Source organism: Akebia trifoliata, unplaced genomic scaffold, assembly GCF_017979445.1.
Source record: "Akebia trifoliata isolate Shusen 1 unplaced genomic scaffold, ASM1797944v1 Contig01329, whole genome shotgun sequence".
NCBI lineage: Eukaryota > Viridiplantae > Streptophyta > Magnoliopsida > Ranunculales > Lardizabalaceae > Akebia > Akebia trifoliata.
Genome location: NW_028237671.1, coordinates 20,887 through 92,975, shown reverse-complemented (window position 1 = coordinate 92,975; position 72,089 = coordinate 20,887). Strand labels below are relative to the sequence as shown.

Below are 72,089 nucleotides of genomic sequence, written 5' to 3'. Positions count from 1 at the left end.
ACTTATTTCTAGATTTTCAGGGAGGGCATCTCTAGTAGTGCTTTAATCTAGTCTGGGTTGGCCTTTGTATATCTTTTCGTGGCTGGGTAGCCTAAGAATTTTCCCGAAGTTAATGCAAAAATGCATTTCTTCGGGTTGAACTTCATCCCAACCTTCCTCACTCGTGAAAAGACATTTTCTAGATCAGCAACATGATCTTCTTCTTCTTGCTCTTCATCAATATAGACTTCTATAGTCTTCCGTAACAAATCTTTGAAGAGTTTTGTTGCCAGGCACTAATAAATTACTTCTACATTTTTCTACTCGAAAGGGCATAACTTTGTAGTAGTAGAGCCCTTGTCCAGTGATGAAATTTGTCTTCTCTTGATCTGTCGGGTTAAGTTGTATCTGATTATATCAAGAATAACTATCCATGAAGGAAACCTTTTCATGGCCTGAAGTCGCCTCCACCTATAGGTCTATCCTTGGCATAGGAAAACTATCTTTAGGACAGGCATTTTTTTATTGGTAAAGTCAATACAGACTCTAACCTTCCCATTATTCTTCGGTTCTGCTACGATATTCATTATCCAATTAGGAAACTATATTTCCCTAATAAACTCTGCTCTGATCAGCTTGCTCACTTATTCATTTACCACTTCTCTGAACTGTGGTGCTAATATCCTTAGCTTTTGTTTTACTGGCTTGATAGCTAATTTCACGTTCAAGTGATGGTAGATCACTTTTGGCCTAATTCCCGGCATGTCTTATATAAACCAAACAAAAACGTCTTGGTTCCTTCTTAAGTAGTCTATTAGATCCTTCAATGCCAACTCTGCTCATATCTCGATCTGCCTACCTTCCCCTACAACCATCATCTAGACGTTATCTAGGCATAGGGGTTCTCCAGGCTTGATTTTCTTTAACTATAACTACTATAGCTGGACCTTATCTTCGAAGAGTTCCGCCTTATCCAACGTATATACTTGGTCAGCCACCTAATCCCCTCGTATATCCCACATCCCTTGAGGCGTTGGGAACCTTAGGACCTGTTGGTACATTGAGGGAATGGCCTTCATTTCATGTGTCCACTATCTACTCAAAATGGCATTGTATGGGGAACTTGCTTCAACAACCATGAACTTGGTCATCAAGGTTGTTGGCCCTGCCTGCATAGATAAGACTATCTTACCCTAAGGTTGGTTCATTCTCCTATCAAACCCAATCAAAGGTGATCTTGTTGGGGTGAGAACATTTATGCTAAGACCCATCTTCAAAAAGGCCGAAGCATATAGAATGTCGATAGAACTATTACTTTCAATCAACAACTTCTTGAGAATAAATGGTGCCCACCTAAAGGGTTACTATCAGTGTATCGTAATGAGGCCTTACTACCCCCTCCAGGTCCTTATCTGTGAAAGTCACAGTCTGTTCTCTGTAGGACTCTATCTGTTTTATAGGCCCGCTTCTTGTTATGTAAACATGAGCAAAGTACTATGCTCGTCGCCTCTTGATTCTTTCATCAACCCTGCTCTAATCTGACCCTCTGCTCTCCTACTTAAAAATAATATGTATCACTATTATCTTTCCATCCTGTCCTTCAATAGGTGGCTGATTAGGCCTCTAATTTCTATCTCAATGTGGATTCTCCCTGTATTTTATGGGTAGGTCTCTTAGTCTGTCCTACTCTACCAATCTTTGCAAAAATCTTCTTAAGGCCTGACACCTATTAGTGGTGTTTGCCCATACCTTGTGATACTCGCAATATCACTAATCTCATTTTATCTGATCTTGAGGAAGTGGCGTTTGCCACTCAAAATAAAACTCATTCGTGATGAGCAATAAAATCTCATTAGAGGCCATTAAAAAATATGTCTCCTCTATTCTCCGTTCTTTGTCATGCTCGATGGGTCTTTTTTTGCTCTGTTGTTGTGGCTGATGCTGCTTGTTGGGGTTCACCACAATGTGTATTATCTTGCTCTTCCCAATCGAATTCTAGGGATCATTTTCCAATCGAATATATTTTTCTACTCTTTCAAATAGCTCGCTTAATGTTTTTTGTCTCTTCTTCACAAGAAACCTACACAACCCTCTAGGGACATCACTTATTTCCTGAATCTCCTTGTAAGCTATCTAAGATTTTTCCTAGACTATCTCTGTATGCTGAGCATAACGTCTACATCTCCACCACTCTTCCTGTTGCCAATATACTGTATTACAAATGCAATACAAAACTTCTCGAAAGAAGTTACTAATCCACATGGCAACTTGTAGAACCATGTTAATATGTTTCCTCATAGGCAAGAAGGGAACAGCTTGCACATCAATCCTTCGTTTCCTTCCCACAAGACAAGCATCTTCCAAAAGTGGAAAAGATGCTCCATTGGATTTTTCGTTCCTGAGTAAGGGGTGAAGCATGGTGGTATAAGCTTTTTTGAAATTTCTTCTGCCAAGATCTTTGTTGTAAAGGGATACTTCTGAATTCCCTAGACAGCTTGCATTGCCACTATGCCAATATCTACATTCCTCATCGTATTTTCTCCTTCCAGATCATCTCTCTGATGTCTTATTGAGTCAAACCCATTGAGGGTTATACTCGAGTAGTTGTAGTTGCAACTTCTGTCTCTCCTTTTCTCGTTGGGATCAATGGTTGAGCACTTCCTTCTATATTCGAAACGCGATCATCTCCAGCAATAGGCTAAGGATCTCTCGGTGGGAGATTTGTCTTGATGGCTGCTAGTTCTTAGGGCATTGACTCCAGTTTCGATTCTATTCGGTTAAGTCATCCATCTTCTTCTACATCTCTTCTTGTTATTTTCTCATAGTTTCTAGTAATGCCAAGAGTTAAGCATCAGCGGCTGGTGCCACGGGTGGGGGTGCATTGACTTCGGTGGTTCTTGTGGATCTTACCGTTGTTTTGAGTAAAATTAATATGTTATTGGTTTCCCATAGACGGCATAAGTTTTGTGTGATCAGAATCTAGTGAACGGTGATGATGGACTCTACTTCACAGATCCAAAGTCGCTCCTATGACCTCCCTCTTTGTGTCAACATTGTACCTACCAAAAACTCTCAAACACTCAAGTTAGAGAGATAGAGGAAATCTCAAAAACTGGTTAAACCTCTAATCCACCAAAAGATACCTTCTTCTGTGTTGATCGTGTTATTTATGGATCCTTGCTACAAATCAATTTCTCCCTATCATGGAGAGTGATCTTGGAAAATCCCCTGATTCTTTAGATCTAGGAACGAAATGGGGATCTTCTGGATTGGACATACCATACTGGGAAAATCACCTCCGAGATCTCTAGGCTTGACGTGCACATATCAGGATTACGGGTATTCTCTGACTAGGTTTGCCTTACTTGGTAGACCAGGTCTTATTCAGTGCTATGCTGTCCTTCTAGTCAGACTAGAGAGATCTCTACTTTGACCTGTCCTCTTGCTAGATAACGCCCGCATGCTGATCTGCGCATGGTACCACTTATCCAATCTGGACACGTGTACAGCTTAGATAATTGTGTGGTTATTTTTCTCTACAAGTTTTATACTCAATTCTATGATCATCATATGCTCAATTATATAATCATTTTATACTCAATTTTATGTTCAGTTCTATGATCATTTTATATTCAATTTTATGCTCAGTTCATATTTGTTTATACTCAGTTTTATGCTTAGTTTATTCACGATTTACACTCAAGTTTTGCTCGAATTTTATTTGGCATTTCCTCTATTTATTCGGATGTTTTTTCATTTTTCTAAGATTTTTCTCAATTTGCATTAGTTAGAAAGAATTTTCAAATTTAAGGATTTGACATTCTCATTATCAACAAGAGGTCACACTCAAAGACTCGATACTTTTAGTCTGGAGAGAGCTTTACCCTAAGGATCCGAACATCTTGACGAATTGTCAAATCATGCTATAAAATGAAATGTCACTAACTTTGGTATTCAAATGACGTATTATCTACCAACATAGATTTTTCATCTAGTTTGTTTACATCCTCTACCAAAGAGGAGAATCTGTAGACACCCCATTTTGTATTTGTCTGATCCGACAAGCCATCACTCCATTATTGTGGATCCCTAATGATTAATACAAAATATATGGGAAGAACCAAAAGCTTATGAGAGGCCTTTTTCTCCAATCCCTTTCTAGTCTTCAGAATCCTTATCATTTTTTATTTCATTATCTCTCTTCTTGAAATGATTAATGTAGAAATCATACATGCCTAAGATTGTCGCACATTTATACTCAACTTAATGAGTACGTATATTTATGATCACTCCACGTTTCTAAAACCTAGAAATCTCGCAATGCTAAGAAAATGAGACCTTGAAATTTAGAAATAATGACATTGGGACTAAACAAAATTTATCATCAAAATTCAGACAAATTGATAAAATAACGAAAATACCCCTCGCAGGTTCCACGTCTCTGAAATACTTAAAAAGTACTGTCATTATTCTCAGAATAATATTTCGAGTCTAATGATACTAAAATCAGTATAAATAGAGAAATTGAAAAAAATATATCAAAATACCCCTAACGTTCGAGTCTTATTTAAAAATCTCGATTCCAAGTAAAATATGATTTTTAGATCGAAAATAAATCTTTCAAGAACATTAATGCAAATCGATAAAATTTAGAAACCACCTCCTTAAGAAGAAAACTAATTTTTACATAAAATGACGATTTTCATCACATAGAATGATAAAATTTTAATATGAAATGCCGATGTCCACTACGTGGAATGACATCCATCGATCGCCTAAACAAAAAAAGCCACAATTTGCAAATCGAAACTTTAACTCGAAACCAAAAATTAAAATTTTAATATGAAAATTAATCCTACTTCAAAGTGTTTCAACTTTAAGTTGGAATTCGAATAGAAAATTTAAAATACATACATATTTTTGAATTTAAAGATTTAAATGATAAATATTTTAATCAAACCCATTGATATAAAATTAAGGCTAATCAAACCAATCACGAATTAAAATTCCATCAATCAAACCTATCAATGCACAATTTAATCCTATCAACTAATCAGGCTAATTCAAAAATTTAAATGAAAATTTTAATTGAATGACATAATATAATAATTTTAACCAATCACCAATCAAACATTAATGACTCAAATTTACCACGAATATTAATTATCGAATAACCAATTTTCTTTTAACTAATCATCACTTTAAAAAAATCAATTAAAATGGGTCAATCAAATTAGAGAGGAAGTGAACACATGAGATGTATAGGATCTTCATCCCTTGTAGTTGATTTCTGGAAGGAATCATGTTCAATTGAATTGGAAATTCTAAGACAAAATAAAAAATGAAATTGTTCTCATACAAGAACTACAAGAAAAGTTTGATCAAGTCAAAATTTTAAAAGGAGAAGAAACTTGGGTTCCAAACCAATTCTAATTCAGGCTCTTCGGTTCGGCTAAACACAAAGATAAAAAATAAATAAAGAAAAAGATAAAAAAAGAGAGAGTCCTATATGGACTCAATCTCTTTTCCTCTCTTTGTTCGGTTGGGGCGCGAAAGTGAAAGAGAGTGTCCCATAGGGACTTGATCTCTCCTTTTCTTTATAAAAACATGTGCGCCTCCCCCAAATCTTAAAGAAAAAAAATGAGAAACAAGAGAAGAAAAAAAGAAAATCCACCTTACTTGCCTTCACCTCACAATAGCACTTCATCTTCCTCACCCAATGCTCACACACAACAGCTACTTCATTGCACCTCCTACCTCTTCATCACACCACAGCCCCACCTTCTACTTTTCTTTCAAAGCCATTAACGTCCCCCACAATACCTTCATCTTCTTCTTAAAGCTACCTATGGTAGCCCCCCACCCCCATCTCTTGGTTTTCTCTCATTTACAGACCCATTTGCACCCCTTCATTAACACAGTAACCTTTCTTCCCTCTTCATCATTTTTACCCTCACCTCACACCATCTTTAGCCACACTCTCTACCCAACCACACACCTTACTTTCCTCTCCATCATTATCTTTACCTTTCATTCATTCTCGATCTCATCCCTTTTTCATCTCTATTATTAACACACAAACCCTTACAACTCAATTCAACTCAGTATTGGTTACCCTCTCTCTTAATCTCTTTATTCCTCCTAGCCACATTATAGCATACTTTGTCTTTGTCAATTAGTCTTTTCAAGCTACGACGTCGGATCTTCAACCTCGCACAATCTCTAAAGTGGATCACAACAACCAATTTTTTTTTGTTCAACCAAGGTGAATCAACTCACCTTTTTATTTTGTATTTTATTTTCTAGTTTTTAATTATTAGAGAGAATTGACTCATTTTACGGTTATTTGCAACATTGTCAATCAATTAATCAATTTCAAGTCAAATTGATATGATTTAAAAAGAAAAATTCAACATACCGAGTTAACTCGTTGATTCTTAATGTCGTGGGATTGATTTGACCATATAAAAATTTGACTTAATTAACTCACTGATTTGGTGTAGTCATTGAGATGAAAACCTTTTTTAGAAAGACTCATTCATTTGATGATTTTTCATTTGTTCCAAAACTCATCATCTTAAATACTTTAATCCATATCTCGATGCATTGATGCATGCCATATGGAGTTCGCTAAATTAATTAGAAGTTGGGCTTTTTTGAAATCCATTAAATTTAAAACATGAAAAGAATATTTATTTTCCTTTTAATTTGAGAGAATTGTAGCCATGGGTTTCAGTTGGCTGGACTGATATGAAGTAATGATGATGATAAACTCTTACCTTAGGCATTTACGATTTGGCCTTAGGATATTACATTGACCTTAGACTCTATTAATTGATTTTAGGATATTTTGGCCCTTAGTTTGACTCTAATCATCTCTAGTTGACCTTCGAATTAATTTGACTCTAGTCTTCACCCGTTGACCATAGGATAATCTTAGATTGTAGTAGAGACCGATATCTCAATCGGACGGGTTCAGTGCGTAATACCTTCCAAAACCCGTAACTCGAACCCTTACCTATTTTGTTCAAGGAACCAAGGCTAAGAAATTGAAGAGTAAAAAGAAAAAGAAGGTTGTTGAACCCTCGGACTGTGCAACGAGATCAAAGGGAAATATTTCTGAAGACGGATGTTTATCCTTTCAATGATGTCAATTGCAAGTTGGAATATAAGAGGACTTAATCATGAAAGTAATTAAAGGTATGCGATTGAGGAATTAATTAAATATCATAAGAAATTAGTCACGGTAAAGTTGTCTGGCTGAAATTAAAATAGTTGATGATTTTTCTCATGGAGAAATCAATCTGAGGGGAATAGAAAAATAATGAGAAAGTTAGATAGAATTTTATCCAGCATGTAATTCGATTCAGAAATTTACCACTATTCAAATGCGTTATTTGTCGGCTAGAGTTTCATATCATTCTCTAATTAAATTGAATATTGATTTAGAGAAGAAGTGTAGTCCAAAGCCATTTAAAATTTTCAACATGTAATTTGAGAGACCATAATTTCAAGAGATAAATGAAAATGAATGGAAGTTTGATATCTAGGGTAATCTAATGTCTAAAAATTTTGAAAAGAAGCAATTTAGGTGTGGAATAAAAATGAACTTGGGCAAAATAGTAATAGGACAAAGCAAGCTCAGAAAAACCTCAATGAACTTCAGAAGCTTATTCAAAAAAATCCAAGGAATGCAACCCTCCATGCAAAAGAAAAAAGAGTAAGCTAGTGTTTTAATGCATGAGTTAAATACAAAAGAAAACTTTACAAGAAAAATAATCAAAAGTTCAATGGTTGAATCAGGGAGACCAAAACCTATAGTTTTTTATTCATATATAACCTAAAATATTGCAAGGAATAGTATCAATGTAATTGAGGATGAGGTTGGACGAGTATGCTCTAAAGATAAAAGTATGGGAAAGGTTGTAACGAGTTATTTTTGAAAGGTTTTTTTAGGTACCCTCTAACTCTCATATTTTTTAATTAACACCTTCTTCAAAAGAAATGGTTTGAAACTCCCCAAGAAATAAAACTCCTGGCCCAGATGTGTTTGGAGTTGAATTTTTTATACATTTATGGGATATTGTGGGAAAGGAATTTGTTGTGCAATTGAATATTTCTTTGTGCATGGCCATTTATTAAATGAGGTGAATGCAACTTTGTTATGCCTTAAACCTAAGGGTCTTTCCAAGAGTTTAAATAGTTTCGGCCCAAATTATTTTATAAATGCATCACAAAAATCTTGGCAAATAGATTAACTTTATATTTCCTAGTCTTATTCATTTGAATCAATCAGCTTTTATAAAAAGAGAGGAGGATATGGATAGTATCCTTTTTGCTCACGAGTTGATGCGTAATTCCAATATGATTCCTCTCATCAAAGTTTTTGTGCTAAAGTTGATTTGAAGAAAACATATGACAATGTTAAATGGGACATTTTGAAAGCTTCTTCATTCATATTAGGGTCCTAATTTATGAATCCATCGTAATGGAGTGTGTTACCACACCACGATTTTCTATGATTTTAAATGGCTCTTGTCATGACTTATTTCCTAGTTCATGTAGTTTTTGTCGAGGGATCTTTTCTTGCCTTTTATAAGAGAAAGTGAGTAGAGAGGAATTGTCCCTCCTTTGTTCAAAAATATTTTTTCAATTTCTCATTCATTTTCCCTGATGATATCTAAATTTTCTCAAAAAATTGGTTTCTTTGGCTCAAGGTATAAGAGATTCTTTCTTGAATTTTCAATTCGTTCGGGTCTAAAAGTTAGTGTTGAAAATAGTTCAATTTTTTTTAGTGATTCCAGCATTAGTAAAGATCTTATTTTATTTATGTTAGGATTTTCTAAAGGCTCCATTTATATTCGTTATCTTGAAGTGCAACTTTTCACTTCTAGATTAAATGCACATCTCTATCAACCTCTAATATACAAAATATTGAAGAGACTTGAAGGATGAAAATGTCCATTCCTTTCCTTTGCAAGTAGATTAGAGCTTCTCAAATCTATCATTTCAAGTTTTCAATTGTATTGGACTCCTACATTTTGCCTTCTTGAAAGTGTTATTAAGAAAATCGAAGTCTTGTTTTCTCGTTTTCCTTGGAGTGATCCTTCCCTGTCTCCTTATTCACCCCTTAAATTGGAAATTAGTTTGTAAAGCTTTGGAGGAAGACAGATTAGGCATAAAAAGAATTTCAAATTGGAATAAAGTTGGCTTGGCAAAATTATTTTTGGGCTTGATAAAGAATGAATCTTTTTGGGTGAAGTGGGCTCAAAATAAGTACTTAAAAATGAGGATCTTTGTAATTGTAGAGTGTTCAATGAAGCTTCATAGGCTTGGAGAGGGATTATGAACAAGGTTAAAGGAATTGACTGTTCCACATGTTAGATTCTTGATAGGTAATGAATGAAATAACTTAATGTTGAATGATCCTTTGTTAGAAGATGGCCCTTTAGTGACTCAATTTGGAACTAGAATTATTAAGTTTTTTTTTTTATAGTCATCCAAGGGTAGCAGTGGTAAAATTTTCTCAAGAATGTATATGTTTTAAGACTTCCCTACAATAATAGAATGCAACAAATTCATGTTGGTATACAAGCATCTAGAGTCAATCGAATATAAGTGAGATAAAGTTATTTGTAAGCTAACAAAAATGGAATAACTTGCCCCCAACTACAACGGTACTTGTGTACATTATAATATTGATGAGCACGGACATCCATCTAAAGAGTTTCGTTGTTGATCTAAAGGCGAAGAACAAATGACTTGCTTCCAGCTTGATGATGCCACCAGTGTGGGTTGAAGATTACAAGAGTTAATGAATTCGAATGTAAGTTTTTTTAGAGAGGGAAACACTCATTTATCTTGGGAGAATGAAGCAAATTCTACAAAAGAATTTTCCAAAGGCATCAGATCATTAGTTTGAATGTAGTTTTAAAAACCAGGTTGTTTTTATATTTGAGTTCAATTTTTTCTTAACATACCAAGTTCATGATTTCTTCTTTTAGAATGCAACATTTTTTATGAGGGTGTCGATTACTCGATGTTGACGATAGTTCCTTGGATATCAAACTCGAGGAAAGGTTTTCTTTTAACTCAAGTTCTTTTGGTGTTAACAAATTTTTCCTATAATTTGAAAATTTTCTACTTTGGGTTTCTCTATTCTCTTCTTAGTTGGTATTCTAGTTGATGGAATGAACATAACCTCTCCATCTTTGAAATATATTTCTTCCTCCACCTCATATATTTTAGGCATGTTTGGTCATAGATGCCCCTATGTAGCGATACTCTACTCCATATCATGGGTTCGTGTTGTTAGTTCTTCAAAGAGGCTTAATTATTTTTATAATGTAAAGAAGTCCCCAATGCATCCTATGGATGCACATCTCAATGATAGAATACTGAGATAATTGATTCATGTAGTTAATAGAGAGACTCCTCTAGCGTTCGATATACTCAATAACTAGTTTATCCTTCTTTTGTTTGACAACAACGAGTTTTACTATACTCATCTTCCTTTTAGTACTATATAAGCTATCGAGGAATTCTCTTTCAAGTTGATCCCAACTATCTATCGAGTTGGGCTCCAAATTGTTGTGCCAGTCAAATGCATTGACATAAAGGGAGCAAACGAATTGTTTTCCATGATTTTGTTGTATATACTAGTCTTATTGCAAGTTTCAATAAAAGTGGGCAATGAATTGCCCTTGCTTTTAAAATATTAAAATTTTGGCATTTGGTACCTTTCCAAAAGACTTATTTGCTTGATATGTTGAGTGTACAATTTTGAGTAAAACAATAAGGGTAGTGGCATGCCCCCATATTAAGCGTGAATGATATCAGTGATCATCTCCTGCAATTGTTAGACAAGAATGAGGTAACAAATGCCTATAGTGGGTTTTACGTAGCATTTCACAAGATAGAGTGATCTCCTTATTGCTTTCATGCATGATTTTGAGTAAACCAATGAAGGTTATGTCATGCCCCCGTATTGAGTGCGAATGGTATCAATGAACATCGCTTGCAACTGTTGGACAGAGAATGAAGCGACAAAACCCTGTAATGGGCTTTTTGTAGAATTTTGCTAGGTATATTATTTTTCTTCATTTATATTTATATAGTGAAACATGAAGGTGTAAGGGTCTAGCCTTCGATTCAAGCACCTTATTCTTCTACTTCGAACGGTTGACTTGGGTGGTAATTTGAACATCCTTTTCTTCAATTATTTTTGTCAACCTAGTGATGATGTCTACCATCTAAGATAGTTGCTTTTCAACCATTAATACTTTGGCTATCATCTCCATTCTAATGGAGGTGTCAGTTTGAGATAAGGAAGTGATCAATAGAGATCCAGCCGATCCCTTGGTTGACTTCTAATCTGATCTAAAGTCTGATGAGTTGTTTTCCGCCATATCTACCCACGTCATTTTTGGTGTTGGTGTCATTTTTGTAACATGCTTATTGGAATAGTAATGAAAAGGCTTAACCAAATGGTACCCACTAATTTTTGTCATAATTCATATCACAAGATGTTTGTGATTAGCAACTTGAGTAGATTCACAAAGTTGAAAGATATGAATTTTTTGTCTTCTCCACAATAGCAGTCGTGATAACGTTGGCATTATGACAGCCCATCAATGTTGTTGTTGGTGTTTTTGTTATTGACTGAAAGATTGAATTTGAGATTTTTCCATCGGACGTACTAGATTTTTTTGAGTACAAATTTCATGATCTGCCTCAAAATGTGTGAAATAATATCTCAAATAGATTTTATTGATTTGATGAAAAGGGAAACACAAATCTCAATACACACATTCAATAAAGCACTACCCTCTGATTAATAGTCAAGTATAAAAAAAATGGTAACACATAGATTTTTTTTCTTTCTGGGCTTCGTGTTTGATAAACTAAAAAGGATCTTTAGATTTTTAGATATTTGCTTAGATTGGTTGATTTTCTGTAGTGGCATTGTGTGGATATTTTATCTCCTAACTTCACGTTTTATCAACTGTGAAGGTGGTTCTTAATTTGTATATGTTGGCTTAGTATTTGATTTTTTGTGGAGGCTTTATGTAAATTTTCTTCTCCTAAGGCTCCTCGTTTAATCAACTGAGAAGGATTTATTGGCTTTCAAGGAAGGAATTTAGGTTTTATTTTCTCTTGAATAGAAATCCAAGTCTCTTATGAAGAACTTTGCTTCATTTCTGAAAGAAGGCTTGAAAACTTCTAATTCTCTAGAGCGAGAGCTTCTGTCTTTTGAGAAAAAGTGATCTAGGACACCTCTCAAATGAGGGAGGCTATGGTATCTTATCATACTTTCAAAGTAAAATTCTCATCCATCAACATACAATAAGGAGATACATAATACATACACGGTGGTATAATTGATAAGAGTGTTGAGGAACACGTCAATATAATCGCCTCAGCCATGGAAAATCAATATTCCAATACTTAACCTTCGGTGTGGAATCTCGCCGTTCTTTATCTCACTTTGTGATCGGTCTAGTAAACAATGGTTTGATGACCATTTATCTTGCTCAAATGGGCCATTGACAACTATAGATTCTTAGTGATCACTAGCTAGCATATGAGAACTCATCTCGTCTAAACTTATTAAAAGGCAGTACATGTGAACCTCAAACTATCTCTATACTATACCAAAACTTACACACAAATGTTCACAAAGAAATAAGAGGATAAATTTCTAGATCTCACGAGCTATATTACTTTCTAAGGTATCCCATACTACCCAAGAGAATAGAACATCAAGTGTTGTCCTAGATTGACCCGTCACTTCCAAAAGTATAATAACATGTCACTCTTTCTAGGTTTTCTATGATCATTTTCAAGTAAAAAAATAATTATATTATATATATATATATATATATATATAATTTCTTTATATCGAAAATACAAACAAGATATGGTAGTGCCCTTCAATAGCATCCATCAGTTAAACAATCCATCTATTAATCATATGTCACGTGGTCATGGGAAGATGAAATATCCATATATCTATCTTTCATGTACTGCGTGACATAGTCACTGCATAAGTCTAGAGGCACTGTCTCATCAATCAATTAAAAAGATTAGTTATCTTTGTCCATCAATCCATCCATCGATAAAACATCTATCTTTCTATATGTATATTAAAGTATATATTTTCTAAAAAGTGTTAGTGATTCTAAAGTATCAATCAATTCCATATTATGGTCTTGGTTGAGTGAAAAAGACTCGAAAATATAATAAAATCATAAATAGTTAAAACTATAAAAATTATTGAAATTTTAGCTAAGTGTCGAAAATAGTGATTTTTCAAAGTTCTCTAAACATAAAAAGTGGATTTGTTTAGAATGAAATTCTTAAATAAATGTATTAATATCATGTAATTTTGTAGCTTAATTCAAAGTAATGTAAAAGATAACGAGAATTAAAAATCTGATAAAAATGTTGTACATTACATTTTGTTCTTAAACTCAAAAATTAGATTTTAATAAGTAAAGATTTAGATTTTTAAATCATTCCCATTATTTCCAAATAGGGGGTAATCCCTTAATTTCATTAAAAAAACTTAAAGTAAATGAAAAATTAAACATTTACTTACATGCTTTTAATGAAAATAGGATTATGAGAAGTGCACATACTGATGAAAAAAAAAACTATACTGAAAACAAGTTGAACTATGTATTTTAACATAAGGTTGGTCAACCGAGGTAGGTAGAGCGATCAAACCCGAGAGTTATTGGGGCGATAGGTCGGGCAATCAAATCCGAGAATTGTTAGGATGATAGGTTGGGCGATCGAGATCAATCGACCAAACCTTTCTTGGGTCGATCGAATATGAGAGGAGTGAATTCTATAGTCCTTCATGAGATGATGGGTGGGTCAACCGATCGTAACAATTTTTCCTCTTCTTCTCTAATTACACCCCAAACTCACCCCCAATCATTTTCAACTTTTTCTCAATTGTTCATGATAAAAAAAAAACTAATAGATTTATTCTTTTTCTAACTTTTAATACAAAATTTACATATTAAAAACAAGATCAATGATTGAAAATCATCTAATCAAGTATGATTTTTTTAAGAATGTTCCCTAGATTGAAACCCAAATCTAGTTCTTGGATGTAAAATGATTTTCTACTAAAATCTTAGCAACTAAAGGATAGAAAAAAAGAATTCCTACTTATTTAGCGTCTTCTACGATGCAATGACTTTGAAATGAACTCCCAATATCTCTCTTCATTCACTTTTATTTTTCCTCTCTAACAAAATCATGATCTGTTTAGATTCCGCGCGAAGTCTTTGATGAGAGGAAATATTTCTTTTTTTTCGTCGGGTGTTGAATTTCTCTCTACAATCCTCGAATCAAGGCTTCTTTCTCTAAGAAGGCTAGGGTTGGGGTTTGTCTTTGGAGAAAAGAATGAAAAATCTATAAGTTTCTAATAAGTTTGGTATTTATAGTGACTTAAGGACGTAAAGGCCATTTTTGAATTTAGTTCATTTTTTTCTTTTAAAAAAATCTATGTCCCGGGCTCTGATTTTCGTAAACTTATAATCTATTTTGGATAACTTTTCAATACGAATCTAATGGTGTGCTCGGATTTTCAAGAATCATTTTCTAAGAAAACATGTATTTCTAAGTACCTAAACTTAACCATTAATCAAAATCCATCAAAATGCGTAATGGATTTTTAAGACATTACAACCTCCTCCATTGAAAGGAAATTTCATCCTCGAAATTAAAATGTATCTCAATCTAAAAATAATTCTTAAAATTGCACACGCATCTCTGCTTCCTTTTCCCAAGTTGCTTTTTTGACATTGTGATGGCTCCAAAGCAGTTTCACTAATGGGATAACTCATGATCTAAACATCTTCTCCTTACGATCAAGAATCTGTATTCATCCCTCTTCATATGATATGTCTTCCTGTAAATTTAGAGATTGCAAGGCTATGATGTGGGACAGGTCTGGTTCATATTTCCTTAACATTGATACATAGAAGACATTATGAACCCTTTTCCAACTGATATGGTAAAACTAACTTGTATGCTACCGTGTCAATCCTTTCATTGATTTCAAATGGTCCCACATATCTTTAGCTTCAGTTTACCCTTTATGTGGAACCTATTGATTTCTCTTTTTGGAAATACCTCTTAAAAACACAAAATTACCCACAACAAACTCCAACGATTGTCAAGTGATGGTTTGCATAACTTTTCTGTCTACTTTGTGCAACTCGCAATCTCTCTCAAATATTTCCAATCCTCTCAGTGGTTTCTAAGACTACGTTAGGTCCCAAAATAATATTGTCCTCAACTTCTGTCCAATAATTTGGTGATCTACATGGTCTACCATACAATGCTACAAACGGTGTCATTCCTATGCTGGATTGATAACTATAATTATAAGTAAATTCAACTAATGTCAAATGATTCTTTCAATTACCTCTAAAATCTAGCAACAAGCCCTCAACATGTCCTCTATTACCTGAATAACCTGTTCTAACTGCCCATCCATCTGTGGGTAGAATGTTGAACTTATTTTCAACTTCATACCCAAGGCCACTTAAAAACTTCTTCAGAGTTGGGATGTGAAACCTGGATCCCTATTTGATACAATCGATACTGGGACTCCATGTAACTTTACTATCTTTGAAATATAAATTTTGTTCAATTAATCTATGGTGTAAGTCATCTTAATAAGTAGAAAGTGAGCAGATTTAGTAAGTATATCCATAATCACCCATATCGTATCGATCCCATTACTGGCCTTCGATAACCCACAAACAAAATTCATAGTCACATGTTCCTATTTCCACTCTAGAATATAAAGTGGCTACAACAATCCTGTCGGTCTCATATGCTCAGCTTTTACTTGTTTTTAGGTCATACATCGACTCACATACCGAACAATGTGTTTCTTTATTCCTAGCCATCAAAAAATTATTTTCATATCTTGGTACATCTTAGTACTACTTGGATGAATAGCAAAGTGCGACTTATGAGCTTCATTCATGATATCTGTCCTCAAAGAGTTGTTATGAGGAACTCAAAGTCTTTTCTTGAGCCTTAGGCTACCATCATCATCAACTCTTCAATCGTGATCATCAATATCCTCAACTTTCTCCTAATACATTTTCATTATTTATCCGTCTTTTGTGCTTCAATAATTCTTGCAATGATTCGAGGTTGTTCCCTCATCTAAGCTACATAAGTCTTCAATTCATCTACTTCTAATAGAACATTGAATACAAAATCAATCATGATTTTTGTCATTATCCACTCCTCTATACTTATGTGAGTAAACATCTCATTTTTCTTATGATTTAACGCATCTACCACCACATTAGTCTTGTAGATACCCCAATTTGAATAGTCCCCACTCAAAAGAACACAAAAATATTAGATTTTCCAATAAAATTCGTCAACGGGCCTAAAAAGTCCAATCACCTAAACATGACATTTTTATCCTTTGAGAGCTCCTAAAACCACTAAAGATCCAAGGGACCCACAATAAAGACTTGGCATACCCACCAGTTCCCTTACTTTTCACCGCTCTACTGTCGAAATCTAAAATATCCCAAGTTCGCTTAAAGCCCACAAACCCTCAACTCACCAAAAATCATTTCTCACCTTATCCAACTTAGCCTATACCTAATTCCATATTACCCAATCTTAAAACTCACCTACCCTCAAAAAGTCATTCTAAAATATACCATACCCAATCCCAAATAACCTAAAAGCTTCATAAAACCCAAGTCTAATATACCAAAAACCCAAACCAATTCAAATCCATATCCATAATCCACAAACCATTACCCACACACCATTATCTACAAACTTTGATAATCAAATGGACACATGTCCACACTACAACTCACCTCATAAAAAATCATTCTACCAAACCTAACCCATCACTTTTCTCTAACACAACCACCAACCCACATCACAACCCATACCCCCCATACTCTATGTCATAAACCTAATCCATCACTTTTTCTCTAACACAATCACCAACCACTACAACATTTTTGATCTACAGCAGCAGGATTTTTCCACCGCTAAAAGGTGATTTTTCTGCCGGTAAAAGCTATTGCGGCGATGAGCAGCGGAACCAAAGATCCGTCGTTGTTTCCTCCGTCGCTAAGTATAGCAGCGGATAATGTATTCCGCTATTGCAGGTAGTACCTTTAGCGGCGGATATTAAGATCCGCTGCAATAAGTCAATTTTTTAATAAATAGAATATAATACATATAGTGGCGGATATTAAGATCCGCAGCAATAGATCAATTTTTTAATAAATAGAATATAATACATATAGCGGCGGATATTAAGATCCACTGTAATAGGTCAATTTTTTTTTTTAAATATTATACATATAGCGGCGGATATTAAGATCCACTGCAATCGGTCAATTTTTTTAAAAAAAAATAGAACACATATAGCGGCGGATATTAAAATCCGCTGCTATACGTTTTTTTTTTTTAATTATTATATATCCTTCAAAAACAATATAAAAAGATGGAATTTGTATCCACTGCTGTAATTTTTTTCATATATATATATATATATATACATATACATTTAACCTGTGTCCTCCAACCTGTACAGATTGAAAACTTTAAAATAAATAATATAAGAGAGCTGTTATTGCCACACTAACTTTTATTAATCCCGCACTAATACATAAATAAATCACCAAAGAACTGCATATGTTTATAGTAAGAAAATGTTTCAAGACAAGAGTCTTAACAAAAGATGTAATTGACGAAATAAACAATGCAGTCCTAAAGACTTATATAAGGCACTTGTGAAACAGAATTTTAGTGAAGGTTGAGGACTCTAAAAATGTGTGAGAAAGGATTATATAAGGTCTGGCTACTTACATCATCATCAAATGTTGGGTATCTACCTGACTGGATGTGAAAACTCTCTACCTAAGATGGCATAAAAAGGCACAAATGGGCTAGTGGGTGTGTGTTCAAACTCACTTGCTTACACTAGAATGCATACCAAACTCAGCTGGTAAGGAGCTCTCGTAAGCATTTGCAACAGCTCCGGCTGTTCCAGACAGATCCCTCTTCATTTGTGAAATTGTTGATTCCATGTACTCTTTGTACTTTGAGATTGAATCAACCAAAGAAAGGAGCTCACATGCACACATCTGGGTTTCTTCATCCGTTTACTTGATCACATCTTGCAACTTTGCATCAGAGATCTGCACAGAAACTTTTGGATTAATCAGTAAACCCATTCTATCATTCCCAGTAATGCTACATTCAAAATAGTAAATCAGGAAAACAAAATTGAATATATCGATCCAAATAATGTAATTAAACATACTTAACAGTCATTAGAATCCCTTTAAAATTACATATTTTACCTGACCAAAACCTGCATTCATGAAAGCATTAACAAAGGTTGTTGCTAAGTTCTGCCTTGCTGAATCAACACTTGCACCAGCACTTGCTCGGCCATCAATCAAATGCCCCTAAGAAAACAAAATGTAAATAAATCATGCAAAAAATTAAGTTTAAAGCACAGACTGACACAAGCTTCAAAGGTTCATTGACTAGCAAAACAAGTACTTGGATGTGGAATGTAGATCTACCATCCCAAAAAAGGCACTCTACAAAACCAATATTATTAATTGCATCTTGCTCTTGGGGTTCATATATACAAATGAATGTGTTTCTGGTTATAAAAAAATTTTAATTTTGACATTTTCCACAAAATTATGGGAGATTTTCTCAAATTTTGGCAATTGGAAAGTCAATTAGCCAATTAGATTGGTCCTGTTACAAGATGTTATGTTAACTTGCGAGCCTAGCCGAATTTTTTCCACTCATCTAGGCCTGATGTTTCTCTATTCATATATTTGTCAAGGAATGTTTTCATCTCGATATGTGTCTATCTACATGCACATTGACCCACACATGCACACCCTCCCATGCACCCACACTCGCCAACACTAGGCCCTCTTCTGCACAGAAACATACTCAATCTCCTCCGTATCTTTTCTAGTAGAGATTCCAAAAAATGCTCCCATATAATCACAAATCCATTACTCCGAATCTAAAAGTGAAGGATGATATTAAGAATATAGTTAGTATTTAAAAAGTGTTTACAAACTTCTATAGTTTGGTACTTTAGTTACTAAAAAAGTTTATTAGTCTTTATTAGGAGAAATGTCCTACATTTAAACCAAATGAACAAAGTCAATAAGAACATGAAGAAAATCCAACCAACCCATGAAGATATCCTACATTTTGAAACAGTTATCTTTGACATTTGGGAAGTGTAATTGGGCAGCATACCTAATGTCTGATTCATCTGAATGCATGAAGGTCTTCTTTTGCTCCTTATCAATTTTGCAACAATGACTCTACAATTGCATGTAGATTTAGTGTGCGACGAAAAAAACCAACTAGAACTGAAAATTGAGAGATGTAATGGAGACGCTTTAGAATGTCAAAAGTTTATGGAAAGCTTAATCCAAAAGTTAGCAGGCAAGGTATTGAATCAACAAATAATGTTGAGAGAGCAAGAAAGGTAGATGCAATGGAAGGATATAAGGATTGAAGCACCAAAGACAATGCAGGGAGAGCATCTAAGAGGGATCACGAGGTGCTATTCTTATTGCCCAATTTGTGATGGTGAATATTCTAGTTCATGATCACCTTCTTTTTGCCATTTTACATAACTAGATAAGGTCTTGTAAATTTTATAATTTGCATGCACATGTTTTAGTTAACATGGTAGCATACTAAAGTTTCAGGAAACATGGTTTACTTTAGACATCGGTTTCGTAAAAACAATGTCTAAGATTTTATATTTTTTTTAGAAAAAGATACTATTTGTCTTCACCTACGTCTAAAATAGACTAGTTTTCAATAATTTTCTGTTTTTCTCCACCCACCCCACACTCACCCACCACCTTACTAGAATAGATCTTCCAATCTATTCATACTAAACAAATTAAATGAATGAAAAAAATCTAGCAATGGGGAATCAACCCCAAAAATTCAAAAATTTAGTATGTTAGCATATAAAAAATCATACCTTGCCTATTTATACTACCCATCTCTTGTGTTCACCCTATCAATGATCCTACCCAGAAAATTTTCTGTTTATATCCGCTACCAATGCTAGGGTCTTATGCTGTCAAGGAGCTTTCTCATCCTTATCTACAGCTCGTGGATCCGCTCCCCTGTCATAAACCAAGCCAATGTTCATTATACTACTACACGATGGCAAGACAAAAAATAGACCTCTTGGGTAACCAAAATCCAAACATTTGGAGGATTTTATCACAACTAACCTTTGCAAAAATAGCCCTCAATAACACAAAAAGGAAAAAAGAAAAATAAATAAAAAATTCTCGCAAAATCGCCAAATCTAACCTTTACTAGGGATTCTTCACTGTGGAACTGAGCCTTCTTTGTTATTTTGTGCACTTGTTGAAGATCCAAGAGTGACTAGATTGAAAAGTAGAAGGCAGTAAGCATAGGTAGGAAGATAGTGCACTGGATTTACATGGCACAAAGGACCCTAACACAGTATTCTTCTGTTTACACAAACTAAGTTAAAGATAGAAAATATCAATGAAGATGAACGAATTTAAGGAATAAGGCATAAGTCATAATCTTACAGCATAGTTGCTCATATCCAACTTTACTCCCAATAAATCACGAGTTACATGATGGGTCATGCTCTCCGCAGCAGCTAGTCTAACATTCAACATGAATATCTGAAAGAAAAGCAGACGAAATTCAAATTTAGAACAATGGGTGCCCGTCAAAAGGTGAAAGGTCATACCAAGGGGTGTGATCAACTTACGTCTTTCTGTCGACTTGCAGCTAATCCTTCAAGCTCTTCGATTTGAAGCCTCCCCGCAGTGAGCTCCTCATCCTTCTCAGAGTTTATTTGATGTGCTAAGCTCAATCCAATGCATTTAAAAGGGGAACCGATCTTCTAGACTTTGATGCATTTTTTTCTAGTTTAGTTGATGACGAGTTTGCAAGGTGGGAGGATGCAGGTTCGGGTTTCACTTGTTCAGCCATGGCTACCAATGCTTTGAACTGGTTTAGAACTGATCAGATTCAAAAAATTAAACAAGGAAAAAATGTATCTTGCAATCTTCATTTCGATAAAGCGGAGAGTGATAACCAACCTTTTGCTTGTACTCACGTGCCTGTGCTTCTGCATGCAAATTCAGCTCAGAAATATGTGATTTGCATTGAGAGATCTGTTGATAAACATAGTTAGTGGTGAAACTTATTTATTTGGCAACATATCTTCAATCTATTTTTGGCTACTTCACAAATGGTCTCATTGAGTTCATCTGATCTTAACGCAAGGTCATCTTCTAAGGGGTTTTCTAAGCATCATCGAAGAAAAACTATGCTGTGCCTATTATGAAACACTTCCCACATCACATTCATATAACAATGATGAAATGTTTCTTATAAATATTTGACATTAATGATAGTAATATTTTATATAACTTCCTTCTATCATACCTAGACAACTTCCCAATTAGTGCTTTCTTCTTGGTTGGTACATGCCTCCAGTTAGGATACATTAAGGAGAAAATTTGTGGCTTCCAGACCATGGCACCTAAGAATAATCCTGGCTTTCCGTCCATAGCACCAATAGGTTGCTCCCAATCATTCCTATAAACTTTTTTCTGTGGAGCTTGTGAATCATTGTTCCACGATGACTCAAGGCTTGTGTGTCCACTCACACGTTTACAATGGGTACCTGTAAAACAACCATGAATGTGACATGACGTAAAATCTATAAATTTAGTACCATGCATATGTACTATTTTAATGAGAAACATTTGGTTTCTAGTAGTATAAAATTTCCCCATGGATTTGTAAAATATTCCCACCACATTTAATAAATATAAACAAAATTATATATTTTATCCTACCTGGAGTAGAAGTGGATGCTTGCTCTGCATGGTTGGGAAATGTACTGGGTGGAGGGATGATTAGATCAGGTTTGGATCTACTAGTGCTTGCCTCCCTTTGTTGGCCGAGATCCAAATGACCACGACCTCCATAAGAAGTGCGAGACCTAAAGCATCTCGACACAATCCACATCCAAGGAAAAACCTATATGAAGCCTGGAAAAGGAAAAATTAGTTTTATAAAAATGAATATACAAGAACAACAAGGAAAAACAGAATTATGCTTAGCCATGTACAAACAAAAATAACAATGATTGATAAATAATAAGCGGGGGCGGAGCAAGGATTTTGCTCATGTGGGAGCAACCAAGAGTAGAAAAGAAATGATATATTATATATAGTTACTGGGTAATTAACCCCCGCAAATGTTTGCAACAATTTCCTATCTTGATTCTCTTACTTTTTTCATGTCTTATCCTTTAAATAGCAGTCTCTCAAACTGTGTAATCATGTTGTTGAGTGTTAATTGTAAAATAAAGTGTGAAAGCCAAATTATGTGAGATAATGGATAATTCAAACTGTGTGTAGTCAAGCTGTTGAGTGTTAATTATAAAATAAAGTGTGAAGGAAAAATTATGTAATACGATGGATAATTCCAAGCAAATAACGTCTGAACATATCTATAGATCCAAATGGAGAAAGAGAAAGCAAACACACAAATAAGTGAATACTTGGAATGTTTGACTCTGTCTAGGAAAGCTAACCAAGATATATCACCATCCCGCAATATCATGGACAAGCTAGAGCTTCTACTGGGAATAACAATTGCCAATGGAGATTCAGCATCAATTTTCAATCAATAACCAATCCATCTAAAAAGGTATCAACCTCTCCCTCGCCCCCACCAATTTCTGAACTTGGTTGAGAGGAGCCCACAGTCTAACACATTGTCTTGAAGCAACATTACAACAAACTGACTGTGCAAAGATGACAATGCTATTGGTTAAGATGACAATTCCATTTATTTGAGAGATAGAAGTAGCTAAAAGGTGAACCAAATCACCAACACATTTAAGAAATATAATGATATCATGAAACCAAATTAATGTGATTCTCAATAGCAGATAACTTAATGTCTTTGTTACATAGGTAGTGCAAAATAAAATTTGAATTTATTGGGAGACATGAATTGTAGCACTATCGTATGGAAACTATTCCTTAAATGATTATCTTTATATTATCATCTTGGTACCATTTGTGCTGAAATTTAGGTAGTATGTTTCGAGAAATTGACAAGATCATGTAAACTGCAAAACAAGAACATATCCAAGCAACCAAAGTATTTTGTATTATATCACCAACTTACATCAACATCTCTAGCTTTCACGTTCTTTGGTTTTACCAAATTAGAATTCTGAATCTCAACTGCAAACTACAACTTAAAGATGCAAATCAAATGAGGATTCCACATACTATGATTTAATTATAATACTAAACATTCAGAAAAATGAAAAGCCACGACATAAAATTCAGCCAATAAAATAATAAGGAATTAGCGTATGCTAAAAACATATATTTCTCTTTCCCTCTTCAAGAAAGTCGAGGGAACACCCATAGATCCTGCCTCATTCCTGTATTAATGTTGTGAGTTCAATACTTATCGAAAAAAACAAAAAAGTTGTAAGTTTAAGTATGCTATCTTTTTCTTTTTCTTTTTTCTTCTTAAGTATGCTATCTAGCTCTGCACAAAGACTTCATATATTTTTAGTGGAAGAAGTGCCTACTAGTTTATGGTTTAGATGCTGTCAGTTTTGGATCCTTGAAGACAGAATTGTTGAATTGCTGAATCTAACAATCTAAACCTACTCGTGTTCAAATTCATATCATGTTTTAAATATCATTTTCTTCTTACAACTTCTATTTTTATTTCTTCTATTTTTTTATAGGTGAAGATGTATTATATTAAGAGAACAAAAAAAGGGAAACACCTCTAGTTACAAAAGCATATAGCTACAAATGATGTACAAAAAAACTACAAAGTCTAGAGGGCCATGAAGGCACCTAAAAGAACATTTCCCACGTAAAATACCAACTCCTCACAAGGAAAACCTTTTTAGGAACCATATCTCGTTTTTCTAAACAAAAGTTCAAGATTTTTTACAAAAAGATACTATTAGGCTATGTTTGGTAACACGTAGATACCATATGTTATAGGAATGGGACACCCCTTTGGAGTACGAAATTACCTTAACTTTCTCCATGTAAAACTCTGGAGTTACGATTTTCCTTTGATGGGCCCATATTGCTCCGTTAGAAGTCAGAATGCCCTATCCAAACAAAGGACCACGCTCCTTCTGTAGAGTTGAAGTTTTTCCTAAATCCAAAGACGTGTAAAGAAGCTGATTCCTTCACCACATCAAGGGTGCTGACATACAATAGTTGTATGTTGTTGCTTCCTCCACCAATAGTTGACATGCAAACACAGCGGAAGAATCTGGTTATTATATTTACAGTAATCCGTTTCGTGGAGATGTTGTTGCTTCCTCCTATAAAATTTTGGAAAGAATTCCTTCAAGAAGTCATCCATGGAAGTCACTCCACCTGAATCAATGTGGAAATTTTTTAATTCTCTTTGAATTCTTAAGTGAATGTTGGAACATTATTAGATTGTAAAATTACTTATCTCAAAGTCTAACTTCAACCAATATATATATATATATCTATATATATATAAATGGAATTCTTGTGTGATTTGTGGAACAATATTAGATTGTATAGTATGAACCATTACTGATCTAAAATTCTGACTCACAGATTTTTTTTTTCTTCATAAAATTGGGGAAAAAAAACACAAAATTTGCAGAGCAAAATAAATGAATAAATGGAATCCTTATGTGATTATTGAAACATTATTAGATTTTAAAAGATGAACCTTGTTACTGACCTAAAACTCTAACTAATTGCACCAAAAAACAAAAAACATTAAATTTGAAAAATACATCAGATTTACACACAGAAGAATTATAAATCAAAGAGGGATTAAATGCTTACATCTTGATAGAACAGATGATTTACCTGATTTCAAATAGGATTTTGATGAAAATGGTGGATCAGAAGAAGATTAGAGTCTTTTTTAGGGCTCTTCGGTAGAGGATCCTCACTCGCTCCTTCTAAGTAGCTCCTCGCTGTGTAACGAGATCAAGATGGGAGAAATAAAATTGAAATACCTGATTTTAAATAGGATTTTGAAATCGAAGATGAGAGATTATTAGGGTTTTGTGAGGATAAAAAATGAGCTTCGTTAGGGTTTGAAATCAAAGATGGTGAGCGATTGGAGATGGGAGAAATCGATCTAAAACAAAAAACTTGGAGAAATCGAAGATGACAGAATTGAAGGTGAAAATTTCTCTCAAGCTTTAGGGCTCGTTCTATTTTGTTCTTTCCTGTTGGAATGTGAGATTAAAATGGTTTTCACTCGATCTTCCTCGTCTAAAATCAGTTTGGAGAAACGGCTTGTAATAGCGAAACGAGAGGGAAGAAAAATCGCGGGCTTCCTCTTCGTCAAATTTTTTTTAAGTATTTTTTTACCGACGACTTTTCTTATCCGCTGCACATAAAAATTGTTTTTTCCCCATTGCATACGTCCTATGGGGGCAGAAAAAGGATCCGCTGCAAATAAATTGGATAGAAAAATTTTTTTTCCCAATGCACACGTCCCATAGGGGCGGATAAAAGGTTCCGCTGCAAATAAATTGGATGGCAAAAAAAAATTTTCCCAATGCATATGTCCTATAGGGACGGATAAACGGATCCGCTGCAAAAAAAATTGGATGGAAATTTTTTTTTTTTCCAATGCATAGGTCCTATAGGGGCTGATAAAAGGATCCGCTGCAAAAATATATGTACAATTTTTTTTCTAGTCCCTATAGCGGCAGATAAATTAATCCGCTGTTATATTCAATCTCACTAAAATAAAATATTTTATATTTAAAAAAAATTCATTCTGTAGCGGCGGAAATAATAATCCGCTGTTATATTCAATTTAAAATAAATTGATGAAGAACAACTCATTAACATAACTTTTTATACTAAAAAAATAAAAAATAAAAATTGATTTTTTAGTGGCGGATAAATTAATCCGCTGTTATATTCAATTTTCACTAAATATTTAAAAAATTCATTTTATAGTGGCGGATACGTTAATCCGCCGCTATATTCAATTTAAAATAAGTTGATAAAGAGCAACACGTTAACTGAACTTTTTCTGTGTAAAAAAAAAATTAATTTTTTACTGGCGGATTTTCCAATCCACTGCTATATTCAATTAAAAAAAATTTATAAACAAAACTCACTAAACCAAAATTTTTATATAAAAGAAAATTGGGTTTTGTAGCGGCAGATAAACTGTTTCGCTGCTATAGGAATTGAATATACAGGATAGGCGTTTTGCGGGGGTATCTATTGCGGCGGATAGAATTATCCGCTGCAATATATAAATATATAAAGGCGGATAAAATGATCCGCTGTTATAAAACGCTGCAGTAGGTCAAAAATGTTGTAGTGAACCTACATCACAATCTACACCTCCCTTCATTATTCATCCTCAACCTATTCTCATAAGTCATCCTCACACCCCTTCCCTCCAATCAACTCACCTAAACACTCCATCTCCACACTTTTTTTGACACATGGCATCATCTCCTTAATCTTCCAAAAACCTAAATACCTAACTCCTTACACAACCCATTATTCTAATCAAACACCTCACCTCGTCATCCCAACTAACACTCAACCCCATTCTTTCAACCAAACCCTCCATTACTTCACCTCACCAAACACTTTACTCAAATGGATTGGATAGGATCCAAACCATTTGAATAAAAAAAATTCTCCATTTGCCTCCCTTGTACAAATACCCTCCTCTTTACCTAAAATTTCACACCTATCACCCTCAAATCCCATGTCATTCTGAACACTTCTACCTTTTCACCTCATCATATTCTCAAAAATAATCCCTAACACCTATAAATACCCCCCCACCCACCACCTTCCAAAATGGGGTACCAAGTCTAAGTCTAAAAAATGAAAAAAAATTAAAAAAGAATTCTCTTAACTTTTTTCTATTTTTCTCACTTCATCAACTCTAAAAAAATCTACTCTCACAATTCTACAAAAAATCTAAGAAGAAGAGAAGAATAAAAAGGAAGGCTCAAGCCTCAAGGTGGGTTTAAGCATAGGCATTACATACCCCCTCTCTCTATATACCATCTCTATATCTTTTTTCTACTTTATCCCCTCATCTCTTTAATTTCCTTTTTGAAATACATAGGATGTTATGCTCCTCCTCCCCTATCTTTAGTAGATCAGACTTCGATTTAATTGAAAGTATAGGGGTTGTAACCACTTTAAAAAATAAAACAGTTTTAATCCTTAAAATCATTTTGAGGCAATCGATATATGATCCTTCTCAATTCATGATAATGGACCCACAACCATAATCAATATTTTTTAAAAACACATGTAGTTATCAAGGCTAAGTATTTATTAGGATTATCTCCTTCAGTGGGATGATCCTGTAATCAAGCCAAAAGTAAATCCCTACTTAGCGTACAAGTTATCGACAGGTGGCATTTTATTTTATTTTACATTTTCAATCAAAATGACCAAGTTATGTTAAGGTTACCACCACTTGGTGGGGAGAAAATGGTGCCTAACACCTTCCCTTTTCTTCAATCGAGCTGCTTACCCCAATCTCAAGTTGATTGGTATCTTATCCATCGAGAGCCACTAAATGTCAAAAATGACATTTTTTTCTAAAAATGCACATCGGGTGACCATTTACACCATTTTACAAATATGAATGGTGAGGACTCCAAATCTTAGTAGAAGTGGTATTGAAAATTCAATAATTGTGCATCTACAAGTCTTATCGACATGGTAATGTAATGTGAAGTCATTGTCCTTCAAGTATTTCATCCATCGCCTTTGTCTCATGTTCAACTCTTTCTGTGAAAATAAATATTTGAAGCTCTTGTGATCTGAATACACTTCAAATGTCTTCCCACGCATGTAATGTCTTCAAAACTTGAGTGCATGGATTATAGTTGCCAACTCTAAATCATGAGTCAAATAATTCTTCTCATGGATCTTCAATTGTCTTCACGCATAAGCAATCACCCAACCATCTTGCATTAGTGCACAACCAAATCCTGTGTGAGAGGCATCTGCATAGATAGTATACTTCTCTCCTAACATATGTACTATCAAAACTAGTGTCATGGTTAATCGAGTCTTTAACTTTTGGAATGTTGCTTCACAACTATCTGTCTATTCGAACTTGACCACTTTCTAGGTTAACTCGTTAATGACGAAGTTATTTTGAAAAATCCTTCTACAAATATCCAATAGCATCTCGCAAATGCAAGAAAACTTCTAATCTCAATAATTGTATTCAATCTTTGCTAGTTAATAATCATTTCAATCTTTGATGGGTCCACAGATATCTCATCCTTAAAAATCACATGTCCTAAGAATTTTACCTCATCTAACCAAACTCACACTTAGAGGATTTCACATAAAGTTTCTCTTTGCGCAATATATGAAGTACGATATTTAGATGGTCCTCGTGCTCTTCTTCTTTTCTTGAGTAAATCAGAATACCATCAACGAAAATAATGATGAAATAATTCAAGTGATCTTAAAATACCCACTATATACGGTCCATAAATGTTGTATGTGTATTAGTTAGACTAAATGACATTACTAGGTACTCGAAGTGCCCTAACCATGTCCTGAATGCTATCTTAGATATATTATCTTCCTTGATCCTCAACTAATGGTATCAAAATCTTAGATCGAGTTTTTGAGAAGTATTTAGCACCTCTCAGTTAGTCAAACAAATCATCGATCCTAGGAAGGGGATACTTAATTTTTATAATTACCTAGTTCAATTTGTGATTCAATGCATAACCTCATTGACCCATCTTTCTTCTTCATGAATAAAACTAGAAAACCCCAAGGCGAATTACTCGGACATATAAAATCCAGTATCGTCAATTCTTCCAATTGAATCTTCAACTCTTTTATTTTTGCTAGAGTGATCCGATAGCGTGGAATCGATATAGGTCTAGTTCCTAAAATCGGTTCAATTGAGCACTTGTATTCCTTAATTGGGGGTAATCCAGGTAATTCTTCAAGAAATACATCCAGAAACCCACATACCATTTGAATTGCTTCTACCTTTAGTGGTTCGCCCTTTTCTTCGCTAAAGTTAGTCATCATGCCATATATACTGCCTAAATTTGCTTTACTTTTTGGGGGTTCTATCGTTTGGACTACCCGAATCCAAAATCCTTTGAACTTGAATTTTGGTTGCCTTGGTGTACTAAATCTAAATGTCTTTGCATAATAATCTCAACTGCATGGTATGCTACTAACCAGTTCATGCATAAGATAATGTAGAAATCTCGGAGGTCTAAGACTATCAAGTCTAGTTCAAATGAACTATTTCCTATCTTGAGGAAAAGTTGAACGTTAGGGGTATTTTGATCATTTTGACAATTTTTTGTAAATTTCTTTATCTTCACTTATTTTAGTCTTATTAGACTCAAAATCTCATTCTAAGAATAACGACAGTACTTTTTATGTATTTTGGAGATATAGGACCTACGAGGGGTATTTTTGTCATTTTATCTAAATTTTGATGAGAAATTTTGTTTGATCCCAATGTGACTAGTTTTAAATTTAATTTCTCATTTTTCTAGTATCCTAAATCTCTAGGTACTCGAAACGTGTAGCGACCCTCAACATGAGTACTCACTAAGTCGAGTATAAATGTGCGACGATCCTAAGCAGGCATAATTTATATGCTAATCCTTCTAAAAGAAAGAGAATGAAATAGAAAATTTTGAGGAGTATGAGGATTGGGAAGGAATTGGATAAAAGGTCTTTTCATAGGCTTCCGCCTCTTTGTATATATTCCGTGCTCATCATTAGGGATCCACAACAATCGAGTGATGGGTTATCAGATCAGGCGGATGCAAAATGGGGTGTCTACAGGTTTACCTCTAGAGTTGGCTGAATTATGAGTTGACTCACGTCATTTTGTGATCCCTTCATTAGAATCGATTAACTCCTCCACTAAATCAAACTTCTCCAAATTCGTGTGACTTGGCTCTTCCAATGTACCAAAAAGATTTCTTAGTTGAAGAGGTTCCACAAATAATACCACTTCATTTCTATGAATTTTTATTCCATCTTCCAAAACCAGTGTTTTAAAAATCGGGACCAGACCGATGATCCAAACAAGTTCAGACAGATTTTATAAATATTTCGGGTTGGTTCTACTAGTATCGTTGTTTAGATAAAATCGTCAATTTTTTCCTAATTACATGTTTGACCAAGAAGACAGTCGATTCTCCTAGAACCGGTTCACAAATTTGAAAGTTCGAAACTTATAATTAGAAATACATGGTTTAGAATTTTTAGGGTTTTAAATTGAAATATTAAAATTAAGTAACTAAATATAAATTTGTATCTTTTAAACTTGTAAAACATGTAGAAACTACTGAAGACGAAGGGTTTATTAAATAACTAAAATATTATTTTTATTTTTAAACTTGTAGAACAAGACTGAAGTCTCGGAACTCAAAACGTCTAAAGAAGGGTTTGTGACTGTGTAAGTTTGCCCTTCATTTCCAACTTTCTAGGAAAACAACTTCCTTCTTTTTGAATTGTTTATTCACTCATTGTGTTGTTGATTTTATTATTTCAATAATGAGTTCTTCTAACCTTACTATGTTTGTAACGATTTCACCCTTACTATGGGTCATTGGGCTCTCCTATTGGTATCCAAAAACATAACCTAATGCTCCAGGGTTGTAAAGGACAAAATTCTACGAATTTTGTATCCAAAGACTCCAATTTCAATAAATCATTCAGACCACTAAAACAAGTTGGTTGAATTGGGAAACCCAGTTATATACCTGCTAAATTGCCACCACTAATCTCATACATATCGGGGAAAAAAATAAGTGTTCTAACATGTTTGGAATCCTAATGAATGGTTGAGATGAGATGAGTAGAGATGCTCTTTAATGACTTAAACAATTATTTCGAAAAAAAATATAAGAAAAGTTATTTTTCACAGTTAATTTAAATTTTGGAGTTATGTGGTAGTTCGGTTACTACTCATTTTCAAAACATTAGATCTGGTTCAAAAGAAATTATTACTATTATTTTTTGGATCTGAGTTTTTCAATGAAACTTAGAGGGCTTTGGTGTTGGATTTCAAATGTGGTAATTCATTTGAGCAAAACGACCCTTAGTAAGGCTCAAAATCTTACTATCTTACTAAGGAAATGCTTTTACTTTAAAAATGGCATTAATTTCATTTTGTTTTACTGTCCTTCTTGTGGTTTTATTCATTGTGTAACTAATGATTTCTTCATAATGCTCTTCATTTATTCAAGTTTCTTTATATGTTAATAATTGTTCAAGATTCTAAGTGCAGTGTTTATTAATTCTTTTTTATCTATGATTGAGATTCTAATTTGGATTAGTGTTACGTATTTTAAATTGTTAGAATGTCAAATTCAAGTGAAGCTCCCACTTCTATCAATCTTAGTTTCACTCGAACTAAGATAGATATTACTTAGGATATCAATCACAGTTGGATGTTCCAACTGCAAAGGGAAGGATTATACTGAAAAACAATTATAGTGGAAAGACATATTGTGGAGGCAGGATACATCAAATGAAAGAACATCTTGCTCGAAAGAAGGGGGATGCTAAAGCTTATCGAAGAGTTCCTGCAAAGGTGCAATATCAAATTAGTTGTAGTCTAAGGGATGTTGCAAAAGATAAAAATAAAAATAAAAAATTTGATGAGTCAGGAAAGGGATTGTCAATTTTTTTGTTCCACTGACAAGTTCAGGTGCACAACCGTGAATTAAGAGTGCATTGACAACCAAAGATAAAATTTTGGAGGCAGATTTGGCTATTCGAAAGTGGATGTATGATGTATGCATTCCAGTACTGGAGTCTCTGCCTCCATATTGGACAGAATTTGCTGCAATAAAGGACCATCTGTCAATTTGCATGTTCAATCCTGAAATTTAGTTTTGTTTCTAAATCAGGTTTGATTTTAATTTTATTAATTAAAAATAAAAAAGATTTGATTCTACTTTCAAAGTTTTTTGCTTTTACCGGGTGTGATGTTCCTTGAATATTTGACTAGAAGTTCATAACTATTTTTACATGGCCTATGAACCATGTAAGTGTTTATCTAAAGGTAGAAGTAGATATAAATCATTAATGGGTTTTAAAAATTATTGTAGGGCTAAGTGCCCCCATTGCCTTCGAGATTTATTTTGTTTATTGGTTAGAAAGGGGATTATGGAAAGCATAATAGTTTATGGCACACCTACTAATCGATTGTGCAATGAGGGAGATTTTAACAAAGAAAACAAATGATCCTAGAAAAGAATAGTTTTGGCGTAGAGTGTGATTATTGAATAAAATCCTTAAGGCAGGACGTACTTTTTTATTATTACATGTGTGGTGAAATAGATAAGTTGATATAGATGATAATGGTAACAAAAGTCAGACCGACATAGACTTAACACAACTCAGCCACAAATAATGGTGGCCTTGAGCCAATTTGATTTAGGGGGATTTGATCCTTGTTGTGCAACCAGAAGAGTTGTGGCAAAAACATGGATAAAATTTGATCACCTTTGAAGCCAAGATTTCATTGACGGAAATCTCAGAAAACCTTCTTCAGGGTGCTAATCTAAATGATCTTGAATGTTCATAAAAGAGCTAAATAAAATTTTAAAGATACATCTCATTCATCATCAACAACGACAGAGCGAGATAATTGTTGTAGATATTGAAATGAGCTTTTAAGAACCTTTTCTGATTTGTCAACAACAACATATTTGTGTAAAAAAGTTTGCATGTTAGAAGGTCTAGTATAATTTAAAGACCTTGATCTTTTTTCAAGGCCTGAGGCTAATTTTGACCTTTGATCATCAGGTCAATAAATGAGGAAGCATTTGGGAGCACTATTAAGATCAAAATTCATAAGCGGTTCAGACCTGTTTTGGGATGTCAGGGGTTGGGAAGTGCTTACATTCATGGGTTGGGTGCCTAAATTTTCTTTTTAACTCTTCATTTAAAAAAATAAAAAAATAAAAATCAAATTTTCCTCCCTTTCTATGGAAATTCTCACCTCTACATGTCTATCTCAGACACAAACTTGCAACCTTAGCTCTTTTTATAATGGTTGTTCATGTCATTTATACACACAATCTAATTCACTTCTGTTGGAAGCATTGTTGTCTCAAATAAGTACTGATTGTAGCATCCCTTTAGAAGTATATTTGAATTTGAATTGCACAATTGTAAAGTGAGAGATGTCCCAATCACAATAGTCATCTTGTTTTCCCCTTTGACCTATTAGCCTCCAACCCCACTGTCATTGTCACCATCATCGGTCCCTTCCCTCCTCGTCCTCTCTCCTTCTCTCTCTCTCTCTCTCTCTCTCTCTCTCTCTCTCTCTGATTTTTTCCCTTGTATTTTTCCAATGCAATCAAACAACAAAATTTGATTTTTTCCACTCTATCCATTTTCCCATGAATTTATAAGTCTATAGATTTCCATGCAATCAAACAGACTCTTCGAAATCATCCTAAAACCGATCCTTTCTATTAATTAGGAACCCTTTTTAGAATCTAAACTCACCAAAGTAGAAACCTAGAAGCCCGTTTAGAAAATCTGCATGTAGGAAATCTATAAATTTGGATGAATTTTTAAGGAGTGTTTAGTGCAAGGATTATGGAAGGGGTTTTCTTGAATCACCATTGGCTCTAATCTTCCTATCTTCGTTTGGAAACATCTTTCCTTGAAAGGAATCAAAAATTTATCTAATGTTCCCTGGGTGTGGTATTTGCAACTTCACTCTTGTTTAGTTTTTTACTTTAATTTTTTATTACTCGACCTTTTGGTGTGTGTGGCAAGGGATTTATCATATAAGCACCTCTTGTTTCATGAAAAGGGATTTATGTTAGATCCCATCACTGGTTCTTGTCATTCTGTTCTAATTTATTGTGATTGTCAATTTGGGTCCAACATAAGCAGTGTACATAACTCCAACAATTAGGCCTGGCTGGGTGAAGGCTGTAAGCTTTGTTTCATGGACTCTTCTGAAAGGGCAAAGTACCCATGTTGGACACATGTAACATTCAAAATTTAATGGACTACTACTTATGCTACAATAATGGATTTTCAACTCCTTACGAGAGATTGACTAGTATATATTATGAGTTCTACTATTTCCAATTAACATTTTATTTGTAGAAACTATAAAATTAAAAATAAATACTGTCTCGTCAACAAGTATGCAATGCATATCATAAGCACATAATCCATTATGATTCTTATTAAGAAAAAATTACAATTACTTAGTTATAGGTGATTTTAATATAATGTCGAATTCACAAATCCTACTTTTGGTGGAAGAATAGGTTCCAAAGCATTACACATTGAAAATGTTCTTTCATATGAGTAGAGCTTTTGAAGAGTTCAAAGAAATTTTTTTCGAAGATTTGTGTTTACCAACAACATATATACCTTAATTAGGAATCTAGGCATCATAAACGAATCCCAAATGGCCTTGGACAATGAGTGAAGGCGTGATGGATTTAGTCTTTGCTAGCTTTGCACATGAAAGTGTCTTATTAAACAAATTCATGTTTTGAATCACCCAAGAGGTTGTGGGTTCAGGCATGACACCTTTAATTTGAATATTTGAGACTTATTTTTTCCCTCGTTTTTAAAATGCATAATTTTTAAAAAAACATAATGATTCTTCGCTTCAACTTCATGATGTTTAGTTTTAAGGTAACTACTAGGTTGGGGAATTAGTAGTGATTATAAGTTGAGAGTTGTCTTTGGCAAGTACGTCTCACTATTTTGGAAGATTGCTTGCCCTTGCACGGGAGAAGTTCAAAGCAATAAGTAATTCATATTCCTCCAATCAATTTTGTCAAAACCCATATATTACATTATTGTTAGTTTGTTACATTTTCTCTCACCACCTCAAGCCATGTTCTTTGTCTTGGTTTATCATCTACGTGGGTTATATATACATGTAAAAATTGCATTGTTATGTGTGTATATATATACATCTTGGTCAAGGCATTAATCCTTGTATCTTTCTTGACGGATTTGGTGGTCAATCCATTCATATCCATCTTGGTCGAGGCATTAATCCATGTATGTTTCTTGACGGATTTGGTGGTCAATCCATTCATATCCATCTTCGTTGAGGCATTAATCCATGCATGTTTCTTGACGGATTTGGTCCAATTTTCACTGTCAGAACATTTCAGTTCTAATTTGATGATCCTTAAAACCATTCAGAAATTTCTTATATAGCTTAAATCCCTCGAATTTTTTAGTATTATGGTCTTGTGGTTTTATTATGTTTCATTTAATGTTAGGCAAGTGTTAGTATGGTTAACAAATCCGTAGATTGATTACCTTTCCACTAACCATTCATATCACCCAACTAGCATATATCACTAGTGTAACTAAACAAGAAAACAGAAATATGGTCAGGACATCTAGACTTGTAAACTATTGTTGTTGTAAAACAGGTAAAGAATCCATCTGAAATCAGAAATATACATATGGTTGGGGTAGGCTAGGACATACATTTGATATGCAAACAGTTATGATGCGAGTCCCCAAGACATCATAATTAATGGCGGACGTGTGGCGATTTCTTGTTGGGTGGCAGATGGATAGGCTCTCATTAATAGCATTAAACTTGAAGTCCAACCGTTCGAACTTCCAAGGCGACGCTCTAAATAATTTCCTCCATAATACGTGCATCCAACTACTTTGTTATGCGGCACATTTATGCACCGTACACACGTGACGCTTCGACTTTGGTCGGTTTCGCACATGTGCTCATACATCTCGTCTCGTTTCTAAAGCTAATCAATGCGTCGTCTTACTCATTATTGTCTCATTTCTCGAGTGCATCTAGGCCTTCCATTCATTGTGCATCTTGAGGCTTTTGGGGCTTATAAATACCCTTTCCTTCTCATATTTCATTTTTTTTACCTTTCACTTTCTACTCTTCTTCATCAGCTCTCTGTCTTCTTGCCTTCATGCTCTCACTAGCTCGGCACCAGCGAGTCTTCTTCAACAAAGCTCCACATCCAATGTTTTCCTTCGATCATGAGGTTAGAGAATAAGACCCTATCCCTCTCATCAAATTTTTTATAATTTTCTTCCTCTTCTTCTTCCATGGCTAGGGGGAAGACTTATTCCCCCACATGCCCTCCACTGGCTGAGATTAGCGGTACTTATCTTATCCCTGATGACGTGGCCGCGTCTTTCACGGATGAGCCCTCGTTTTCTCAAAGCTTCCCCCAAGGTACCATGGTGGTATATTGGGAGCAGTTTAAGGCTGGCCTCAGAGTTCCTCTAAGTAGGCTAACTTAGGAAGTCTTAAACTTTTTTCGGAGGACTCCATGCCAAATGAGCGATAATTTTTACTACTTAATCTATGCCATAGAGCAAATGAATGCTCGACTGGAAAAAGGTCTTCAGCTTGAGCTCCTCGACATAAAGGCTCAATTTGCTCTAAAGAGATGTCCTAAAAAACAAGGGTATTTCTACTTAACTAAGAGGAGAGGGAAGCCATCCTTGTTTGAGGTTCTTGACTCGAACAAGGAGTGATTTTTGTTCCCGATAAAATTGACTGGTTGGTGGAAGAGCGCAACTAGGGACGAGCTTCCCCCTTTCACATTTGACTCATTCAACGGATTCAGTGAGTTTTCACCGTTCAACTTTTACAATTTTTCATTCAGTTTCTAAGGTTTGACTTTTCCCTCTTCATGATTGTAGGTCCGAGCAAAGACAAGGGCATCGGCGACTCGATGGTCATTAGACACCTACTCTCCAAGTTGGAGTTGTATCATCAAATCATCGAGTTTCTCCTGCCCGTTGATTCTTGCATAGAAGGTGATCAAATGAGACGACCGAGCTCTCCTCACCAACCTACAGAATATGTCCCTCCGATTTAACTGATCGGCACTAGCCATTGACTTTGACGCCTCCAATGATGAGGTGGTAGAAGTACCTCCTTCCCACCTCGAAGTGGATAATGAAGAAGACAAGTAGCCTCTCTTGAAATGGTTGAGGAGGGGTAGCGACTCCCGGCCTTCTAATACTAGGCCCGTCGTGCACCTTAAAATCCCTACTTCTACTACTATTGTTCTGCCTCTGGCCCCTACAGATCCTTCCCAAGCCTCGACTTCCACCAATGGGTTTGGGCATAGGGAAAACAACCCCCTGACCATCCCATGGTGTTTCCCCATCCATGGCTGACTAATCACTGACCATGATTCCGCACTAACCCAACTCCTGAGTTGCACAAGCAATGTTTGAATCGTCATATCTTTTGAGAGACATTGTGATTACTAATAAACATTTCGCAGACAACCTGGCTTGGTTCTTCAATGATGTTTTTCGAGTTTTGACTACAGTGAGCTTCTTAATTTCCCTTGACTTCTTTTTAGTGTTTATTTGCCAAGTTTTAACCTTTGTTCTCTTTTCAAGTTTAGCACGGCGTAGCGAAGCTAGGTCAATCAAGGGACACGATGTTTATCGATCATGACAATGCTAAGGTGATTGTGAAAAAGTTTCAAATTGAAAGGGATGTCGTTGCGTCAAGTTCTCTGAAGATCCAGGGTGATATGGATGCTATGAAGACTGAGTTAGAATAAGCGAGGAAGGATCTCGCCTTGGCAGAGGGAGAGATTGCCTTGGTCAAGAGAGAGTTGGAGGCCAAGGAAACGGAGAAAGAAAAACACTCGAAGACTAGCTTGCCCTTCTCCAGGCCCAACTTGATGACTCAGAGTCTGCATGGGAGAAGGCTTAGATAAAGAAAACTGAAAATATGAATAATATAATTGAAACTTACAAAGAAGAATTTGGTAAGATTGAAAGACTTAAAGAGAAAGAGTATAAGGTTTCTTTCCAAGGACATAGCCCACCAATGTATTCTTCCTCTTTCAAAATCCCATTTTTAATGATTTTTATAGAGTTGGAATCTTTTACATTGGAAAATCTAGAAGCTCTCTCGATCTAACGTCCATTCCTCCATTGAATAAAGTTTTTCAAAAGATACTCGTACCACCTAAAGGTTCTAACATGAAAATAAAAAAATAGGGAAAGAGAAAAACAAACTTAAGATTAGTTCTCTAAAGAAAGAGTAATGGCTAATCCTCCAAACCTCCCTATAAGAATAAAAAATCAAGCGGCTTAGGAGAGGTAGTCACCCAAGGGAAAGGGCTCGACCTAAAAAACTATAGAAAATCCAGAGCCACCATTTTTTATCCCAAATCTTTGGGGTTCACTACAACAAAAATGGAAATTAGGAACAGATTGTAACCGTTCCTAAGATTGTCTGAAATGGTTAAATGACCGTCTCTTATCAAGGCATCGTTAATGAGTTTAAACAAGCGTAAGCCATTCCAAATCTCATATTTTGGAACGGCTAAAAACAATTCCAAATATGTATTTATATAACGGAACGCACTAATACCAAAATACCTTAGACATCGATTTAAAATCATATGTCTATAAGACTGATGTACTAAGTTTGAGATTTTAGGCATCGGTTACAAACCAATATCTAAAGTGGTCATAAATTGATATGTAAAGTTAAAAAAAAATATATATTTTTTAATTTTTTTTTCTACTTACCCATTACCCACGGTCAAAATAGCCCCAAATAGTGACCATTGTGGTTCTCTATCACATTAATTTATACACAAAAAGAGTTACAATGAGTCATAATTTACACAATTACCAAGTACTTCACCATCAATACTCTTAAGCAACCATGCTTACAAATAAAAGCCCTATTACGAAGATGTCATTATTTTGATACTATGTTATTTAACTATTTTGTTAAGACATACACATATCAAATGCATTGGGCACCCACTTCTCAATGTTGAAAAAAATAATGCTCCCTTTTTTAGATTTGAATTTGAGCCGATCACTTTCCACCTGTTTAGAATCATTACATAATACTATAATTAGTGAGATTATCTTATTTCTATATATATATAATAACAAAAATATAATCCAAAAATAAATATTTGAACCCAAAAGAGTTGGCTAGAAAACACGTACCAAAGGCAATGGGAATCTAAACGTCGATTTCAAATATGAACCTTGGCTGTAGGAAACCCTCTTCTTTTAATTCTGCTAGAAAGAGAAAAAAAAAAAAAAGGGATAGAAGGCATAAAACGAAGAAGGAAGGAAGAGATAACACCAAAAAGAGGAGGATGTAATGTACAAGGCTTGAACATAAGAATAAAAAATAAAATAGACTCATTCTCTTATAGTAGTAGAGATGACAACAAAGAGAGAGAGTTCCCTTCTCTCTTATTTGGATGGCAACAGTAAAAGAGAAAACAGGGACAAAAAGAAAAGAAAAAAGACAAGAACTTACCTGCCATTAACGTACCTCTTATTTTCCTCTTTCTGTTTCTCTTCTTCATCTTCTCTTTTTTTCTCATCACAGCAACCTCCTTTCGTTTTCTTCACCTCTTTTCAACACCTCCTCTTGGAACACCTCCTCTCAATGCCTTCTCTCCTTCATCTCCTACAACAATAGCACCTGCAGTCTTTTCTTTTCATCTCCATTAACACCCCAAAACAACAGCCCCAACAATAACTTGTAGTCCCTATTTCATCTCTATTAACAACAGCCCCAACACTGAAATCGAAATGTTAATTGTTATATTTATCGAAATATTTTCATTCTTATGCTGACACTGAAATCGAAATTCAATGCCTTAATAGGGACTATAAGACTGTTTTTGAAGAGGTGCTTCTCGATACTAAGAGGAGTTGGATGAATTTATTTTATAGGCTTTTTATAGTAGAGTTCCATAGCAGAAATAAAGTAGGATGAATGTAGATAATTAAGCAGTCCCACTATGTACACACAATAGGTATGGACTCACATTACACACAAGCTGATTGAATCGCACCTCTAAAAGAAGCAACCATGCTATAAATCATCATTCTAGAGTGTGCCGCAACCCACAACTAGGCTAGTTCACAAATAAAAAAGAACTTTTAGACTGTATATGGATTTTTAGTCTAGTTATGAGATACGAAAAGCCAAGAAAAAAAATGATTTCCAACATTAGGTTTGTGGACTTAACTCATGCTTCAGAAATATAATGAAATTAAGTTGTAATTCTTGGACTCAATTTTTTCTTAGCACAAGACATTCTCTTTACACTGCCTACCAATGAATGCACAACATGTTTGCATGGATTAACAATTGGAAAATCAAAAACGAAAAAAACAAAAAACGAAATGCAAGTATCTTGATGGGTGACAATCATCTAAATTTTCATCACAACACCGTGATCACAACATAAACCACCCAAATAGAATTCAATGACAGAGAATCTTGGAGCATTAGTATGCTAGCCATCACCCCAACCTTACTTTTAACAAGTGAATAAAATCTTAATAGTCAAGTGAAAACTTTTAGAGTGATTAAAGTAGCTATGAATGAGTGGTACGATGCCACAAGTAGGTACATACAACACAATCGCAAAACAAATTACCTGTTATAGGAACTACCCTTCTGAAATTTTATTTTTGGAGATGACCATGCTAACAAAAATGGAATAGTGCACCTTCCATGAGGTTTTACCCATGAAGAAGTTGAAACTGCTGCCCAGGTGTAGACATCTCATTTTTGCATTCACCTGATTAATCAACTCGTCAACCCCATCGCAACAGTTCCAAATGATGAATGTTTATTCCAATGCTTTATTTATTACTAGATATGTTTCAAAAATTCGGATGAGGTATCTCGAACGAACAAAACTGTAGAAACCATGCTACGCTAAGAAAATATGACCCCAAAAGCCTAGAAATGATCATTTTTTAGACGAAAAGAAGCGTCACGATAAAAATCACTAAAAAATGATCAAATTATCAAAATACCCCTAATCTCAAAACATTCCTAGAGCCTACATTATACTTAGAAAAATCCATTCAAATACATAAAACAACATATCGAAATCAAATAAATCATTTCGCCAATTTTCACAAAATTTAACAAAATTACGAAAATGCGCCTCAGAAAGTTCACGACCATTTCGCCCAAAAACATTTCATAAATGATACAAACCAATATTCCCATTGAATTCCTTACGAAAAATCGATTGTAAAACATCCTGGAACATCGAAAATCGACTTGAAACGCAAAAGTTCTCTTCAAGGGCAAAACGGTAATTTTTCAATTAAAAATTTTAAAATTTCAAAATTAATAAATAAAATATTAAATAATGTAAAGTGAAACATTAATAAAATTAATTTAAAATTTTGAACCAAAAAAATCGATCAATCAGGCTCTCAGGCAAAATTGTTGATGGTTGCTTAGATATTTATTAAAAGACCACTCCATCTGGGGGCTCAAAGAATTAAAGATAAAATAAAGGGAGGTTCTCCAAAAAATTAAAGTCAATCAAGAAAGACTAAATTCAATCCTAAAGTCAATCAAGCAAGACTAAAGTCAATAAAGTAAGACTAAAGTAAAAAACTAAAGTCAAGTCAATCAAGTAAAACTTAAGTCAAACCCTAAGACCAAGTCAATCTCATAGGACTTAAGTCAAAACCCTAATTAAAATCCTAATCAAGTCAATCTCATAAGACTAAAGTCAAAATCCTAATTAAAATCCTAATGTAATCTAATCAGGTCAATCTTATAAAACTAAAGTCAAAACCCTAATTAAAACACTAATAAAGACTAAGTCAATCTCATAAGACTAAAGTCAAAATCCTACTTAAAATCCTGAAGGAAACCTAATTAAACACTAACTCTACCCAAAAAAGTTTATAAATAAGAACCTCCACAACTTCTTTTGGTATCAAAAAGAAAATCTTAGAAAAAGTAGGTTAAGAAGCCTTCCCAACCTTCCCAAAACCCTAATTTTGAAGTCCTAACTCCTTACCTAACATCCATACCCCAATTTTAGATCAAAAAACACTCCAAAACCCTTCCAAAACACCTTGAAATTTATTAAAAAATCAGAAAACTCATAGATCTAAGAAGAAGATACCTCAACTTGGAGATCTGAAGCGAATCCGATAACAGAACGAAGCGAGGACTGTTGTATGAGGAGCGGTTCTACAGATCTGAGGGAATAAAATCGTTGCGTTCGAAGGTAAATTTCTTTTATTTTTTTATTTAGGTCTTTTGTTAGTAATGTAGTTTTATTTGGGATAAGTAGAGATCGGGAATCACATTACGAGGTTGGTGCCTAATATCTTCCAACCTCATAATGTGATCTCCGGACTCAGTATTTTTTTTAGGAAATTAATCGTTTTTATCTGTTTCGAGTCTATATTCGATTCATAAATCGTAATAACTAGGTGGGGACTCCCAAACCTCAAAGGTCAAAAGCGGATCCGTACACCCAACGGATCGAGGACGCTTTTAGTGACGACTCCACTAGGGACCATTGAGGATCAAACTTGAAAAACCCCAAGTAAGGGAACATTGCTAAAAAAACCTAGACTATTTTTATTTCTAGCTATTAGTTTGCGTGTTTATTTTGTTTTGTTTTTATCCTTTTTTTCATTCAATTATTGATTGTGTATTTGGATTATGGATATTCTACTTTTGCATATTATCAATTTTTTTTATGGTTCAATCAAAAGTCATTCGGAATGACCCTAAATAATGCGAGATTTCAAAGGAATAGTCTTATTGAGGATGTGATAATAGTTATTGGACCATGATTTTTTTTTACACATGTAAGTATATTTTGATTAAAAATTTAGGTGCGTGCTTGATCTGGCATTTGACAATAATTGTTGTTAGGATCAACAACGTTTTTTTACTTGATGGTTGGTGTGCAACAACATTTTTTATTTGTTTTTTTTTTTTTTAATTCATAAAATAATTGCTGTTAGGAACAGCAATGTTTTTTTTATTTGATGACTGGTGTGAGACAACATTTTTTATTTGTTTTTTAAAGAAAAAAAAAAGAAAAAGGAAAAAAAATAATTTTTTTTTGTTTTTGAGGTTCTGTCAACAGCAACCTATTGTTTTTATTTTTTAGGGTGGTGTGTCCCCAGTAAAAATCCATTTTCAATGGTTGACCCCTTAATGCTTTTAATGTGATGGGTGGTGTGCCGTTAGCAGAAGAGCATGTTTTCTACTTTTTATCTTCTTCTCAAAGGAGAAAGAAGAGTGCAGCAGCAGAGAGACATCTCTCTTTTTCTCTCTTTCTGATCTCTCTTGATCGTTCATACGAGAGTCATATGGATCAATTGATTTGATCAAATTTTGAAGCTTGAAGAATCGTGATTGCAAAGTTTTGATCTGTCGATTATTCATCGATTTGCTCGATCTAATTATCTTTTCAACGAAATTATGATCTATCATTAGTTAAAGCTCGAATCTTGGTAGATCTTTCGATTTCCGATTGAATGAAATCAAGGCTTTGGAATTTAGAATGCATTTTAGATATGTTGATTAACCTTTGAGTAAATAAAACTTGATTGGATCGATTGTTGAAGGTTTTACGAGTAGATTCTCATCCGATCCCTTCTTTCGATTGTGTTAAGTGATCGGATCGGGAGATCTATTGGCAAATGATGTTTAGATCGAGGTTTTCAAGCTTTATGCCTTTGAATCGATGGAGAGATTAGTTTTGGGTATAAGATCTGTTGTTTAAATTGCTGATTTTTTTTATTATCATCACCTCAAGATTGTTTTGGATAGAAACTGAGGTCAAAATTAGTTTTCAACAAATCTATCATTTATATAATTTGGTTCTCCATGTCTTGTTTCAACTTACAATTTGATTGCGGTTTTGGATTGAGTGATCAAGAATTTTGAATTAATTCTCATATTTACTTGGATTTTAGATCAAGTTGTTGATTGGCAAAAGAATTAGAATCTCGGATTATTCGGGAGAAATTACATTAATGGGGATTAGTTTGCTAACAAATTCAACGGTTGATTGCCGGAATTTGTTTGAGTTGTGTGGAGCTTCCGAGCAACACAAGAAGGTGAATTCATAGGTTAAGATCTTCAACAATAATCACAGATCTAATGAATGATTCCGGATCCAACTCGATCAATAAGATTCTTCCAAGAGAGAGAAAAAGAAGGTGTGATGGTTGTATAAGTGTGTTTTAAAAATAAAAATAAAAAAAATTGATGGAACTTACTGGTAGGTTCCTTTGGTGTTGAAGAAGAACAAAAAAAAAATTTAGGATATATTTTTAGTTTTTTTAAATTAGTAATAACTTTAAAAAAAAAAATTCCTTTTGCTTTCAAAATCAATTTTGGCTAAGAGACGTTTTTGTTTGTTGCTTAGTAAAACAAAATTCAATTTTTTTTAAAGGGTGATTATAACTTATTCTATTGATGATTTATCATCCCATCCTTAATTTAATATTCTTTGAAATATCAATTTGGTTGAGATCACCGAAAATGATCCTCGATTGGACCATAATAAAAAATAAAAAATAAACATAAAAAAAATCCTTTTGGCTTAGATAAAAAAATTGTGCTTGTAGCAATGATTAAGATCTGATCAATTACTATGCCATATTCATTATTGATTTGCCATAATTCTAAATTGACATATGCAAGTAGATGTGTGCTTTGATCTCAAATTGAACCATATGGATGGTTTTTAATCTTTCTTGTTTATTGTATGCATTTATTTGTGTGGTTCAATACCTTTGCTTGTATGGACCCATGAATTGATCTATTTGAAAAGGCCACGGGTACACCCCACCCTATTTTACACACATCACATGCACGTTTACTATTTTGCACACTTGCACGTCCCATATAGCCAACGTGGCACTAGTACGTGGCCCGGTTTCTTCGGAGATGCGACGTCATTCATGAAAATCACAACTCTAGTCACGTATCTTAGGGTATATCAAATTGGGGCATCAGTACCGTCTGATCAGGTGACTCTGAAAGGTATATCGATGCACCCAGGCTGGAGCAACCCGAGCCTTGGACCTATTGTGAGCCATACAGTCACATGTCCCGATTGTCAACGTGGTACTAGTACGTAATCGGTCCCCTCGTGGGATGCCAAACCATTAATGAAAGCTACAACTCTTGACTCGTACCCATAGGTATATAAAAGATAATCCAAGTACATCAATTGTACTTCTTGGTCAAAATCAGTGCCTAAGCGAGATCCTACCCCGTTGTACCCTACTGTACGAGGGGGATAGACTACGTCTATTCTAGACGAGAGGTACTTAAGTGGGCACTTGCTCAGTATTGTGCGCCACTTCTCAACTGGGGATCAAATTGGTTGTTTTTTACTTCAGAGAAGTGAGTTGGAGTTTTAGATTATCACCTATACGGTATATCAAAACAAGTCACCACGTACCATCTGATTGAATACGCTCGAGAAGTATATAGGTGTACTTGGGCAAGGGTGGCCAGATAAAAATGCATTGCACGTAGTAAGCTTCAAGTCTATAAACCTTCCCTGTAGGTCACGACTCGAATTTATCATGGGTATTCCCGGTTTGTTTATTGAATGAGACTTTGTGATTGATGAATGTATGTGAATGATATGATCTATGAAATCAGAATGTATGATTGTCCTCATGGATCAAAAATTTTGTTTTGAAAATTAAAATGGGTGTACCGACCCATAAAGAATTCATTTTTAGCAATAACCCAGTCCATCTCGATCTAACGAACTTGATGGGCCATGCCATTTAAATCAAAATGGAAGTCAAAGCCTTTCCCATTTTAAAAGAAGAAAAATATTTTTCGGAAGAAGAATATTTTTCAAAAAAAATATTTTCCAAAAGAAAAGAAAAGGAAGGAAAAATTATTTACAAAATATCTGTTTTTGCATGAAAAAATTTTGAAATATATTTTTTACCAAAAATCTATTTTTTGCATGAACCTTGAAAAATTATCAAAATGACAGCAAAAAATAATCAGATTTGTGAAAATTATTATTCAATAAAAACATTATTTTTCAATCATTTTTAAGAGTGAAATAAAATTATTTTCCTTCTGAATAATCATGGAATTGATGAATTGTTTAATGGATTGGTGCACAGAATCCAATAGAATCTCAAGATTCATAAAATGTTATTAAAGGGGTAGCATCGAAACTAGTTAAATTCACCTTCAATGAGGTTTAAACGTTATCATTGCACCTAAGCTCAATCATTCATCAACTAGCTAGGATTGTAAGTCCGGTCAATTAGAACAAACGTCAGTACCAAGTCAACAGTTAGAAATAGCCTCCCAGTTGTCCCCTAAAGATTATCGTGCATCAATCTATTGGTTGTAGGCAATGTCTCAATCATCAGTCCTAAGCAAGCCCGTTGTGGGTAGTTGTCTTGAGTTTTCATGAGTTATTTGAGTTAACTCGAGTCCAATTTTTTAATATCATGTTTTCTTTAGATCGAGTCTACTATTTTTCTACTGAGTCAAGTTAATTTGTCAATTCTATAGAGGTGTCTGTCACCCCTTCTAAATTTGATTGGATAAAGAAAATTTTTGAATACCTCGAGCGCATTAACGAATTAATTTCGAAGATAGATTTCTCTCCTGAATATGAAGATAAGGGTCGGGCTCAACTTTTAATCAAGAAAGCAAAGGTCATTGACCTCGGAACAGAACATAATTCCTAAAGAGATTCAAATAGAAATCATCCTATCCCTAGAGGAACACAAGGGGATAATAAATTTTCTCAGAAATTTCAAAAGATTTGTTCGCGTGGGCCTATGAAGATATGTTATGTACAAGCTTGGGTGTTATCTGACACGGATTAGGTACTGGCTTGATAAAATGAGATCAAGGAAGATATTATAAAATGTATCAGTGCTATACTTCTCAAAATGGTAGAACACCCAGAATGGATTACCATTTTTAGACTAATGAAACAGTTTAAGCGGTATCAATCTCTGATAATGGGTTGTACATCAAAGCTTAGGTTATTACTCTATGATCCGACGTCACAAATCATCACCTATGTTCTCAAACTAAAAGAAAGGTTGAAGCAGCCAATAAAATATCTCAAAATAATCATCAAGAAAATGTGTCAATCGCACCAGGATTAGTCCAAAAAGTTATCATTCACACTATAGGGGTACATGAAATCACCTCGACCCCCGCGGCCGTCCGCTAAATAGCGGATTAGGGGTCCGATCTACGTATCTCGGGGATTTTTAAAAGAATAGGGAGTCGCCACCTAGTTTAGGTCTAGGAACCAAAATTAACTCCAAATGGATATGGGTCGGTCCGTGGATCAACGAGATGGGTAATGGGTCAGGTTACGGATTTCGGAAGGTGTTAGGCACCGAACCCGCCTGATCAAGATGATCAGTCTCTACTGCGATCCAAAAATATCCTACGGTCAACATTCAAAGACTAAAAGTCAAACTAAGGTCCAATCATCATCAAATTGCATCGGATTTATTAAACAAATCCTACGGTTAAAATAATTACATGATTTAATGAGGCATACATGACACAAAAATTTAATGGATTAATTCGATCATATTTTGAACAATACAAAATCGATTTTAATGCCGCGTATATAAGATTAGTGAATTGGCTCATTGACGATATTTTATCAAAGAGATTCGATTTTTGAACCATTACGTGCATTAAATTCAGTGAATTAACTCACACATTTTGAGTTGCCACGTGTATTAAATCGGTGAGTTAACCACGTGCTTAAAAATAAAATAAAATCGATTCAAATTTTCAATATCCTCAAAATCAACGAGTCGACTCGCAATTTGTTAATCAAAAGAATCCTAAATTTTTTTTAAAAATTCGATTCGCATTCTCAATTCTCCAAAATCAGCGAGTCGACTCGCAATTTTTATATCATAATAATTTTTTTTTTTTTGAATCGCCACGTGTATTAAATTGACGATTTAACCCACGTGCACAATTTCTAAAAAAAATCGAACCAAATTTCCAATGTACAAAAAATCAGCGAATCGATTCGCAATTTGTTTATCAAAATAATCTTTGATTATTTTTTTAAAATCGCCACATGTGTTAAATATGTGATTTAACTCACGTGCACAATTTCTAAAAAAAATCGAATCAAATTTCTAATGTACCAAAAATCAGCGAGTCGACTCACAATTTGTTAATCAAAATAATCTTTGATTATTTTTAAAAATCGCCACATGTGTTAAATATGTGATTTAACCCACGTGCACAATTTCTAAAAAAATCGAACCAAAGTTCTAATGTATCAAAAATCAGCGAGTCGACTCGGAATTTGTTAATCAAAATAATCTTTGATTATTTTTAAAAATCGTCACATGTGTTAAATATGTGACTTAACCCACGTGCAACAATTTCTAAAAAAAAATCGAACCAAATTTCCAATGTACCAAAAATCAGCGAGTCGACTCGCAATTTGTTAATCAAAATAATCTTGATTATTTTTAAAAATCGCCACATGTGTTAAATATGTGATTTAACCCACGTGCACAATTTCTAAAAAAATCGAACCAAAGTTCCAATGTATCAAAAATCAGCGAGTCGACTCGGAATTTGTTAATCAAAATAATCTTTGATTATTTTTAAAAATTGCCACATGTGTTAAATATGTGATTTAACCCACGTGTACAATTTCTAAAAAAAAATTCGATTCACATTTTCAATGGCCCCAAAATCAGCGAGTCAACTCACCAATCTTGATAAGCAAAAAAAATCGATTTCTTTACCCTCCACGTGTACCAAAGTTCATGAATTAATCCACATATTAGTGAGTTGATTAATATCAATATTAGCGGGTTGGCCCAATAACATCATAAATCGACAAATCAACCGAATAAATATCAACAATGAGCCGGTTCACTATCTTGATGTTAACAAATTAACCAATCAATTCATCAACAAAATTTGTGAATCGATCCACTAATAATTTGAAATTGTAAAAATTGTCATGGCGTCACGCCTACCCCAAAAATCGGTGTATCTATTCGGATGCATACGAAATCAGAAGAAACAATAAAAAAATGAAGAAAAAATAATAAAAATAAATAAATGAATAATAAAATAAAATAAAATGAACATAAAAAATAATTACCTTTGCCGGATGATTTTTGATGCGTGGATTCCTTCAACAAAGAATTCAAAATAATGTGTGAGTACTTGTTGTGTCAACTACTACGACTGATGGAGAATGTCGTAGTATAGATTCTTCACGGTGAATTCGATGGTAATTTGTGGGAACACGTGATAGAGAAGATGATATGGTTGTTACGATAAGATTTTTATGTGATGAGGTGATGGAGATGACGACTACTCCAATGAAATGAGGAAGATGTGGCTGATGTGATGAGGGTGTTAATGTGATGAAATGATGAGAGGATGGTGGCTAGGCAGCACATAGATGTATCGTGATGTTGTGAAGGGTAAGAGAGCTGAAAAATGTGGTTGGAAATGGTGATGTTGATATGCTGAAAATGGGGCTGCTAATGGTAATGTTGGTGATGGTAGATGGGCTGCTAATGGTGATGTTGATGATGCTGAAAATAGGGCTACTAATGGAGATATTAGTGATGGTAAATGGGGCTGCTAATGGTGATGTTGATGATGCTGAAAATGGGACTGCTAATGGAGGAGAAAATTTGCTTTTTATTTTTCTTGGACATGAATGGGTGCTGTTTTTTAATGGAGGCAGCCCAAAAAACGTTTTTTTTTTTTTTATTTATGGAGAGGAAGAAGATAGGGAAGGGTAGAGGTGCAAGGTAGAGAGAGGAAGAAATGTTAGAGAAGAAAACGTGGAGATGAGGGAGACCACAACAGATTTTTAAAATGGAGAGAAAAAAGTTGCAGGTTTTTCTTTTCCTTCAATGGCAGCCAAGCTAAAAAATGTCCCCCTTTAATTCGTTGCTTCCACTCTCTTTTATAATGGTATTCCTCATCAAAAGGTGGGAGAGGAAGAGAGGGAGATAGTGGGGAGAAAGAGGGAGAGAGGGGGGTGACGACGTGAGTGTTGTGTGGGTGAAGAGAGAAGTTGGAGAAGAAGGAGTGGAATACGTGGGGACTTTTGAAATTTTTTATTTTTTTATTTTTAAAAGAATGAGAGAGGGGGATCCTATACTTCTCGTACTACAGTAACTCTCCGCCGTGGAGTTGTGATTGGTTGATGAATTGATTTTACTTTCGATTGGTTGATTTCAAATTTTGATTTGAAATTTAATTTGATGTTTTAAATTACATTTGTATTTGATTTTAAATTTTGAATTTCGATTAAAATTTAATTTGAATAATTTGGTTGTTGGTTGATTTGATTTTGATTTTTGATTGGTTGATCGTTCGATTTTATTTTTACATTTTAATTGGTTGGGTGATTCGATTTTGATTTAAATGTGATCGAACGGATTTTAATTTGTTAATTACATTTTTGGTTGGTCGATTCGGTTGATTGATTTAAATTTTAATTTGATTTTGCATTTTAATTGGTTGAGTGATTTTTTCAATTTGATTTTAATTTTGATTTTGTATTTTAATCGGTTTCTTGAAAATGTAATTTTTATTTTGTATTAAAATTTAATTTGATTTTACGATTTTAAATTAATTTTAAATTTTGGATTTTAGTTTAATTTTCAATTTGAATTTTATTTTGGTTTAATTTTTTTTTATTTGAGTTTTATTTTCCTAGGGATCAAAGTCTCTATGTTAGAATTAGATGTTAAGGGGGCGTTTTGGTCATTTTTACGATTTTTGACGATTTTTCTTAAATTTCTCTGTTTTCATCGATTTGGGTTCCGTTAGACTCGAAATCACGTTCTGAGTGCAATGGAGGTACTTTCGAGACTTTTCGGACATCAAAAATTTATGAGGGGTATTTTCGTCATTTTTGTGATTTTTACAGATTTTTTAGGAATTTCAACGTGAGTTTTCTTTCAGTCACTGTGTGAGTATTTCTAAGTTCTAAAGTTATATTTTTCTAGCGTAGCGAGGTCTCTAAGTTATCGATTTGTGTAACGAACCTATGCGTACGTGCTTGCTAAGTCAGGTGTAAGATGTAGCGATCCTAAGCGTGCGTAAATTTCTAGGTCGAGTAGTGACGAGTAGGGAGGATGAAAAGACTAGAAACGGAACGAATCAAGTGGTACTCACAAGCCTTCGAGTTCTTTTATATTCATCATTAGGAATCCACCAAAATTGGGTGACGAATTGTCGAATTAGGCAGATGCAATAATGGGGTGTCTACAGTACAGAAACAGTTTTACTAGTTGAAAGGGAAGTCACATATCTCAAGGTCTGGATGGAAAATCAATTGCAAAAAATAGACTAGGTTCATCATTAGGTATGAAGAGCTAAACTTGATTGAAAAGAAATAACTTAAAGTTTTGTACCACATGCAAGCTTATCAAAGAAGAGTCACCCGTGCATTTGACAAAAAGATCAAGGCTCGTCATTTACAAATCAGGGATTTAGTAATCAAAGATAATCGGGCACCTATCTTTGACCCTAGAGGGAAGTTCAAACCAAATTGGGGAGGTCCGTTCATCATCAAGGAAATATTACTAGGAAAAGCTATCAGGCTTCAAGATCATGATGGAATCGAATTACCAGAACCAACCAACTTTGACCAAATCAAACAGTACTACATTTAAGGAGGTCATTTTTGACCGAATCAATTCTCCTATTACCCAGTTCAATATATCCTTTCTTAACCCTTTTGCAGCCTTTACAAAAAGAAAAAAATTATGGCTTTTTATTTCTCAGCCTAATTACCTAACCCAAGAGAGGTAAAAATTCGAACTACGTTTTGGTTTAATCCCAAAATTCTGGGGTACGTAGGCAACCTGAGAGTTACTTCAGGCCCGACCACATCAAAATAAAAAAAATAGATCTCCTGACAAAGAAAAAAAAATTCAAAAGAAAAAGAAATATCATCCAAAATGGGAAAGAAAATTCAAGGAAAAAAGAAAACAATTTAAAAGGAAATGTCACACAATGGACATTTGGGTTTTTGAGTCTCAAAATTCCTTTTTTTTTATGTCCAGTCCTAATCCTACCCATAAAAGTCCTCTTAAGTACTGTGCGAAAAAGTTAAGGAAGGTAGTAAATCATGATCAGACAGTAACTCCAAAAGTTCAGAAATGATAAAAAAATAAAAAATAAAAAGCCTGCTAAGTTGAAAACCCGAAAAGGGCGACTTGGGCAAAAATTAAGGAAAACTCGCAAGGTTGAAAATCCAACATGACGTGTAGACACCCCAATTTGCACGAACCCGTTAGGAAAACTCAAATTTTCTCGAATTAATTCCAACTAAGGACTCAAACCTAGTACAGGTTCACATTACCACGTGGCATCATTCTCATGCATACATGCATCATGTCATATAGTTTGCATACTCAACCTTGTCCCTAACTCCATCACCCATACCTTCATCATAGTCCACTCCCTAACCAAATCTAAGCCCAAAACAAAGTCCATCTTTTAACCTAAATTCAAGCTCATTCTCTAAGTCCTAAACCCAATGACATTCTAAAATCAATAACCCAAATCCATTACCTAGCCCAACCTAACCCCAAAACCAAATGTCATTCTAAACCCATAACCTAAATCTATTTTCTAACCCAACCTAAGCCCAAAATGAAGTCCATTCTCTAAGCCCAATACCAAGCCCATTCTAAGCCCATTCTTTCACACCCTCTCAAAAGATGACACATGTTGATCTCTCATAAGCCTTCAATACCCAATGCATTATCTAATTGGTGAGTCAACTCCCCCTTTGTAAAAATTCAAGAATGCCCTTCTCAAAAGGTGTGGTCAAACTAAAAAGATACTTTGGTCTTTGGTAATAATTTATAAAGTTGAGAAAATTTCCAATCATATCCTCAAAAGGTGGGAATTTTTAAGTACATACATGGAATTCTCCCATTAGTCCATTTCAAAAATACACTTCCACCCTTGCTTTATGAGTTATTTACAAATGAACCAATATCTACTTTTTACTTACCACTCCACCTTTACACATGTCACTCTCCTATTCATCCTCTCAAAAGTACTCTTATTCTCTCACCTCTATTTACTAAAAAATCAAAGATCATATAATACTTTTAGAAGCATGTAGGATGTAACGGAGAACCCACATTCATCCCGAGTAGATTGAACCTCAACCTTAAGCATAGAATGCTTGAGGCGGTTTGGTCGAAAGGATGGAAGTTGAAGCTCTTTTTGACCCATTCTCATATCATGCATCATTATGTACACTATGCACACACATCACACATGTTTGGCCATGATGAAGAATTGTGTAGCTCTCTTGATGGGATTAAAATACTAAGTTTCTAGCTAAGCATGCATACATTAAGGTTATGGATCTAAGGGAATTCCATTCATAGAATTTTTCTAAAATCCTAAACCAACATCTCAACTCATGCAAAAGTGTGTTGACTTCATAGAATATTCTCTCCATAGGATATTTCTCATGTCAACACTAATATCAAATCTTATTTCAAAGAGGTACATATTTACTAAGTACACACACCCACTCCATGCATTTCATGCAATTTTGTTATGTTAATCTTTTCAAAAAATGGTCAAATCTCAAGGTAACCACCTTAGGTGGAGAGAATGGGGTGCTTAACACCTTTCCCATTCTCTAACCGAACCCCCTTACTTAGATCTTAGGTAGACCATACCTTTTCCATGATTGAGAGTCACTACAATGCCATGAAAAAAATTATTTTCAAAAGAACGATTCGGGTGCCGATTCACACCCATTTCCAAAAAAGAATGGTGGCGACTCCAAACAACGTAGCATTGAAGTTTAAAGATGAACATTCTCATGTCTACAGGATGGTATTGGCAACAATCAGAGCAAAGAAAAGAGAAAATAAAGCTCGCTAGATTGAAAATCTTAAAAGGTGATCTAGGCAAAAGTTAGAGCATGCTCACTAGTTTCAAAACCCGAAAGGACAATCTATACAAAAGTTAAAACAACAAAGAAAAACAGAAGAAAATCTTCATAGAGTTGAAAAGTTAAAAGATGGTTCAAGCCAAAACATATAAAGTCCGAATAATCAAGTTCAACACCCAACTTAAACCAAGCAAAGACTCAGAAGTCACGAGCATCATCTACGATTGATCTGAAAAAATTTTACTTCTCCAAGTGAACCAAGAGGGAAAATGATGGATTTTACAATGAATCTCAAAAGAAAATACTTTGTTTTCTTGAGCCTGACTCAAAATCTTCAATATAAAAAGTCAAAATTAAAAGTTAAACCTTTATTGCGTTTGCGGTTATCAAGGATTTCAAACTTTCATAATAAGGGCACTTCATTTTTCTAAAGAGTACAGTTTCCCCCCTACACTAGGGGCATTCATTTTCAAATTATGTTCAATTATCCCCAGTGTAATGTTCCCTGCCAAACTAGGGGCATTGAAGATCGTTTTTATTGAAGATAGACTTCTCCATTAGTTTCAAAACTATCGAAATATATACCTTAGCTTATAAGTAAGCTTGAATTCAAGTTCGGATAGAAAAGTTGACAAATCCTCGAATTTCGCGTTAAGTGGGACCCCAAAATAGTGGAATTTTGTTAGAGTGAGAATCAGGAAGATTCAACCACACCATTAGGACCGCAATAAAAAATTATTCGAAACGGTATACTCGTTTGTCATTTTTCGAGTCCGGATAGTCAAGTTACGGTAGAAACTAGAAATAATAAGAAAATTACAAGTATGCCCTCGCCCTTGTTATAAAAGAAAATTTATTTTCTTTTAAATCACTTTCTTTCTTCTCCAAAGAACCCAAACTCAGATTTTTCTTCAATCTAGAGTTTCTATTCTCTTCTCCTCAAGATTCGTTAAGAACGAAGGACCGTTGAACTTCGACGAAGAAGACAAAGTTGTCAGCTACGACGATTTATTTTCCCCATCCTACATCAAAATCCAGTCGTGTGATTCGAGTGAATCTGGACACATCTTCATCGAGGATTCCATCGAGTGAGAGTTAGGTCCACCATTCATTGTGGAAGCAAAGAAGTGTCGTCGTCAAAAGGGGTTGCAAACCCTAGCTCACTTTGCATCAAACTCAACTCAACACCAACTTCTTCACCACCAACATTGATCATTGGGCAAGTTTATCACCTTTGGCGTCTACAAATAAGTAGGGGACTTTCACTTCCTATTGGTAACTTTAGATTTATGAAAATGTGCATTTAGGTTGTTTCCATAAAACTTATTATTTGTTTTAAATTGTAGAGATCTTCGTTTTAAATTGAAATTCATACTAGGAATAGAGATTTAATGTGTTTTATTCATGTTTCAAACATTGAATTCGTGGGTGGGTTGAATGGTTTGAAGAACGGAACAAAGACCCAAAGAAGGGATCGAAAAATCCAAAAATCGCGAGTGAGGTTCAGGCTGTAGGCGGGAAGGGTCGGTACCACCGGCACCTGTCGAAGGCATTCTGTCGGTCCCACCGATAGAATGAGGCTTCTGCCACAGACAAAATCAAGAAGCCGCCGAAAATTTTGTTCTGTGGACAGATGCAGTCGGTCCCACCGACACCTGCCGATGAGTATTTTGTCGGTTCCACCGACAGAACTATGGTTCAGCCACCGACAGAAACAGCTCTCTTCAGAACTGCGTTCTGACTTTTGCCTTGACCTCCCCATTTCCTATACACTATTACCCACCCTTCATTTCATTAAAAACATTAAAGTAAATGTCCTCTTTAATTTTTACTTTCCATTTACTTTAAGTTCTTTAATGAAATTAAGGTTTTACCCCCCATTTCGGAACAATGGGAATGGTTTCGAGATCCGAATCTCAAAGGATCAAAATTCAAATTTTGGTTTCAAGAACAAAACGTAATTTTCGACGTTTTCGACAAGTTTTCAAAATAAAATAACTTTCACGTTCCTTTGAATTAGATTACAAAAATTATATAGTATCGAATCTCATGATCGATACTTTCATTTCGAAAAATCCGTTTTCAATTTCGAGAACTTTGAAAATTTGAGTTTTTGACACTTAGCCAAATTTTCACCAGCTTTCCTTATTTTTAGCAGCTTTGATCTCGTACATCATCGGGACCTTATTTTTTAATAAACTTTGATGGGTTTCAATGGAAAAATCAAAAGAATGACTTGAAAAGATTAAAAATGGATGGTTGACTTGAAAAGATGAAAAGTGAGAATGTCGAGAGAATGAAAAAAGGGAATGAACGGTAAAATATCATAATCACACCGAGGGGTGATGTCTACATTTTACATTGTATGTTGTGTGTAGGTTGGTGAAAGGATATCCAGGTTATTAATGAAAGGGTTGCATGTTTATTTCTGATTATGTTAGCGCATGCGCTGAGTACTGTTGTTTATTTTAGGCCGGGTGGCCACAGTTGCATGGTAGGAACTAGATATCCATTCTCAACCCTGTTTTGTTAATTTCTCTTTTGTTTTAAATAAAAAAAAAACTATACATATACGTAACTATTTTGTGAGCTGTTAAAGGGTTTGTAAATGCCTGAGGGATAGTGCGTCACTGAAATTGAAATTGCCTCGACCCGTTTTCCACCAAATTGTGGATAGGGGTCCGATTGATAAATTGGGGACTCGTAGGGAGTAAGGAGTCGCCACCTAGTTTAGGTCTAGGAACCAAAAATAACTCCAAAATGGATAGGGTCGGTCCACAGATCAGAGAAATGGGTAAGAGGTCAGATTACGGGTTTCGGAAGGTGTTAGGCACCGAACCCGCCCGATCGAGATGATCGGTCTCTACTACGATCCAAACTGTCCTACGGTCAACAGGTAGAGACTAAAGTCAAGATTATGGTCCAATCATCGTCACCATCATCATCAAATTATGTCGAATATGTTAAATGAATCCCAAGGCCAATATTCCCCAAATATCATATAATCTCGAATTTCGCATAAAGATAGAAATATTTGAAAAAGCTGAAATTCTAGATCATGTTTCAAAGCTCACGTGGTAAGATATTCCGATTACAAATCCAAATGTGTGAAGATCTTGTGAATTAACTAAAGTAGGAATTTATGAAAATTTTCTAAGTTAGAAAATCGTGAATCTGAAATCTCTAATTTGGTAACTCATAGAATGTCTAAATTAAAATTTTGAAATTTCCTAAATTGGGAATTTATGAAAATATGAGAATTTCCCAAATTAGAAATAAACTTCCCAAAATTGGAATTTCCAAATACGATGAGTTCCCAATTAGAAATTTACAAAAAGATTTTCCAAGTTAGAGAATTGTCAATATTGGGTTTCCCAAATTAGCAAGCTATGATCTTTTCAATAACCCATTTTTGTCACATGCACACAAATCAGCGAGTTGACTCGTTGACAACGTTTTGAAACATAAGATATATTTTCCCTTCCCAATGTCCACCAAAATCAGTGAGTCACCTCACATGCCCATTTCATCAAAAAATCCAACTTCGAAATTCCAATGCACATAGAAATCATTGAGTTAACTCACGTGGCAATATTATTAAAAAATGTTGATTTTCAATTCATGTGTGCATACAAATCAATGTGTTAACTCACATGGTAACTTTACTAAAGCTCAATTTCCAAATCCCAACATACACGCAAATCTATGGGTGGACTCATGCACATATTAAAGAGAAAATTGATTTTAAGCTCATATGTGCATACAAATCAATGAGTTTACTCGCATGGCAAAATAAAAAAAATCAATCTTAGACATCTAATGCACACAAGTCAGCGAGTTAACTCGATACCCATTATTAACAAGAAAATCAATTTTGAACTCATATGTGCACACAAAGTCGTCGAGTCAACTCACACCCATTTTATATTAAACAAAAAATTGATTTTAAGCTTCTAACTCACACAAATCGGTGAGCTCACACGTTTATCACGTGAAGTCTCAATCCCCCACTCGATGCACTCTCCAAAACAGCGAGTTGACTCACTCCTTCTAGAAAAAAAAAAAAGATTTGAACTTCCGATACGCAAAAGTCAATATGCAAATTCAGAATTAACACTCACAATGAAAAATCCACACATGAAATGACGATCTAAGGAGAATGATAATAATAAATAAAAAAAATTAAACAAAGCAAACTTACCACCGACGAAAATTCGGCTGCGTGGATCCCTTCAGAATTACTTGATCGCTTTCACGACGAGAACAAAGCTAATGGGCTGCAATGTAATGGGGCATTGAAGAGAGAATGAAGGAGGTGATCCGCTGTTGTTGGGGGCGTTGGTGCAGGGATAAGGCGATGTGTTTGAGACCGTAAAAACGTTAGGAATGGGCTGTTAATGGAGGCTATATTGCATGTAGGGAGATGATGGCAGCGTGGCTGTAAAAACGTGATGAGTAGGACTGTAAAAAACGTGATGGAAAAGGTTGAGGAACGTGATCAGTGAGGGCTATCTATAAGCTGAAAATTTGAGAGAAAAAACGTGACGAAGATGACTGAGAGATGTTATTAATGGGGCTGCTAACAGAAGGCTGTCAATGGCTCAAGGTTGGGGCTGTCAATGGCTCAAGGTGGGGGCTGCTTTTAGAGGGAATTTGGGGCCACTAATGGACCACGGATGGGGCTGCTTACAGCCACTGCAATGGCCGAAAAAATAGAGGAGGAAGAAGGTTTGAGATGGGGGCTGCTATGTGAAGAAGATGAAGGTGATAAAGCTTTAAAAACGTAGCTACAGAATGAGTGAGATGGAGGGTTGCAATGTGAAGAATGAGTAGAGGGGAATGAGAGAGGTGAGGTAGGACGTTGGGACAACAACAATGGCTGTGAGAGAGACGAAACGGGACGTTGTAACAGCAGCAATGGGGTTCGACTAATGATGTTGCAGCAAGGGTAAAGTTGCAGCAGAAATACTGTGGTTAATGAAGAGAAAGAAGAGAGCTGAGAAAAAGGGGTTTGGCCTATGGAAGAAGAAGAAGCTCTGTTGCTTAGTTGGAGAACCTCCTTTTATGTTTTTCCTTTTGCTGTTTTCTTCATTGCTCCCTTTCGTTTTTTCTCTTTCCTTTTGCTATTTTTATGTTAAAACGTCAGCCTTTCTTTTATGGGTTCAAAAAAATCTCTCTCCCCTCAAGAGAACATTGGATTCTCTTTTTATAGAGTTAACTTTCTATTTTTCTTTTTTTTTCAACTTTCTCTTTCTTTCCTTTTTGATGCTTGTATCTAATTTATTTTCTTTTCTTTTCTTTTCTTTATTTTATTTTATTTGCTTCTTTCTTTGATCGAACCAATAGAGAATATCTCTCTTTTAAAGTTTAGAAGGAATGGGATCATGATCTCACGCTTCACAACACGTGGCATATTGGTAGATTAAATTTCGATTTTTAATTTTGGTTGATGGTTTGGATTAATTTTTAATTTTGATTTGATTTTAATTTGATAGATCAATTGTATTTCATTTTTCGATCTTGATTGGTTGATTAAATTAAGATTTTAATTCGATTGGTTAATTATGTTTTGATTTGGATATTGATTAGTCGATTGAGTTTAATTTAAACTTGAATTTTGATTTTTTAATTTGTTGATTGGTTTTAGTTGGGTTTCAATTGGATTTTAATTAGGATTGGTTAATTAGTCATTAATTTGATTTTAAATTTATTTTTGATTTAATTTTGAATTTTAATTTTGAATTTTAATTTGAGTTTTAAGTTGATCTTAAATTTTAAATTGTTTAAATTTTAATTTTAGCTTAATGGCTATTTTCAATTTGAATTTATTTGATTGTGAATTTTAATTGATTTTTTTTTTTTATTTTAAGTTTTAATTTAATTTTGGTTAGTCGAGTTTTTTTTTCTGAATTTTTTTTAATTTTGTAATTGCGTTTTCCTAAGCGTCAAGGTTTCTAAATCGGATTTGGATGTTGAGGGGCAATTCGGTCATTTTGTAATTTTTCATAAATTTCTCTGATTTCATCAATTTGGGTCTCGTTAGACTCAAAATCATGTTTTGAATGCAATGAAGGTACTTTCGAGATTTTTCAGAGGTCCAAAATTCATGAGGGTATTTTTGTCATTGTTTTTCGATTTTTGTCAATTTTAGTGAATTTTGGCGTGAAGTTTCTTTCAGTCGCAATGTGATTATTTCTAAGTCTTGAGGTCATGTTTTCCTAGCGTAGCGAGGTCTCTAAATTATCCAAATGTGTAGCGAACCTAAGTGTACGTGCTTGCTAAGTCGAGTGGAAGATTTAACGATCCTAAGCGTGCGTAATTCTATATCACGTAGTCAAGAGAAAGAGGTGAATGAAATTAGAAGATAGAGAGAATTGGAAAGAGGTTTCTCGCAAGCTTTTGAGTTATTTTGCGCTCATCATTAGGAATCCACAGCAACCGGGTGACGGATCGCCAAGTCAGGCGGATACAAAAATGGGGTGTTTACAGTCACATCATCCGAAGGGGTGCACTATCCTGGGATGTACGGTAGGGACCACCAAGCTCATACGTGGTATGGGACGGGTATGAGAGTGGAGTCACAACTGGAATCCAGGTTCATTCCTCTCTTTCTTTATTAGTGAACGTGTATTGTAAAGGTGGTCGTATACGAGTGGAGTGTCATTTGGGAATCACATGCACGCCTAATAGTCATAGACGAAGATGATTGGTCAGTGATCACTAACAATCTAGTAGTAGTCGAACATTCTGACACATCGAAAAGAGACCCATTGCTTACGGTCACGTCAAACGGCCAGCCTGAGCCGGATAAATGGTCATCCGTGTGGTAAGTGCAGCGACCGACCACAAAATCAGGAACTAAAAGCCAAATTTATGTTGTAACATCATGTCCCGACTGGGAGCGATCCAGTTATGAATCCCAACGCTCAAATTTCATTACTCCACCACTTGTATTATGTATCTGCTGTTATATTTCGAACTATAAACTGAAAAGCATGTTTATTATTTTAATGTTGCCAACTGTATTTTCATAAAATGGAATTTGTATAATGAGTATGGATGATTGATGCTATGTATTACTTTTAAATTGTTTAGTTGCTCATCCATGTCTATATGTACCAATTAAATCGTAGTTTCTATTGTAAAACTTGCATGTTTTCAAATAATGCAGTATGATTATTCGATCACGCTAGGTAAGGTTATTAGTAGGAATTGTTTGTGGACCTATTGGGTAACCCTTGTTACTCACCCTTTCCTTCAAATTTTTTTTAGTTGTAGAGCCTGTGCTTGGGGAGGCGAGTGTTGAACCATCCGCCGAGGAGCATTTGGTTGGTCAGATCGACGACTAGTGTCCCTTACCCGGTGAGCGTCATGACTACTTCTACTAGGAGTCTGTTCGTCCTAGGAGAGGTCTACGTTCTTGAGCCGAGTAATAGGGCTATGTTAGAGTGAGGATAGACTTTGTAATCCTGTATAACTTTATACCTTTTTACGCAACTCTGATCCTACTCCTTTTCTTATTTATAAAATCTATTGTCTTTCGTTCTTTAGTCATTGTGGATTCGTTGCTCTATACAGGATTGTTTGGTGTTGTTTATCAGGTTTGAGTTCCGTGAAACGCTAACATAAACAGAGGAGACCATGCCGAAATTTCAAGACGCCACCTAGTGCCTCGAGGTGATCTTGGGATTTGTGTTTGCGTTTGGCGGGGCGCCACATCATTACTCTTTCACCCCGAGTAGATAGAGTAGAACTTCCCAAAAAAAAATTAGTTCATTACTCTTTCACCCTGGGCAGGTAGAGTAGGACTCCCAAAAAATTAGTTCATTACTCTTACACCCTAGGCAGGTAGAGTAGGACTCCCAAAAAATTAGTTCATTACTCTTTCACTCCGAATAGGTAGAGTAGAACTTCCCAAAAAATTAGTTCATTACTCTTTCACCCTGAGCAGGTAAAGTAGGACTCCCAAAAAAATTAGTTCATTACTCTTTCACTCCAAGTAGGTAGAGTAAAATTTCCAAAAAAAAAATAGTTCATTACTCTTTCACACTGGACAGGTAGAGTAGGACTCCCAAAAAAAAATTAGTTCATTACTCTTTCACTCCGAGTAGGTAGAGTAGAACTTCCCAAAAAAATTAGTTCATTACTCTTTCACCCTAAGCAGGTAGAGTAGGACTCCCAAAAAAATTAGTTCATTACTCTTCCACTCCGAGTAGGTAGAGTAGAACTTCCCAAAAAAAAATTAGTTCATTACTCTTTCACCTTGAACAGGTAGAGTATGACTCCCAAAAAATTAGTTCATTACTCTTTCACTCCGAGTAGGTAGAATAGAACTTCCCAAAAAATTAGTTCATTACTCTATCACCCTGACCAGGTAGAGTAGGACTCCCAAAAAAAGTAGTTCATTACTCCTTCACTCCGAGTAGGTAGAGTCAAACTTTCAAAAAAAAATTAGTTCATTACTCTTTCACCGTAGGCAGGTAGAGTAGGACTCCCAACAAATTAATTCATTACTCTTTCACTCCGAGTAAGTAGAGTAGAACTTCCCAAAAAAATTAGGTCATTACTCTTTCACCCTGAACAGGTAGAGTAGGACTCCCAAAAAAAATAGTTCATTACTCTTTCACTTCGAGTAGGTAGAGTAGAACTTCCCAAAAAAAAATTAGTTCATTACTGGGCAGGTAGAGTAGGACTCCCAAAAAAAAATTAGTTCATTACTCATTCACTTGGAGTAGGTAGAGTAGAACTTCTCAAAAAAATTAGTTCATTACTCTTTCACCCTGAGCAGGTAGAGTAGGACTCTCAAAAAAATTAGTTCATTACTCTTTTACTCTGAGTAGAACTTCTCAAAAATATTATATCATTACTCTTTCACTCCGAGTAGGTAGAGTAGAACTTCCCAAAAAAAATTAGTTCAGTACTCTTTCACCTTGAGTAGGTAAAGTAAGACTCCCAAAAAGCTTAGTTCATTACTCTTTCACTCCGAGTAAGTAGAGTAGAACTTCCCAAAAAAATTAGTTCATTACTTTTTCACCCTATGCAGGTAGAGTAGGAATCCCAAAAAATTAGTTTATTACTCTTTCACTCCGAGTAGGTAAAGTAGACCTTCCCAAAAAGTTAAGTTCATTACTCTTTCACCCAGGGTAGGTAGACTAGGACATTCAATTTTACTCAAATTTTTCTTAGATCTTATTTTTATTTATTCAAACTCAAATTTTTTTTCTCAGGTTTTGCCTAGATTTCAGGTTTTGCTCAGTCACTTTACTCAATTTTTTAATAAATGCACAAAATAGAAGCACATTTTTCCAAAATTAGCATCACCCCAATGCACACAGGTGCACTTTTAGATTTTAGTCAAGGAGAATTTTCTAAAATTCAAGGATCTGACACTGCTAGTGAGAGCTCGAGCTCGAGGACCTGACAACCTTTTAGTTTGGGGTGAGTTTACCCTCAAGGATCCGAACGCTCCGACAAATTGCTAAATCAGAATGCAAAATGAACTGTCACTAGCTTTGGCATTCGGATATCACACTATCTATCAAAATAGATTTGCTATCTAGTTTGCTTCAACCCTCTACCAAAGAGGGGCATCTGTAGACACCTCCTTTTGCATTCGTCTGATTAATCAACTCGTCAACCCTATCGCAACGATTCTCAATAATGGATGTTTATTCCAATGTTTTATTTATTACCAGATTTGTTTCAGAAATCCGGATGAGGTATCTCGATCGAACAAAACTGTAGAAACCATGCTACGCTAGGAAAATATGACCCCAAAAGCCAAGAAATCATCATTTTTTAGACAAAAAGAAGCTTCACGATAAAAATAATTAAAAAATGATCAAATTACCAAAATACCCCTAATATCAAAACATTCCTAGAGCCTACATTACACTTAGGAAAACCCATTCAAATACATAAAACAACAAATCGAAATCAAATAAATCATTTCGCAAATTTTCATAAAATTTGATATACGAAAATGCCCCTCATAAAGTTCACTACCATTTCGCCCAAAAACATTTCATAAATGATACAAATCAATATTCCCATTGCATTTCTTATGAAAAATTGATTCTAAAACATCCTAGAACATCGAAAACTGACTAGAAACGCAAAAGTTCTCTTCAGGGACAAAATGGTAATTTTTCAATTAAAAAATTTAAAATTTTAAAATTAATAAATAAAACATTAATAAAATTAATTTAAAATTTTGAATCAAAAAAATCGATCAATCAGGCTCTCAGGCAAAATTGTTGATGTTTGCCCAGATATTTATTAAAAGACCCCTCCATCTGGGGGCCCAAAGAATTAAAGATAAAATAAATGGGGGCTCTCCAAAAAATTAAAGTCAATCAAGCAAGACTAAAGTCAATCAAACAAGACTAAAGTCAATCTTAAAGTCAATAAAGTAAGACTAAAGTCAAAACTAAAATCAAGTCAATCAAGTAAGACTTAAGTCAAACCCTAAGACCAAGTCAATCTCATAGGACTTAAGTCAAAACCCTAATTAAAATCTTAATCAAGTCAATCTCATATGACTAAAGTCAAAACCCTAATTAAAACCCTAATGTAATCTAATCAAGTCAATCTTATAAGACTAAAGTCAAAATCCTAATTAAAACACTAATAAAGACTAAGTCAATATCATAAGACTAAAGTCAAAATCCTAATTAAAACCCTAAAGGAAACCTAATTAAACACTAACTTTACCCAAAAAAATTTATAAATAGGAGCCTCCACAACTTTTTTTGGTATCAAAAAGAAAACCCTTGAAAAAATAGGTCAAGAAGCCTCCCCAACCTTCTTAAAACCCTAATTTTAAAGTCCTAACTCCTTACCTAATATCTATACCCCAATTTTAGATCAAAAAATACCCCAAAACCCTTCCAAAACACCTTGAAATTCATAAAAAAATCAGAAAACTCATAGATTTAAGAAGGAGATACCTCAACTTGGAGATCTGAAGTGAATCTGGTAACAGAACGAAGCGATGAGTGCTGTATGAGGAGCAGTTCTACAAATCTGAGGGAATAAAATCATTGCATTCGAAGGTAAATTTCTTTTATTTTTTTTATCTATGTCTTTTGTTAGTAATGTAATTTTATTTGGGATAAGTAGAGACCGGCATTGGCTGGGCAAGGTTGGTGCCTAACACCTTCCAACCTCATAATGTGATCCCCAAACTCAGTATTTTTTTAGTAGATTAGTCATTTTTATCTGTTTTGAGTCTATATTCGGTTCCTAAACCGTAATAACTAAGTGGTGACTCCCAAACCTCAAAGGTCAAAAGCGGATTCGCGCACCCGACAGATCGAGGACGCTTTCAACAGGTGAATCTCCAAGCAATATTTTCATCAAGCAAAAAAATCTAAAGATGGATATTTTCTTCAAAATTTTACTTCTATCAACTTACGTGTTGTCCATATCATTAACCTTCGGATTGTAAAAGGAAAATATCTTAGACGAAATCTTTGGAAATTTACCTTTCCAATTACAACAATTTGTTGAATAAGGTTACTCTGCATGGCAACTTCCTCAAGTTCTAATGGTTGTATAAATCAGTAGGTAGACTCATTTTCTAGTTGAATAGAGCTCTTTAGTCCTACAAACACTACAAGAAAACAACGAATTAGGAACACTAGTATGAAACGGATTTTAGCCATTTCTAATTCTAAACGGTTTTAAGTTGTTTCTCTATTGAAAGTCATTTCCCTATTGAAAGATATTTCCCATGTACATTAAATCTTGAGAGAAACCTCTTAGGTCAATCATTCCAACAGGCATGAATGGACGGAACGCACTCATATTCGTTTGTAAATTGACTTCTGTTCGATTTCTCCAAATCTTCAATTGTAAATCAGTTAGCAAATCAGATCTGTAACGAAGCTCCATCCTCATCTCAATTTTGATTTCTTAAATCCTAACTATATTCTCGATCTCTCAAACCCTAACAAAGCTTGATCTCAATTTCGAGAAAGAACTTCTTTTGGATTTTGTTGCAAAGGTTTTGAGCTTTTCTTGGATCGTAAATCGATCTCTAATCTTCGATTTTTCCAAATGTTCAACTGTTAATTAATCTCTCATCTTCAATTCCTTCAATTCTTCGATTTTAAAATTGATCTCTCCCATCTACGATTACTCACCATCTTCGATTTTCAAGTACAGGATTTTCTTTTATCGTTGGACCTTAATGAAGACGAAGACTCTTATTCTTTTCTAGAAGTGTAGGGTTTTCTTCAAACCTATTGATATTAGAACATCACATGGCATAATTGCAGGCCTTTTCTTATACCAATTCGATCTTCAATGACAACAATAAACCCAGTAAGTTTCATCTTTGCTTCTAGATTCAATTCCTTAAAATCTCTTTCTTTCAATTCTATTTTGTGTTCTTAATTGCTAAAAACTATTTTTCTAAATGATTTGATGTTCCATTTGGAAGTTATTTTCATGGATTTCTGATAATTTCACCTATTCACAATAAATAAAAACCACTAAAAAAATTACCCAAGATTTCGATTGAAAAGTTGTTAATTTGAAGTGAGATGAGTTATTAGGGGCATAGATTAGGAAGACGATTGGAAGAACAAAAAAGAAGGAAAAAAATTTAAAAATATCATGCTTTGATGGTTTGTTTTGTGCTTATGAAAAATATCATTAAAAATATTTTTTTCAATGAAAAATTTACAATTTTGTTTTTTAAATCTACAATCAAGAAGTCAGTTCAATAAGGATAGTAAGTAGACAGGAAAACAATTGTTAGGCTCTAGTTGATCAGAGGTCAGTTTCTCTAATGGCTCTCATTCATTAGAGAAACTTTCCTTGTCTTCTTTACCTTTTATCTCTAAATTACTCGCTAGCATTTTACATCTAAGTAATTCATTATTACAAGCTTTCACAAATTATGGACAGGATAGCTTAAGGTAAGCTAGACTTGTTCAAACCAAACAAACTAATTAACATTTTTTTTCATGTTCTAATTTCTATTTGTGTCTTGTTTTAGATGATTACTTGCTAAGGTGATCACAAACATTTCATCATTACAAGCAATAACTCTAATTATTTGAGTAACGAGTCTTGATTAGTGCAATTCATATCTATGAGATGACTTAGGAGATACTCTGTTTTTTGTTATGTAGAGTTGGATTATACTACAGATACAGAGTTTCTAATGGCTTCTGATGAGTGTCTCGAAACACTCAATTATATGCATATTTTTCGGACATTTGTCTTGATTTTTGTCCCTATTTCTCTGTATTAATGTAATAATCATGATAAGCCTCAAATCACCATATTGCATATTAATTAAGCTTAATTATATATAAATAAATTCATTTACTAGATAAATCTAATTACGTGTGTTTCTTGTGCAGAAAATCAACAATTTGAAATCAAAATCTCAAGGCAAAAGTATTTGGACCGACTTTGGAATGTCTTAATCCTTTGGAATGCCCTAATCATAAACTCAAATTCTCTTCTTTTGTCTTTTTTTGTAAAGAAAAGTAGAAGCTACTTTTAGACTCTTCTACACACATTTTTCTCTATAAATAGAGCCTCAATCTCTACAGAAAGGGTCCCTCTTGGTTTTGCTTATCCAAAACTCCTTTAATCTAAGGCTCTTAGCCTATTCTCTTATTTTTGAATTTTTATCTTCTAGTTTTTTTTTTTTTTACTAAATACTCTTATAAGAAGTAGAATAAGAAGATTTTGTAAGTTTCTCCATGAAATGAAGAAAAATAATTTCATCTCTTATCTTCCCTCTCTTGCAATGACATTAGGCTAAGTTCCCCTCCATCGGAGAGTGGAAATGCCTAGTGCAAGTTCTTGTGTTATTTCTAGTTTTATGTCTTTCTTTTATTTATTATGAGTTCTCTTTAAGATTTCTTACATCTTTTATTTTTAATATAGATACTTTATACTTAGATTAGATTAAGATAAAGTATGCTTAAACTAGATAATTGATAGTAGGAAGTTTTCAAAGAATTTTACTTTGTTTATGTACCCTCATTTGATTTAATTTGTAAAACTTTCTAATCTAAGGAGCTAACACCAAGCCCTTACGATTGAGTTATAAAAAAGCTAGAGATTAGGAATTGCTCATCAACATGTTCTAGGTATATCAATGTAGACACCGCATTTTTGCACTCGCCTGATTAATCAACTTGTCAACCCGATCACAATGGTTCCCAATGATGGATGTTTATTCTAATGCTTTATTTTGTTACCAGATATGTTTCAGAAATCCGGATGAGGTATCTCGAATTGACAAAACTTAGAAACCACGCTACGCTAGGAAAATACGACCCCAGGAATATAGAAATCATCATTTTGCAGACTAAAAAGAAGTTTCACGATAAAAATTACTAAAAATGATCAAATTACCAAAATACCCCTAACATCAAAACAACCCTAGAGCCTACATTACGCTTAGGAAAACCCATTCAAACACATAAAATAATAAATCGAAATCAAATAAATTATTTCGTTAATTTTCACAGAATTTGACAAAATTACAAAAATACCCCTCATAAAATTCACGATCATTTCACACAAAAAATTTCATAAATGACAAAAACCAACATTCCCATTGAATTCCTTATGAAAAACTGATTCTAAAACATCCTGGACCATTGAAAAACGACTTAAAACGTAAAAAATCCTCTCCGAGGGTAAAACGGTAATTTTACAACTTTAATAATTAAAAATTTTGAAATTAATAAATAAATCATTATATAACGTAAATTGAAACATTAAAGTCAATCAATTAAAACTAAAGTCAAGATATTAAAAGTCAACCAAGAAAGATTAAAGTCAAGATATTAAAAGCCAACCAAGAAAGACTAAAGTCAAAATATTAAAGTCAATATCATAAGACTAAAGTCAAAACCCTAAATCAAAACCCTAATCTAAACTAATCAAGTCAATCTCATGAGACTAAAGTCAAAACCCTAATCTAAACTAATCAAGTCAATCTTATAAGACTAAAAGTCAAAATCCTAAATTAAAACTCTAAAGATTAAGTCCATCTCATGAGACCAAAGTCTAAACCCTAATTGAAACCCTAAAAGAAATCATAATCAAACCCTAATTCTCCTAAAAAACTTTATAAATAGGAGTCTCCACACCCTATTTTTGGATCAAAGAAAAAATCCTAGAAAAAGTAGGTGAAGAAGCCTCCACAACCTCCTCAAAACCCTAATTTTGGAGTCCCAACTCCTTACCTAACACCCCTACTTCGATTTTAGCCTAAAAAATACCTAGAAATCTTTCAAAAAACACCCTAAAAATCAATAATAAATTTAAAGTATCCAGATCCAAGAAGGAGATACCTTGCCTCGGAGATCAGAAATCAGATCCGGAGACAGAACAAAGCAAAGAGTACTGTGGTGCCCCGCCGAACACTAACACAAATCCCCATGTCAGATTTCAAGGTACGAGGTGGCACCTCGAAATTTCGGCATGGTCTCCTCTGTTTATGTTAGCATTCCAAGGCGATTCAACCTGCACCTGATAAACGACATATAATCCTGCATATAACAAACAAAATATAATACTAGCGGAAGCCTATATACGTCTAATAATGTCTGATAGATCAGAGTGCGGAAGAAGAAAAATTTATACGAATTATACAAAATTCCTCACTCTAACATAATTCCTAACACTCAAGACAGAATCCATAAGACTACCTAGAGAAACTAACACCACTAGGGGGTATAGCCCTAATACTTACCAGGTGACGGACTCTGGTTGTCTATCTGACCAACCAGATGATCCTCACTCTTGTTCTACACTTGTTTCGCCAAGCTTCAGATCTGAAACTAAAAAATGGAGAAGGAAAGGGTGAGTAACAATGGTTACCCAGTAAGGAAACAAACAATTCTGCCAATAACCCCTCCTAGCATGAACGAATAAGCATACTGAATCATTTTAAAATAATCAAAGTTTTACATAATAAACTACGATTAACTGGTACATATAGCCATGGTGAGCAACTAAACATTTTAAAACTCACACATTACATCGATCAACAGTACTCACTATAAACATTCTCTTTTTATACAAATCTAATTGATCAAATTGAAACATAAACATGCATTTCATCTTATATATCAAAATAAGCAACAGATACATAATACACAATGGTGGAGTATTGGAATTAGAGAGTTGGGATTCACGACTAGATCGCTCCCAGTCGGGACATGGTGTTATAATTCTTCTCGGACTTTTAGTTCCTGATTTTGTGGCTGGTCGCTGTTTACCACGCTTGGTTGACCATTTATCCGGCTCAGGCTGGCCGTTTGACGTGACCGTAAGCAATGGGTCTCTTTTCGATGTGTCAGAACGTTCGACTACTATAGATTGTTAGTGATCACTGACCAATCATCTTCGTCTATGCCTATCAGGCGTACATGTGATTCCCAAATATACAAACCATTCGTATACGACCACCTTTACATTACAAGTTCACTGGTAAAGATAGAGAGGAATAAACCCGGATTCCAGTTGTGACTCCACTCTCATACGCGTCCCATACCACGTATGAGCTTGGTGGTCCCTACCGTACATCCCAGGATAGTACACCACTCCGGATGATATGATGCACTATCCCTTCAAGCATTCAAAAACTCTTTAACAGCTCACAAAATAGCTACTTATATATTATTATTTTCATTTGAAAACAAAAGAGAAATTAACAATACAAGGTTGAGAATAGATATCCAGTTTCCTACCATGCAAGTGTGGCCACCCGGCCTAAAATAAATAACATAACAGAGCGCCTCGCGCTAACAGAAAGTAAATAAACATGCAACCAGTAACATTATCCTTCGATATCCGTTCACCAACCTGCATACAACACAACAACGTAAAATGCAGACATCACCCCTCGGATGTGACTCTGACATTTTACCGTTTCATACCTTTTTTCTCTTTTTTCGACTTTTACAGTTTTCAATCTCTTCATAAAATATCCATTTTCTGATATTCATCAACTCAATATGTGTTCATTGAATATTAAATCACAATTTTCAACTATAGAATTTATTTCTATCAATAATATTGAAAAAAAATACAAATTTCATATCAAAACGGGGTCCGAGCAGTGCACAAGACCCAATTTATAGCAATAACCTGTTAAAATATCCTACCCACGTATAATTTGTTAAAAAATACAATTAAACATATCAAACATGCAATTTCTGGCGTGAATTTTGAAATAACAAAGAATTCTATATTTCGGAAATACATCCAAATTTTTCCAATAAAATCCTAAATGCAATTTTCACAATCTATGATTACTAATAGAAATTGAGAGTTCCTTACAATCACTAGGCGATGGAATTGAAGCACGTGCACTGAAATCGAGGCGAACGGCACGAAAATCGAGACGGACCGAACTTCGAAGCGGCTGATTTTCGAAACCGGCCCGGTGGTTTTGAAGATCTCGATGTGCGACTCTTTTCCCTTCTACGGCGAAAGACGGTTTGACCCCGAAATCGATGAAAACCGAGGTCGAAGTTACGAAAATCTCCGTATAAAAATATGGCTGATTTTTGACTATACGGGGTGAAAAAGACGAGAAAACGAAAGGAATTTGATTGGGTTGTGTAGAGAATGAGGCTGCGGACGTTTCTCCCTTCCTCGTCGGAAGACGGTTTGACCCCGAAATGGACGAAATCAGAGGTCAAAGTTTCGAAATTTTCGTATCCAAATACGGCTGATTTTTAACGATATCGGGTGAAATAGAAAGTGAAACGAAGAAAGGTTGGGTGGGTTTTGTAGATGTCGAAGCTGCGGACATTTCTCCCTTCTGCGTCGATCGTCGACGGCGAACCGTTTGTGAAAGATCTGAGGTGGAACAATCGGAGGAAAAACAAATTTTTTTATTTTTTATTTTTTTCGTTTATTATGCTGTAAGGACGAGTTGGGGAAGATGAGTTATATAAAAAATTAAATTTTTTTTTTTTATATAAAGTTAGGACGAAATCAGTATTTCGCCTATTGTTTTGATCGATGATAACTTGATCATCCGGAATCCAAAACTGACAATGAACTCCCATTTCATCTAATTTTTCGTTCCGGATCTAATGGTATAGTCAATTTCTACAAATTTTATCTCTAACAAAAATTTACATTTTTGGCCTGAGGTGACCCCTAAACTTGATTTCGTTTTCGTTTTTGACGATAATTCGACTTTCTGGTC

At 34.6% G+C, this 72,089-nt stretch overlaps 1 protein-coding gene and 1 long non-coding RNA gene across 13 annotated transcripts; both read right to left on the bottom strand.

Annotated features, from left to right (window-relative positions):
• Positions 1-17,706: 17,706 nt before the first annotated feature.
• Positions 17,707-25,531, bottom strand: LOC147380530 (kinesin-like protein KIN-12C). Of its 11 annotated transcripts, XR_015175267.1 has the most exons (13): positions 24,972-25,497; positions 24,143-24,497; positions 23,263-23,328; positions 21,918-22,112; positions 21,502-21,742; positions 21,153-21,227; positions 20,819-21,071; positions 20,631-20,729; positions 20,383-20,546; positions 20,042-20,189; positions 19,297-19,364; positions 18,363-18,470; positions 17,713-18,197 (listed from the first exon to the last, which is right to left on the bottom strand). XR_015175267.1 is itself a non-coding variant. In XM_086431587.1 (11 exons), exons 8-11 carry the CDS (start codon positions 20,721-20,723, stop codon positions 18,162-18,164), a joined length of 312 nt encoding a protein of 103 aa, XP_086287713.1. In that variant the 5' UTR covers positions 20,724-20,729; positions 20,819-21,071; positions 21,153-21,227; positions 21,502-21,742; positions 21,918-22,112; positions 23,263-23,328; positions 24,143-24,497; positions 24,972-25,531; the 3' UTR covers positions 17,707-18,161. The 11 variants fall into 11 exon arrangements, 1 of the variants encoding a protein (XP_086287713.1); XR_015175268.1 differs by lacking the exon at positions 19,297-19,364 and having other exon boundaries at positions 20,383-20,559; XR_015175269.1 differs by lacking the exon at positions 19,297-19,364 and having other exon boundaries at positions 20,383-20,457.
• A 13,177-nt stretch (positions 25,532-38,708) lies between these two features.
• Positions 38,709-58,990, bottom strand: LOC147380529 (uncharacterized). 2 transcript variants are annotated; one of them, XR_015175272.1, is made up of 4 exons: positions 58,086-58,990; positions 39,439-39,606; positions 39,117-39,188; positions 38,709-38,990 (listed from the first exon to the last, which is right to left on the bottom strand). It is a non-coding gene; the product is annotated as an uncharacterized LOC147380529 (long non-coding RNA). The 2 variants fall into 2 exon arrangements; XR_015175273.1 differs by having other exon boundaries at positions 39,454-39,606.
• Positions 58,991-72,089: the final 13,099 nt, after the last annotated feature.

Excerpts from the sequence above, each read along its gene's own strand:
- LOC147380530 (XM_086431587.1), bottom strand. The coding sequence starts at position 20,723 with ATGTTGAATGTTAGACTAGCTGCTGCGGAGAGCATGACCCATCATGTA. Across the intron at positions 20,458-20,630 it reads TGGATATGAGCAACTATGCT|TCACTCTTGGATCTTCAACA; the intron begins GTAAGATTATGA and ends TTTTCAATCTAG. Across the intron at positions 18,471-20,382 it reads GTGAAGAATCCCTAGTAAAG|GGGCATTTGATTGATGGCCG; the intron begins GTTAGATTTGGC and ends TTGTTTTCTTAG.